Source organism: Strix uralensis, chromosome 1 (assembly GCF_047716275.1).
Source record: "Strix uralensis isolate ZFMK-TIS-50842 chromosome 1, bStrUra1, whole genome shotgun sequence".
Taxonomy (NCBI): Eukaryota; Metazoa; Chordata; class Aves; order Strigiformes; family Strigidae; genus Strix; species Strix uralensis.
This window is the reverse complement of record NC_133972.1, coordinates 30,791,228-30,858,460: the sequence shown is the minus strand read 5'-3', so window position 1 is coordinate 30,858,460 and position 67,233 is coordinate 30,791,228. Positions and strand designations below refer to the sequence as shown.

Here is a 67,233-nt window from a genome sequence, read left to right as displayed (position 1 = left end):
TTCTCACTTACCTTTGTCACAGTCAGCACTTAATTTACACAATCTGTAGTCCTGAACTCCTTCCTCTGTGAGATTTTTTTTTTTTTATTTGCTACATACTGGTGTTCTTAGAAAATGCTGACAATTATGGATGCTGAAACCAGCACCGGGAAGATGCCTGCCTGCCTGTGGGTGACAGGAGCAGGCAGAGAAGGGCTGTGTGATATAAAATGGAGGTCACAGTCTCCCTGAGCTTCTCATCACAATATTATCAGCTAATACATATAAACAGGTTCCACTGCTGCAAATTCTTGCTAAATGAGCACTGGCTTCCTTGCCTTCTTCCGTGCTTTACTTTTTGCCATTCCTTTCCTCTGCTCGGGCCTCAGTCAGCACTTCCTTCTTGGACCCTCCTTTCCCACGTGCCTGTGATGCCATGATATGGCTTCGCTGCCTCCATTCATTCAGCCCTGCTCCTCTCCTCCTGACTGATTTCCCTCCCTTCCACCCGTCACACAGTTTGGCAGAAGCACCTCCCCTGGAAAATTGTTCACAAATGCGTCATACCTGTGTGCAGAAACCACGGCGGGCACTCGGCATTGCCGGGACTGGCCCCTGCCGAGGAGCCACCATGGGTAGCCAGTGGGGCTGTAGCATTTGCTGTGGTGCAACCTGGCAGTGCTGTGCAGTGCGTGCCCTGTGGCACAGCCCGAGCCAGGTGAGTGCTGTCACCTCTGCAGGGGCTGCCTTACCTGGTCCCAATTTTACATGATCATCTTTGGCCAAAGCAGCAAAGAGCTTATCTCTTATGTGAAAAACCTTATGTAGCCTTTATTAAATGCATATAAGACCTCTGAAAAACTCTCCACCTGAAAAGACAAACTCATTTGATAACCCAGCAGCCATGCCCTACACCTTCCACCCCTTTTAGCGGGTGTGTGTAGTACCCTACTTACTGTATCCCCAGAAGCAACAACGCAGCTTCAAGGAAGTCTTGTTATGAAAGATGTGGGAAGAGATAAAGACGAAGCTGGTGAGTCACAGGAGCATGTGGGGGGCAGAGCCTGCCTTTGGGTGTTGGGAACATTCCTACCCCTAGACCTGATAATAGGCAAGAAAGAAGGAAGTGATTAATAATTTAAATAATTATGGAATAAATTAAGATAATTACTCTCCTTATTTATCTTCTTAAGCGTTGCCCAAAACTGGAATCCTGGGATTCCAGGCCAACTGGTTTTATGTCATCCTATAAAGTAGAATGAGTCCCCATCATTAGGTCGTCTTGGGTGACACCATCTGCTTGGGCAGAGGTGCAGCTCCTCAGCTGGGAGGAAGCATCAAACTGGGAAATGGGAGTAGCAAAAAAACGGCAAAACCAGCTCTTTCTACACTCCAGATATTTTGCACCTGTTGTGGGTGGCTGGGTCTGTCTTGGTGGGGCAGAGGCAGCAGTTTGTTATCCACTGAGTACCTGAGTAGGGTAGAGGTTGCAAAGCATCAACTGGGGATGGTAAACCTGCTGGGCTCAGCATGGGAGGGAAAGCACATGAGGTTTTGGGGATCCACAAGGAGAAAGCAGTGGCAGAAGAGGAAGATGAGTGAAGATAACTCTGCCTCCTGTGCTTTCTTCCCAGTGATACCCTGCCTCCCTCACCCCAAAAACCCACATCTGGGGTTACTGCTATATTCACGGGGTCCATCTGCTTTTTCCAGCCATACAAACCACAGTTATAGTTGGTCTAAATGGAGGGTTTTAACCTGTTTAGCATCTGTGTTTTAACTGAAGTGGTTGTGGTTTTTCCATAGCTCTTAAGATTTCCAGGTGCTTTCCCACACAGGTATGGGGAAGACCCAGGAGTGAGCTTGCACGGCCAGATGTGCGTAGGCCAGCGTAACGTCATCTTACAGAAATAAAAGGGATTTTCTATGCAGCATTTTGTTATCTAAATCAGTGTTGTATCAAGGGTGCAAGCAGCAGAAATGAGGCTGCTTCCTTCCCACCCCCCCGGCTGTGCCAGTCGCTGGGGGCCTGTAAGGCTGCCAGCACCGATGGACCTGCCCTACATGGGGATGGGGTGGTTAGGAAAACTGTCAAAGCAGAGACAGTCAAAGTACACTGAGCAGGGTCCCACAGAATCATGGGGATCTCTGCCACATGTTAAGTAGCAGGAAGAAAAGAAAAAGATGTTAGAGAAAGGAATAAGCAAAAAAAAAAAAACACCAAAAACAAACGTGGGGAGGCAGAAGAAAGAAAAGGTAAGGACAAAATAAGGTAGTATATCCCATGTTTGCATGAAGCAAGCTAGAGCTCTCACTACCATGAAATAATACAGTGTAAGCTTATGTAGTGACTGCAGAAGGCTAAATAACTTTTAACAAGCACCTTCTGAACTTGGCACACACACTTCACATCATACTGGCAAAGGCACTAAATGTCCTGTGCTGCGTGAGCCCAGCCTTTAGTTTTCTCACTTGGTTTTTGTTAAATCAAAACTCTGACTGCAGTCAAGAGGAGCATCCTCTGGGTAAGAAGTGAATAAAAACTGCTAAATGCTCCATCACTAACAAACATTTAGTGTTACTAAAACAGCCATGAACCTTTCAATGACATTTTCTCCCTTTTTTTTTTTCACATTTTTTCCTTTAAAAAACTGGGTAATGGGCGTGTGAGGTTCCCTATAACAGACAAAGGCCTAGTGGGAAGGTCTGCCATCTGCATTATCAAAGTCAAATGCAAGCACCATGGGAAGCTGACAAGATGCTAGAAACAGCATCTTTTTTGTACTGTTAATACTTTCAGTGATTCATAAAATATTGATAGCAGTCCTGAATGCATGGTGGCCAAGAGGGAGGCCACTTCACCCACAAGGAATGCGCTAATGAAAGGACACAATAGGATTTTATACTTGGAGAAATTCCCTGGAGGGGCAAGAGCTCCGCTTTACACATTTGCATTGAATGGCAAGAATAAAAACAGGTGGAAGAGCAGGAAGAAAGTCCCATCTTGAACAAAAGGAGAGGGGGAGAGGGCTGGGTTGGGCACGCTGGCTCTGACTAGGCTGGGAGATAGGGATGAGGGGTAGGGGTGGGCTCCCAGAGCTCAGCCGTGGGCTGGGAGGTCCCTCTCAGAGAGGTAGCATTCAGCAGTAGGCTGCTATTAGTTGAGTCATTCTTTAATTTACATGACCGAGATAGGCCCCAAGAGCCCTAAATGACAGCTAGGTAATAACCAGGCATCAGGCACACCCTAAACTACATTTTAATTTCCTCTTTTGTGACTCAAGAATGCAACTGCATCCTTTGCTGGAATAACGCGCCTGCTCTTGCATTGAAGCCTGTTGGGTGTTCACAGTGAATTCGGGCGAAAGCAACAAACGTGAGATGCAAGATGGTCTCCTGGGAGCACCAGCTCTGAGCAGGCACCTCCTCGGGGCTGTCAGCAGCCTGGGAGAGACCTGAGAATCACAGGAGCTGACACTCGTGTCTCACCCAGCTCCTGGCTTGCTTAATTCGATGCGGATGAGTAGTCTTCCCGAAGTCACCCGGCTGCTCACCTGAGTTTGCGAGCTGAGCAGCACAGGCAGGCAGCAGGCAGCTAGGCTCCCTCGGCTCTCACCAGCGCTCGCTAAACGTGGGTTTTGGAGTCAGTTCGACTTGTGCAAACCCATTGACATGCCCCGAAGGACAGAAACTGAAAAATGTGGCAAGGGTTGTTCAGGCAATGCTTTGAGTTTGAATCTCATTTAATGATGAAAAATAATCACCAGAGTGATTCAGTTGTGCTCAGTTATGCATGCATTACAATTAGAAAATTAGTATGTACTTGCTTGTAAATTCAGTTGACAGAAAAAGCCAGCTTGGATATATGAAATTGAGACTAACATATATACACTCATATGTCAAAGCACAAATTTTCTGTTTTTTTCCTAATGTAGTGTAACCTGTCCTGGCCAAATTACATTCACTGAAGCCACCACAAGTCAACACAGCCCAAGTTATAGTTCCATGTTTCCAGTCAGCAAATGGTCTTTTCATTACTTATTTTTGTCAAAATTGTGAATGTAATATTTAACCTGTCATTGGAGCAACTGCTCTTGACAGAGCCAAGCTTTTTTCTTTTCGTTTTAAACAATACATTTGCACAAAGTTAGAATGAGAGCAATTATTTAAATCAAGCTTAAAGTTAAAAGATAAAAAAGAGATTTACCTATTTGCAGTTAAAGAGTGTTTTCTTTCTAAGCTGCTCCTCTGCAGTACCAGGCTGGAGTTCTGCATGTGTAGTGAAATTAGTGTTTATAAATGTTCCTATAGTAACTGTATCCGTAGCCACAGGCTGGTAGACTTACTGTTCTGATTATCTAGTGAGCAGTAAGGTAAAAAGGGAAAAAAGAGACAGTATTGTAAGACAGCCATGCTCTTGAGGATTCAAGAAGGAACTGCAGTAAAAGTATTTTTTGCCATTAGACTAACCAGTGCCTTACTGTATGCAACACAGCAGTGTTTTTCCCATTAGACACTCATAAAATACACCATGAAATGTAAACAAATATTCAGGCATTTAACCAGTCAGTATCTGCTTTGTAACAACTTTCATCTTTGATTTTACTTTAATGGAAGTAAAACCTTCTCAGGCTTTTAAGGACCTTGAAGAATAAGGTGAAAGAATAAGGTCATTTGCGTAGGCTGTGATCCCGTGAACACTCGCCTGTGCAGCTTCAGAAATAAATGCATGCTGAGTGGCCTTAATGAGCATCAGTGGAGTTACTCCCCTGTGTGAAAATAGTAAACGTATTTTCAGAATTGAAACTTGTAATTCATTTATATGCAGGTGTGCAAATTTAACGCTGGATTAAATATCTTACAATTTAAAGGAGAAGCTGGTGATTTGCGGGGGAGGGGGGGGGGGAAGAAAAAAAAAGGAAAACGTATTGGGGGATGTAAAGGCTCCCACAAAAACTAGGCGTTTATTTGCAGGCATGGACATTAAGTGGACCATAGCAGCCAATATGTTGTTCCAGATGCGCTCTTTGCTTTTGCTCCCGAGGAAGAGCAGTGGGAAAGCTGAAAGTGAAACTAAGCAATAACAGTTTCATTTTCAAGTCCGAGAGGAAAGTAGAAACCTAACCGGCGTAAAAAAAAAATGCAAGCAAAGAGGTTCTTGGGTGGCTGTTACCATACAGCGGCTATTTGTTATTGTAAAACATTATTCAAACAATTAAAAAACCCCTAAAAATCAATCTCTCTTAAGATGAAGAGAAGCAGGATTTATTTCCCTCCTCCCCCCGCTTTAATTTGCTGCGAAGCTTGGGGCAGCCGCCGCCGAGGGCAGCGGCTCCTCCACCTTAACAGTCCGTCTTAAAGCGGGGGATGGCAGCAGCCATCTTACGGGTCGCTGTCACAGCTGCCGGGAAGTCCTGAGCCAGCCCCGGCCTCCGCCCCGGGGTCCCCCGGCCCCGGGAACCCCGCGGCACAGGCCGGGGGGCAGGTCCCGTCCCCCCCCCCCCCCCCCATCAGCTCCCTGCCGATTTTAAAACCTCAGCCAAAAAATCCCCACAAAAACCCAGAGCTAATTTTTCATGAAAATACTGCAGCATTTTATTCCATTCTGTTTTCCCATCTTTAACGAATATGCCAACTCGCCGTGTAACCCTATGCTTGAAAATATCCCCAGGAGCTGAGAAGCTGAGGGAAGAGGGGGGGCACAGGGAAAGTGTTTTCTCACTCCACCCCCCTCCAAATACTCCTCCTAACTTTGCAGAAGTCTGGAGTCATCTTTGCGTGCCCCGTGCAAGGTGGCCAGGCCCTGGGGGTGCGAGAGCTCTTTATAGGCTGGGATTCCCTTCCAAAGTGATACTGCTCCTTCAGGTTTACACCTCAAAGATCCCACGCGAACGCCCAGCCTCAATCCCAACCTTTTAAACCGTGGTGTCGTACTATAGAATTGCCATTTGTGGTTTCTCACGGCTGAACCACGATTTTACATACGTGCAACGGAGCGTAACCGCCTCAAAACCGAGGCACTTGCTTCTATGCATAGAGCGCAGTTTCTGTGGTGGGAACATGGATTTAATTTTAGCTTTCAATTAAAAGGTAATCCCTTTAAGACATAAACCGACCTGCTGTCAACACTTGTTCCTGGCAGAAAAAAAAAAAAAAAGTCCCAAAACCATGACACCGGGAGCAGGGAGTTTTCGAACTATCCTGTATTTAAAACTGACTGGTATTTATATATTGAGTTAGAAATCATCTAGAGAAAAAAAAAAAAAAAAACAACAACAGAATCCTTCAAAAGCGACTGCAAAGCGCACAGCGGGGAAACGCCGTGCTTAAGTCACACAAAGTAGTGGCACTACGAGGGGATACGGGCGCTGTGGCAGCACCGCGGGCTCACCGCGGCTCCGGAGCGCGGCCGCTCCGCGTCGCCGGTCCCCGGGCTCGGCGCCCAGCCGCGGTGTCGCCTCTTTCCGGGGCAACTTTCCCCGCAGCCTCCGGAGGGCCGGGCTGGCCCCGCAGCGGCTGCCGCCGCCGCCACCCTTTCCACGGGGGCGCAGGACCGCTCCGCGCAACCCCCGCGCAGGGACGCGTCCCCCCCCGCGGTGCGCAGCGGCGGGAGGCGGGTGCCTGCCGGCTGCCGCCCCCCCCCCCCCCCCCCCCCCGCCCGGCGGGGCAGGAGCCGCCCGCGGAGCGGCGGGTCCCTCCTCCCGCCCCCCCCGGGGAGCAGCCGGCGGCGGCGCGGCGAAGGGGAGGGTCTAGGGCCGGGCGCACCGCTCCGCGCCGCTCCGCGCCGGGCGGACGGGCGGCTGCTGCCGCCGCGCCGCGGGCATGGCGGAGCCTGGCGGTGCCGGGGCCGCGGCGGCGGGCGGGCCGCAGCAGGGCTCCCCGGCCGCCGGGGGGGTGGCCGCCGGGGGGCCGGCCCGCTGCGTCGCCGAGAGCCCCGCCGGGGGGCCCGGCTCGGCGCGCACCGCGGGGAAGAAGGCGCAGCTGCGCGCCGCGCCGCGGGCCAAGAAGCTGGAGAAGCTGGGCGTCTACTCCGCCTGCAAGGTACCCGGCCGCCCGGCCGCGGGCGCCCACCCGCCCACGGAGGGTGGGGATTGACGGGAGGAGGGAGGGAGGGAGGGAGAGAGGCGGTGGGGAAGGGCCGTGCCGGGCGAGGGGGGGGGTGGCCCGGCTGCAGCCCGGCGCTCCCCGCGGAAGTGGCGGCTCCGGCGGTGCCGGCGGATCGTGCTCCCCCCGGAGCTTTCCGGCCGGCGGTCGCAAAAATAAACCCCAAACGCGCCGAAGGAGGGGACGGCGGAGGCAGCGCCGCCCTTCCCCTGCCCGAGCCGGGCGGCGGAGGTGCCTGTCCCCGGCGGTGCCTGTCCCCGGCGTCCGTCTGTCCGTCCTTCCGCGGGAGGCGGCGGGGCGGCTCCCGCTGCCGGCGGGGAGCGCTGGGTTAACAGCGCTGCCGGGGCTGCCCACCGCGTAAACACCGTGGCGGGGAGCGAGGACACCCGCCTGCCCGGGGAGGGGGGGTGCGCCCGGCCGCGGCGGGGGCTTCTGCCGGCTGGGGCGTGGCGACGGCCTCGCAGCGCGGAGCTGTTGACATCGCGAAAGCCGCTGCCCCGAGCTGGCACCGTCGCCGGCCGCTCTGGCGGAGAAGCGAAGGGGCGCGGCCTCCGGGATGGGGAAAGTTGCGTCCCCGGCGGTCGGTGCCCGCTGCCCGGTACCCGGGCTGGCGGCGGGCTCCGCCGTCCACCTGCACCCTGCCCCAGCGGGGTCACCTGTGCAGGCTCGCCTCCCGTGCGCAGGAGCGCTGCCCTGTGTTTCCCTCCATAACCACTTTCTCTCCACCTGCAATTGTCTTCTTGGTGGGCGAAGCAGGACTTGGCCGTCTGTTGGAGCCGGAGCTGTCGCTCCTGCCGTCGGAGGTCTGTGACCGCTGGCGCTGTCGTCTGTGCGTGTGCACGTGCGGCGTGCGAAGGCGGGGCGGTGTGCTCGGAGCGTGGGCCGCTGGCTGTGCTGCGGCCATCGGGGCAGTGCCTGGATGCACAGCAGGTCTGACATCTTCAGGTGGGCCGTGCTGATGTCAAATCCTCTAGTAACGCTTTCAGAGTCGAAAATAGCTGTTGGTGGGAAATGTGCATCTTGTTTTCTCTGTTCCCTTTGGAGCCTCTAAAGGGCAAAGTTAAGCGATGGCACAAACTAAATGCTAACGTTCATGAGGCTCATCCTAGGCTGACCCTGTAGTCCTGTCTGATGGTGTGAGGAGCTTTAACTGTATGCTGGAGGCATGCTGCAATCCCGTCATGTGAGGGCAGATTAAGGAAGTCACATTTCAATTTCTTAGCTGTTTCCAAACACCTTACAGGCACCTCTGCTTCAGCTTTGGTGCATGCGTGGGGCATTGCAAGACTACACTGGTGTCAGTAAGTTAAAAGAGCTGCTAGTGTACTTGAAACTTGCAGCCCTCACTGCAGGCTGGGTGACATGGTTTGAAGCTTCCCCAGTGCTGAGTTCCCTTTGCACCTCCATATTTTAATGTTACCAAGACTTGCTGTTAAATGAAGCTGGTTGGGGGGTGGGTAAGATTTTCATGGGCTGTTGGGAGTGCACGTGTGTGTGTGAACTGCTTTTGTCTTCCCTGGTTGGCTCTTTTTTCTTCCCTTGATGTACCTCCGGAAGATATTAGTCAGGGCCAAAGCCTTCTCCTGAGGTGCTTTGCCCCACAGAGGTAGCTGTGCTGTGAAGAAGCGCAGGCAGCCTTGTCTCCTCCCAAACTGTTTGCTTTTTCGGGGACTCACCAGCCCCAGACGTGCACCTGCCGCAGGTGCTTTGTTGGAAGGCAGGCGAGTGCCATTTGGGAGGGGAGGACATGGTGCGACCTGCCACCAGCCCTTCTTTCCCTTTCCCAGGGCTCCGGTGGTGGGATACAGCGTGGTGACAGCTTGTACTGCCAGTGCTCTGCGGGGCTGGCCTTGCGGGCCCTCTTCTGTGAGCAGTGCTGGGTGCGTGCCCGGCTGGCACTCCAGTGATGGATGGAGCGGGACCCATGGCCGAGGGCCTCTTCTTCCCGCCAGGATCTCGGCACAGCCACAGCTCTAAACGCTGCTCTGTGTTCAGATTAAAATGCAAGACCTACCTTTGCTATTTTACTTCGCTTCAGTAATTCAGTGGCAGGCAGCTTTCTTTCAGGTCTCAAAACAGAAGCAAGTAGACAGATGGGAAGCTCCTTGTAAACTAATCAAGCGGCTTCTCCTGTGGGATAAAGGGGGAAGGATGGAGCAGGGTGGAAGAATGTGTTATTTTTCTTCCTGAACACCTGACAGGTGCTCCAAAACGACACTGCTTGGCTTGTAACATTAGTGACTTGCAAGAAACTGTAGCAGAGTGTAACTTTGAACTTTTTCTTACTTTGGGTTGCAACTTCTCTTCCACTTATTTTGCATTTCTGTGTGTGAATGCAAAAGAGTGAGAGAAGGCAAATGCACCATCTCCAAAGGGGACATCTGTTTTCATTCAAAGAGTGGCCATACGTGAATCTTGTGTAAATCTACATAGAGCTGTACAAGTTGGAGCACAGAAAAGACATAATGGCATCCTTAGCGTCCATCACCTTCTACGTAAAATTCATCACAAAATTCAGCATGCAGAATTTGTTAGAAACTTAACCTCAGAGATGCTGGGAGTTGCAGAGGCAGGGAGCGTGTGTTTGCTAGGGATGAAGAGCAGCAATGCAAGAAGATGGAGAGGTCAGTGGCCACGTAGAGGTTGAGTCTCCCTGGCAACAGCAGAAATGCTGAGCAGAAAAGGGTGGAAGGCACTGCTCTGGGGTAGGGTGCTTCAGTCCCCCAAAGGGACCTCCTGGTCCTTCTTAAGTGATCCCTTTACTCCACAGGAAACACGGACTAAGACTGCTGGCAAAGCATCTTCAGTGTGCACATATTCTGAGCAGAACGAGAGTGAAGTTTAGGGAGATGCTGCCCAGGCTAGACAAATGTGAGGTTTGTTTCTTTTTCCTGATAAAGAATTGGGACAGGAGAGTTGTAGCTGTTGAGCTGCTCTGCTTGACTTTTTTGCCTGTGAGAAAAGGTGGGGGTGGAAGGGAGAGAACAGGCTCTTCTGTGTCAAAAAACCTTCTTAAATGCCCGAGTTTGTGTGTGGGGGGAAGAAAGCACATTCTGAACAATAAGATATATATTAGAAGTTGGCACAGTTTTCATGACTTTTGGAAGTGCACAGTAGTGCTGTATGCTGTGCGGGGTTTTGTATTTGGCACTTGCTCTATCTGTGCACATATAAATGGCTGCATACATCGTTTTAGTTTTGTCCAGTGTGAAATTGAGCATTAGGCATGCGAGCTTGCAGCACTTTTATATAAAAGCAGCACTGTGTGACTTACACACATAAATATATTTAATGAAAATGTAGGAGGAAGTCTCCTCTGCTTTTTTTTCCCCTGTTGGTTTACAGTATGTGAAAATACAACTCTCTCTTCAGTCCCACTGGGAGTTTTTCTTATAAACAAGTTGAAATATGTACTAATTTAGTACACTAAGATTTCTGTAAAATTGGTAATTTCTTATATATACCTTACAGTAATGACTGAGTGCTTATAAATATAATTAAATCCCAGTGGCCTAAGGCATTTGCACAAGTAGCAGTACCTCCTTGAAGAAAGACTTTGTGCTTTAGATAAGCAAAATGGACAGAGAATGAGAAGGGTTATGATGAGATGACTTGGCCAAGGCCCTGTGGCAGGTGAGCGAGTGGCAGAGGTTGAAGTAAAGTCTGGGTCCCAGGCTGCAGACCAGTTGCTGACCCTTGATAGAGGCTCTTCCCACTTCTCATCCTAGGGTGACCTCTGTGGAGTTTTCCTGTTTCTACACATAAAAAAGAGTTCATAGGGTAACTATGTACCACCGTTTCCATAATGAAGTATTTTTTTTCCTGACTTTTATAAGGCAGATTAAGGTGAGTCAGACTTGGCCGTATTACCGCTGGACTCTGTATGGTGCGATTACAGCTCCTTGAAGCTCAACTGGAATTGTATTCAAGTTGTTTTCTGCAGAAGTGTGTAGGATCCGTACAAGATCTCTAAAGCTTTCTTACGATCATTTTCATAGTGGGGTGAATCTGTTTTACAATGTCTTACCGGCCCAATTAAAGCACCTTCCTTTAAATTAAATAGGAAATTTACCATTACAAGGTGGGAATTGGGAATTGGGCCCCTATTATTAATAAAAGCTTTATATGGTAGCCTACATCTATTCTGTAAGTGAAACTGGAAAATACAGAGAATATGATACTTGGATTGATCAATAAATGAAGAAAATGTCCTTAGAGCTGAACATTGAACTGATCTATTTTGTATTTTTAAAGATAAATGGGTCAGTTATGTTCCTGATACATATGAGTGGCTCTCCAAGCAGTGTCCAACTGTCTGGTTGCTGGGTACTGGACATTTCAGTAGGAAAAATATGTATTTTTAAATTCATCAATGTATTTGTTATGGTTTCTGTGATGTTCTTTGTTGAAAGCATCAATTTGAGATTATTGCTTGCAGGAAATAACTTAACAGGGTATTCTATATGGCTTTTGTGTTGGGAGGAAGAATATTTTTTCTAGAGTAATTACACTTGCTGGAAATAGAAAGATCTATGATGTTGTGTTTTCATAATCTGTTGAGTCTGCTTTGCATCTCAGTTACCAAACAGGGCAACCTGTATGATTTTGAGTTGGAAAGCACAGCAGCTGTTTTGAAACTCAGTTTTAAAACTGTTGGGGTCTTTTACTTCGTAATTAACACATTTTGTGCTCATTTCACTGTCTGAAAAGGGGAGGAATGTTTTAGTCCGTAAGTTACTGTAACATTCTTCCTTTATTAATTAGTATTTAGACACCTGAAACCCACTTAAAAGGGTCTGAGATGTGCAATATTGTAACTTTCACATGCTTCCTTTTTTTTTAAAAAAATGCTAACAACTTGTGTTAAAATGTTCTGTATTTTTTCACTGTCCATTTTTGACCTGCTATCAGTATATTCAGTATTTTAAAGGAAAGAGTAACTTTAGTTTGTAGAGAGTTGCAGTTTTCACTGCTCAGACCTACCAGACTGTTTGATTACCCACATTGTAACTCTCCACCTAACGTGGAAGGCATCAAAAAAATGATTGAAATTATAATGTACAGTGCAAAATGTACATAATTTCTGCACTGGGGTTTTCTTGGGGGGAAAGCAGGCAACAGTGTGTAATTGCTGTGTTTTATTATATTGCACTCATCCAATTTTATTAAAACTGTCAATGAAGATGCAGTGTTCGTGATGCCCAGGCCCCCAAATATGACAGTCATTACTTTACAGGCTTCAGTAAGGCAGAAGTCCCCAAGTTTCTCCAGTGGCTTTATCAAAGCTCTGCAGATGTCCAAGAAAACAAGGCTCCAAAGACTGGTTGTATGAGTTCAAATGCTTCTTTTCCTTCCTCCTCTCAAAACTGTTCTGATCTCAAATTAAGTTTTTGTGGAGGTGAAGTCATACTTTATTTTCTAATGAAAAGCAGATGAGTGACATTAAAAAAAAAAGGAAGGAAGAAAGAAAGGAAAAAGCTGAAGATAGTCAAAGAAAGGACCGAATGAACAAAATGCTGTTGGAAGACTTAAAACAACTCAGCAATTTAAGCCGCTGAGGAATGCTCATTGCATATTCACTGCAAAATACTTGCATTGGCAACATCTATGATGAAAGCTTAGTTTTAAAGAGGAACTTTTTGGGTTGTATTTACCCTTGGTTAACAGAACATTTATGCCGATTCTGGTGTTTTATAGAGAGATTAATGAAAAAAACCCACCCTAGTCGTTGTTTGAGAAAGGTCTCTGGAATAATTTGAACAATACAAATTAACAGCTGCTTCAGAGATCTGGCGAGGAAATACTACCAAGGGCAGAAAAAATCTGCTGTTGAACACGCTGTTTTTATTCTTCTGTGGGTGGGTTGGTATTTATTTTTGGCAGTTTAACTGATCTGTTATCACGATTTGTACATCTGTTTGTTTGCATCTTTGCTGTTAATTATTGTGTGACACTAAAGTTTGTGTAGTTACTCACTGTTTATAGTTTTTAGGCTTGATAGTAAACACTGTGTGGTGAGCTTCTGTGAAATACTGCTTCCACTCGGAGAAAAAATTCTCAAAAAGCTTGTGCCTAGTTTGAGGAGGTTTTTCTGGACACGTTTCATTGTGGTATGATTTAAGGCAATTAATAATAAGCATGATATTATGTTAGTAATTTACAGTGTTGAACATTTGTCTGGACAGCTGCATGGGAAAGATCAAATCTTACTTCCCTAAAATAATATTCAATCATTTTTTGTTTGAGAACTTCTTTATGATTTTGTCTTGAATTTTCTTTGGCAATAATCTCATTTTCTGACAGTTTTTTCTGTGACGGTTTCTCTATCCTTGTTTTAACTCCAAAAACTTTCATGGCAACATTGCCACTCCCACAAAGCAAATGTGGGTAGCTTATTTGGCATTGGTTTTGTCTAGCTGGAGACACTAATTGAAAGTGGGGTTTCACATCATCTCACAGATGTCCAAAGTCCCTGCACCGGGGCAATCCTTGGTTTGCAGGTGTCATTCAATCACTGATCTCTCTTTCTAGTCATTAAACTTTAAGAGGTCCTGTAGGTCTGGATAACAAACAAAAGTAAAACTGGCTCAATGCCTGTGGAGCTGTAAGAGACGGTTTCAGCTGTAAAATAACATCGGGCCTTGTTCACTTCTCTGCCAATCATATTACTCATAGAAAACATGGTAGAAAAATAACATAAAATTCACCGTAAATCTATCCAGATTGCATTTTATGAGACTTTAAAATAGAATAAATTGTTTTAATCTTCCCCACATATCATACTGAAACCTCCCTGATACCACATTATAAATAGACGGGGTAGCAGGCAGTCTGCACCCACGCAGTGAGTTTGGAGAGCAAGGGGGTTCAGGTGACGCAGGTTGTCCCCTTTCCAAGGGGAATTATGTGGAAGTGGTTTTGCTGGGCACTCGCAGGTGGATTTCTGACTCATCCTGGTGGCTCTGGCTGCTGAAAATGTCACTCATACCCCTTCGTACCTGCCAGACCGTCCTGGGCACAGGCAGAGGCCATGGCACCTGGAGCCAGGAGCCCAGCCAGGTAAATACTTAAGCGTTAGAGATGGTAAAAACATCATGTGGTGTTCAGCAAACTGCGGGCAGCAGTTTTCTTGGTGCTCAGGTTACTGAATATTGAAATTAGTTTGGAAGAACAATTTACCATCAATCTACAAAGCTGTCAGTCTTAGGAGCTGTCAAGCTGTGATCCTTTCTGCTTCTCCTGGGTGCTTCTTTCTTAGGTAAAATGGAATTTGGAAACATAAAGGGAAAATGAAATAGGTTCCTGAAATAGATTGCATTAAATATATTCAGAATCGATTTTGAAAAATGACACATTAATGCTGGGTATATTAACATCACAATTTTTCCTACTAAGGTTGTTTCAGTCATAAATATTATGCAGCAGTTAACATACTTTCCTCGCTGAGGTCTTGGCAGTGCAAATTCATGAGTGTCTTGTTACAGCACAGTGCACAGATATCTCTGAACGGTAGAAAAGCACACTTTTCTTCTGATTAGATCTTCAAATAGGAGTATGGATGATGTTAGAAATACTTTACCATCAAACTAACTAAGATATTTTGGATATGCAGACGCAAATCCCTTCCTGTAAAGCTGCTCTTTGGATAACTAGAATCGGTACTTTGAACTTCTGAATGATTTGAGACACGACTACCAAAGTCACAACCTTTCCCTTCATGGTCACCCCTTTTAGCTGCAATCTATCTGTGGTCTTTCATACACAGCGAGCGTAACTAAACTTTCCAGGGTAAGCAGCAGGTTGCATTGGTAGCGTCACTGTCTTTGGCATCTGTTGCTTTTGTGGCCAAGCCTTGCTTTGGACAGCTTTCTTCAGTAGTGCAGTTATTGTTTGCTTATTTCAGTATTTAGTTAGCCCTGCTTGGGTTGTCAGGGGCTTGGTTTTAGTTGCATGATTCCTTGTTGCCAGTGTAGCTGATAAAGCAGTGATAAATATGTTGCCTGTTAGATAACCTGTTTGTGTTTAAATCATTGAAACTGTCTCAGTGGCAGGATCTGTGCCTGTTGATATACCGGTAAATGGTTGAATACTTCTTTCACTACAGTGAGGGCTTTCTTTAAAGATGTTAGCCAGAGTTTGTGTGTGTATTTTTCTGAGCACAGTTTGCTTACCAGAACTGTGTTAATCTCTTGGTTTGGGGTGCTCTTCTAGTTCTGGTTCTTTCTAGAGAATAAAGTCTAGCTGTGTGGTATATAAACAAGCAAAACCAAACAAAGCAACAATAATAACAACAAAACACCATGAAAATCCCCCCCAAAACATCAAAACAAAAACCAACTTGTAATTAATAATGTTACTTTCTATTGCTTTTGAAATAAATTTCAGCAAGTTCCTGTGCTTTACAGGGTTGATCGATACACCTTTGCTTTGATTTCAGGCAGAGGAGTCCTGTAAATGCAATGGCTGGAAGAACCCCAACCCGCCTCCCACGCCGCCCCGGGCAGAGCTGCAGCAGGTGGCTGTCAGCCTCGGCGAGCCCTGTCGCAGCTGCAGCCACGCGCTGGGTAAGCTTCTGCCTCTCTTCTGCAGTCCGCGTGCCTATACGCAGAAATCTCTACTCCTGCAAGATGGAAGTCAAGATGCCATGCCAAGATCTAGAAATGGGGGTTACAGTTGGACATAAATGTCAATAACTTGGCTTAAAATATGTTGGAAATATCCTAAAATGAGTTTTGAAGAAATTGAACTAAGGTACAACTTCTAACAACCCAGACATTCTAAGTGGTTAAAATGCAACAGCACTGTTAAGCTACCCGTAACAATTTTAATAGTGTGTAACATATGCATTAACCTCACATTGTTTTATCTGTCAGCTGCCTTAGTTACAACATGAATAACTCTCTCCTGTAGGCTCCATTATGTTTTCTTACTATAGAATAAACTATAAAATATTCTTGAACATTGCTAAAGCAGGTATTCTTACCTACAAAAAGAACTGCCTTTTCCGTGTCACAGAAAATAATAGTGGGGTTGCATATCTTAGCATTGTCTAAGTTATTGTGCAGACAGCTTGCATGTGTTGGAAGCAACTGTTCAAAATCCTTGTCTCTAAGCTGGAGAGACATGGATTTGATGGATGGACCACTCGGTGGATAAGGAATTGGCTGGATGGTTGCACTCAAAGAGTTGCAGTCAACTGCTCGATGTCCAAGTGGAGAGCAGTGATGAGTGGCATTCCTCAGGGGTCGGCACTGGGACCGACGCTGTTTAACATCTTTGTTGGTGACATGGACAGTGGGATTGAGTGCACCCTCAGCAAGTTTGTTGATGACACCAAGCTGTGTGGTGCGGTCGACACGCTGGAGGGAAGAGATGTGCCATCCAGAGGGACCTGGACAGGCTGGAGAGGTGGGACCGTGCAAACCTCATGAACTTCAACAAGGCCAAGTGCAAGGTCCTGTACATGGGTCGGGGCAATCCCAAGACAAATACAGGCTGGGAGATGAGTGGATTGAGAGCAGCCCTGCGAAGAAGGACTTGGGAGTATTAGTGGATGGAAAACTGACTATGAGCCAGCAATGTGTGCTTGCGGCTCAGAAAGCCAACAGTATCCTGGGCTGCATCAAGAGAAGTGTGGCCAGCAGGTCAAGGGAGGGGATTCTCCCCCTCTACTCTGCTCTTGTGAGACCCCACCTGCAGTGCTGTGTCCAGCTCTGGGCCCCCAGGCATAAGAAGGATGTGGACCTGCTTGAGTAGATCCAGAGGAGGCCACATCTTCCCTATGAGGACAGGCTGAGAGAGTTGGGGTTGTTCAGCCTGGAGGAGGCTCCAGGGAGACCTTATAGCAGCCTTCCAGTACTTAAAGGGGGCCTACAGGAAAGGTGGGGAGGGACTCTGTATCAGGGAGTGTAGTGATAGGACAAGGGGTAACGGTTTTAAACTGAAAGAGTATAGATTTAGATTAGATATAAGGAAGAAATTCTTTCCTGTGAGGGTGGTGAGACACTGGAACAAGTTGCCCAGAGAAGCTGTGGCTGCCCCCTCCCTGGCAGTGTTCAAGGCCAGGTTGGACGGGGCTTTGAACAACCTGGTCTAGTGGAAGGTGTCACTGCCCATGGCAGGGGTGTTGGAACTAGGTGACCTTTAAGGTCCCTTCCAACCCAAACTGTTTTAAAATCCGCTGTTAAATACTGCTGTGGTTTTTGTTTTTTTTTTTTTCCTCCAGAATAATGATTTGTTACCCGCATAGCCTGCAATAGAGTGGTGAATCACTGTGTTATTTTTTTAAGAATTTCTATTTATCCAAAATAAAAGCTGATTAATTTTTCTGTATACATTAGCAATTATTGAATAGAAATTGAGGTAAAATAAAATTCAGAATTAATTGAAAAGAAGCAGTTGCTATTTAATTTTTGTTGATGTTGAAAACCTAGGACAGTCAAATAAGAAAAAGGAAATCTAAAACCTTCAACATGAATCATTTATGTTTTTTACTTTTAAAAATAATATTGTACTTTGTGTGGAATACTTTTTTTTTAATTGGGATTTATTTCTACTTCTGCTCTCTTTTTATGCTCTCATTACATTTGATCTAGTTCTGGGCTTTTCAGCAGATTTCTTTCCTTTCCTGATATCCAAAATCTCTAGGTTTTCTTGCAGAAGAAGATTAACAAATCCATATTATCACAGAAAGTTTGGTCGCTTTAGCCAAGTTAGTTTCAGCCTTTCATCACGCAACTTCTCTGTGCTGCTCTTGGTTATGCAATTAGGGTATCTAGTGTTACCTGTCCCTTTCATTCCTGACCTTTGAAGAAAGAGGTTTTTCTTTTTTTTTTTTTTTTAAATCTTATGAGATGTTGTGCCTGTGAGTTCCTGGTTCTTCAGCAGAATTTGTGGATGCTATGTATTTTGCAGAAAAACTGAGCTCTTCTAAAGGCTGAGGCTGTTTTTGGTCTATTAAAAAATCTTTAAATCACTCATTAGCTAGGGAACCAGGAAAAAACAGTACTGTAAAATCAGTACCAGTGAAATGTACCTTATGGAACGAACTGTATTTTTATTTATTGCTGTTTTTAGAAAAGGTAAAGTTTCTTATTCTTCTGACTGCAGCTAATGAGGATGATGTTTCATTTGAAATAAATGAATTGCTGTCCTCTTCCTCATACTACTGGCAAAAATATGTCTTTCAGCAGTGTTTTCCAAGATAATTTTCCTATTCATCTCCTCTACATTAGCGTGTTCCTGCTGAATACCTTTAAAACCAGACTGACCACAAGGTGTGTAGGCTTCAGATTATCATCTGCACTTCATTTTCTCTTCCTCAGAGAGCCGCTGAAATAGCAATGTAGAAATTCCTGTACTGGTTAAAGCCATATCTGATGTAAAATGCAGGGTGTTAGGTTTTTTTGCCTTTTTTTTATTTATTATTTTCTTCCAAAAGCAATCCTAGATATTAGTCTTGCTTGAGACATCTCTTTTTTGGGGTATGGTTCAATTTTCAAGCCAGTGCAGTTTTTGGTGCATAAATCTGTTTGGCTGTACGTATTAGTTTATCGAGCTTATTTCTGTCTACTTACCTACAACTTATATTCTATTTGTGGCTCAGCCTGCAGTTTGGCCCAATACTGGGTTTTCAGTGAATATTTCTTTTATTTGAGTGATGCATTGGGTCACTACCATAACACTGTGAAGTGGTGACTGAATTGGGTGCTGGGAGAGTTGGGGTGTTGATTGATAGCCAGCTGAACATGAGCCAGCAGTGTGCCCAGGTGGCCAAGAAGGCCAATGGTATCCTGGCTTGTATCAGAAATAGCGTGGCCAGCAAGGACAGGGAAGTGATCTTACCCCTGTACTCGGCACTGGTGAGGCCACACCTTGATTACTGTGTTCAGTTTTGGGCCCCTCACTACAAAAAGGACATTGAATTACTCGAGCGTGTCCAAAGAAGGGCAGCGAAGCTGGTGAAGGGTCTGGAGCACATGTCGTATGAGGAGCGGCTGAGGGAACTGGGGTTGTTTAGTCTGGAGAAGAGGAGGCTGAGGGGAGACCTCATCGCCCTCTACAACTACCTGAAAGGAGGTTGCAGAGAGCTGGGGATGAATCTCTTTAACCAAGTAACAAGTGATAGAACAAGAGGTAGTGGCCTCAAGTTGTGCCAGGGAAGGTTTAGACTAGATATTAGGAAGTATTTCTTTACGGAATGGGTTGTTAGGTGTTGGAATGGGCTGCCCAGGGAGGTGGTGGAGTCCCCATCCCTGGAGGTGTTTAAGAGTTGGGTTGACATAGCGCTGAGGGATCTGGTGGAGTTGGGAACTGTTAATGTTGGGTTGATGGTTGGACTGGGTGATCTTCAAGGTCTTTTCCAACCTAGACAATTCTGTGATTCTGTGAGAGTTCACTCTCCACCAGCCTCAAGACCAGGTGTTACATAGAGACTTTTTTCTCTTTTTTATTGGTTTCTCCTGTGTTACAGGGTGCGCTTTCCTGTTGGTAAACACTTTCAGTCTTGAGTCACTTTTAAAACTAGTTAAGTAATGTGTTAGTACTCTATATACACACTCAGTCTCTCTTTTTTTCCCAGCACTATCTTCAGTTCCTGCTATGCACCTTCACGTAGTGTATTAAGGTGTTTCTTGTTTTGCCTGTCCTATTACTAGGACATTTGCCTGTCCTTTTTATGTACACACTGATTTTGAGATAGACTGTGGACACATTCCTTATTAATCTGTTTTTTCACTGCTCCTAATTCATACATTCAAGTACTTGCTTATTGAAGTTGCACAACTGAAATAATTAACTTCCTATTTTTCAGGTCTTCATCTCATTGCATTGGCCTTGTTCTTTCTGCTTGCTTTCTTCTTCTGCATGCTGTAGCAACCTGCACTTTGTTTTGTTTTAGTTTGGTTTTGGGTTTTTTTTGCGAGCATAACAGCAACTGAGGAAGGCTGTACCAGTTGGGCAATGGAGATAAATGGGACTGCGTAGTCAAGAGTAATTCAGTATTTGATGTCAGTGTACTAAAGCTTTGATTTTAATAAAGGGTTTACTAATGGCCACAAGAATTTGGGAATGGGCAGTGAACATCTGAAGAAAGATACTTTGTTGGGCTGATGTACAAACAATGGTGAGTCTACAGTAAATGGTAACTGATAGTAAATACATGCTGGTAATACGATTGTTACTTTTAGGTTCACGGTATGGATAATAATTCTCTAGTTTAATAAAATGTTTAAATACAGCCACTAAGTAGTCAAGGCAACTTTCAGTATTGTTATGGAAACTGCATGGAAATGGCTTCTTATGCTGATGTTTTATTCATTTGTTAGTTGAGTGCAAGGTTTCTTTAGTATGTTATCAATTTCTAATGCAGTGCTCATCTAGGGAGGGTATTTATTACTTTTACAAGATCAGAACAGACATCTGGGAATATTAAACCTTCATATCTGGCTCAAGGACAGAAATGAAATTGTTTTATTCTGCCCAGAATGGTGAATATTTGTCCTTAAAGAAGACTCCCGATGGCCATTCCCCTTTTAGTTCTGAGCATACGGTCAGAACTTAAGACACTGTATTATAAATGTTCATTTAAGTGGAAAAAATTGCTGGCATCTTTTTAATGTTCTGAGCTACAGTGTCCTTTTTACTTGAAACTACACAAATTTATTGAATTTTAGTGTTTTGGCAGGTGTCATACTAAACTTCCCAAAACAAACTGTCTTTGCTGGGTGTCACATCCCGTGCATGTCTCCCTTGTCTGAGCGGGACGTGACAGGTGTTCAATAAATATGGCAGTTTTCAAGTCAAGTGTTATTTCCCCCCACTTCCTCCCCCACTAAGGAATCAGATTTACGTTGAAAATTTCTTACCAGTCCTAATCACACTGGCATATCTGAGATAATATAATAATTATCTAAGAAGTAAATATTGATAAAATTATTAAAATACAGAAAAACTAATATGACCAACCTTTTAAATAATTTTCCTTTTCTTTTAAAGGATATTTTCTTGTCCTTTCAAGGGAAAGGATATTCATACCACATACATTGGCCTGGAGTCAGCGAAGATCGTTTCTTTTTGTGATGCAAATAGCTTCTTTCTGGGAATTGACTTTTTATTTTAAATTGCCTTCTCTCTTCCTGGGGCCAGTTGTTCAAACCAGCTTGAAATGAATGTCCTGCTTCATGCCTACAAACCTCAAGCTTTTGAAAATTACAGTTGTGGAACTGTATTTACCTGTGGAGATGATAAAAGGGAGTTTGTCACTTGGAAATTCTGATATGTTGAAAGATGCTTTTTTGTAAACCTCTGAACAAATGAGCATGTACAATCTGCAAAAGCTTTGTTAATTTGGTGTGCACAAAGCATAGTTTGACCACAGATGATATGAAAGTAAGAGACTTAGCCATTAATGTCCAATTTAAAACAAAAAGCCTATTTATGGAGCTGTTTTTTTGTTGTTGGTTTTTTTTTTTTTTTTTAACTCTTCACAGAATAAGGTGCTACTTGCATCAACACCTGGGTTACCTAATGTATGGGAATTATGGATTTATTTTCTTTAGTCAAGAAACCTTGTCTCAAAAGCATAGCTCTTGGACAAAAGTGTACGTAGTTATTTATATATTGCAACGTATTAATACAGACAGGACTTGTGTGGTCTGTTTTAAGTGTTAACAGACACTGTGATTCTAACCAGCCATCATTCCTCTGCTGTGGGAATTACCACCACTAGACTACCTTTACTGTGATGCACACATATTTCAGTTACCTCTGATAAGATGTTCTGTTTAAATAGGTTATTACAGGATCAGTGCCCTTACTGTTATGGCTTAGTTTGAGATAACCTGGGGAATACTTGTGCTATTGGTTCTCTCAGTAGGCTTTTTACAGGCTTGGATTTTTCTTTCATTTAGCTGCTCACGTTTCTCACCTGGAGAATGTGTCTGAAGAAGAAATGAATAGGCTGCTGGGGATTGTGTTGGATGTGGAGTATCTGTTCACCTGTGTCCACAAAGAAGAAGATGCAGACACCAAGCAAGTTTATTTCTACTTGTTCAAAGTAAGCTGAACTTGCGTAGTGTAGTCTTCTCAGGTTTTCACTCTTTCACACATAAGCCAATTTCACTGCCCCTCAGGCATGTATTGACTTCATCTGGTGAGAATTTTTTCTGTAGTGTGATGCTCTAGTGGCTAACTATGGGCTAGACTTTCTGGTACTTGCAGTGTACCGTATTGTTGTGGTTTAACTCTAGCCAGCAGCTAAGCACCACGCAGCCGCTCGTTCACTCCTCACCCCTCCCAGTGGGATGGGGAGGAGAATTGAAAAAAAAAAAGTAAAACTTGTGGGTTAAGAATGGTTTTAATAACTAAAATAAAATACAACAATAATAAAATAAAATATAACAATAATAAAATGTAATAATAATAGTAATGAAAAGGAACATAATAAAAAGAAGGGAGAAATAAAACCCAGGAAGAGACAAGTGATGTACAGTGCAGTTGCTTACGACCTGCTGACTGATGCCCAAGCAGTGATCTGCACCCCCAGCCAACTACCCCCTGTTTATAAACTGAGCATGATGTTCTATGGTATGGAATATCCCTTTGGCTAGTTTGGGTCAACTGTCCTGGCCTTGCTCCCTCCCAGCTCCTTGTACACCTGCTCGCTGGCAGAGCATGGGAAACTGAAAAATCCTTAACTTAGGATAAGCGCTACTTAGCAACAACTAAAACATCAGTGTGTTACCAACATTATTCTCACACTAAATCCAAAACACAGCACTGTACCAGCTACTAGGAAGAAAATTAACTCTATCTCAGCTGAAACCAGGACACGTATCTTACTCCAAAAGTCATCCAGATGATTGAGGAGCAGACCCTGACTCCTGTCTATAAACTGTGCAACCTGCAAGCCTTACCCTCTTCACTTACACATAGGAAAAGCACTTGAAATAAACGTTAACTTATCTGCCTACATTTGCTCACAGAAGCCTCTTATATGCATTTCAAAGAAGGTGAATTCACAGTGAAGTTTAGTAGCTATAAATTTAGATGACTAAACAAGCAGATATATAGTCAGGAGATTTTCAACACTGCTTGCAGTGTGTTGTGTACCTGTGACTTCCATTGACCCTACGTATGCAAAAATGCTAATTGTAAATATGCTAATTAAAAAAATTCTATATTTTTAACAGCTTTTGAGGAAGTGCATTTTACAGATGGGAAAACCTGTAGTAGAAGGATCTTTGGAAAGTCCCCCATTTGAGAAACCTAGCATTGAACAGGTCAGCAGTCAAAGTCTGGGTTTGTTTGGTATGGGGTTTTTTATATTTGGTGGGGTTTTTTTGTAAACATAGGCACTGGTTTTTGAAAACATGGCATTTTAGACAGTTTGCAGATGTTTCTGTGTATTACTTTGTCCAAGTAGGGGACTGTGGGAGACTTCTGCTGCTTCTCCTTTAGTGTTGGTACAATAGTTACATTATTTGACTTCTCTCATCATTCATCTTATGCTTTAGTGAAACTGACTTTTTTGTGGTTTTAGAGAATGAACTTAAAATACTACTTTCTTGTGTGGCAGTTCTAATCTTTCTTTGTTTCAAGTGATGAAAAATGCTGTCAAAGTTTTGAAATCTAATATTAAAATGATACTTGTCTTCTGTAAATCAGTTAAAATGTTACAATCCAATTCAGTGAGGTCATAGCCTTCTCTTTCAAAGAGTACACAATAAAAAACAAAGCCGAAACCAAAGAATAACTGAGGCTTTTGTAACTCTTAGTGGATAAAGAACATATGACAAATTCAGATTTTGGCTAAGCAAGCTCCTGAGAATGCACTTTTGGCATGCAAGTGGGCCCATTAGCTCCAGTGAGACTATGCAGAGGCTCACATACCTCGGTGAAACAGGAGCTCCATGTTTTCCCATCAGTGGATGAATGGATGCTCTATTGTTAAACAGAATATTTTAAATGTGAAGACTGTTATGTGCAGTAATTATTTCCTTGCAACTTATAATTTAGGAAAATCCAAACACTTCATTGCTGAATTTCTGGGAAGTCTTCACCTTAAGTTCTCCTTTAGTTTGAGTATAAACAAATAATAAGTGTATGTAATCTCCATACGCTTCTAGTCCTTAAAATATACTATTAAAAAGGTTTTGTACAATATAATTTTTTTGTCACATTCTTCATACTGTTCAATTTGCTTGAGAAAGTAACACAGAGATCAAAGGATAATTCTTCTTACAGTTTATTTTGAAATAATTTTCCCTTAAAATAGATCAATCTTTTCAATTCTGTTTTTAGCAGTTCATCAACTCAATCACACAAAATTATTTGCTAAGCAGCAATATTATAATCATTTTATAATATATACATATTGGAGCACTTTGTTACACATTTTAACTATCTTCAGTAGGTTTTTTTAAAGTGGACAGTATACAAAGTGCAGTGGGGGGACATGCTGGCACTTCTTGAAGAAATAATACGATGTGTAGACACAAACTTAACTAGAAGTCCACAAGCCCTAGTCTTCTATTGAAAGGTAGCTGGAGAGGTTTATAGGTGATACTTGATTTACAGAGGAAATAAATCATCTAGCATGGTTATCAGCAAAATTGTGCATATGTGAGCATATAGAAGAAAGCCAGCTGGATCTTTTTCTGTTCCTTGACGAAGTTTTTTACTTTGAGAAGCAAGGAAAAATAAAGAATTTTCCATCTCTTACTTTAAGTCAGCTGCTGGAGGTGGATAGAATAAAAACATCTGGATGTACCTGCTGCTGTGTGCAGGGGAACCAGATTGTGGCAGCTACATGAGTAGCTGAGCAAGGAGTTTGTGGTCTCCCATGTAATGCAAGTTCAGGGTTAATAAACATAAAGTGTGGAATGTTTGAGGACACTCCTACAAAAATTGTGGCTAAATAATTTAACATAATTTTCTTCTGTTTTAAGGGTGTGAATAATTTTGTGCAGTACAAATTTAGCCACTTACCCTCAAAGGAGCGGCAAACAATAGTGGAACTGGCTAAAATGTTTCTGAACCGCATTAACTACTGGCACCTGGAGACGCCTTCACAGCGAAGACTAAGATCACCCAATGATGATATTGCAGGGTATAAAGTGAATTATACCAGGTAACGCTGTTTTTGCTTGTTACAAGTCTTGCTTACAAATATGGCATGTACGCACTTCAGGAATACACCAGTACCTGTAGGCCTCGGGTGCACCATGTGAATTTTTGCAGTCGTGGAGTTTATATGAAAACCTGATGGTTTGAGTGAAACTATTATCAGAGTTTCACAGACATCCTTGTGTTTTGAGAGGTGTGCTTTATCAGCCAAGAACAGGGAGTAGATGTCGCAAACGACTGTATCTAACAATGCTTTTGCATGTCCTGCATTTGCAAAACTGCTCTCAGTCTTCTTAACGTATGAGCCTCATGTAAGATCCTTATTTCATGTACTAAAAGTTCAGGCAATTTGTTATTCAACTGAAAAAAAAAAAATGGAAGAAGATAACATTAAGCAATGTAAAGCGTCACAGTTTGAAACCAAATCATGGAATATTTGAAAAATTAAAATAATTTCATAAATGCCTGAATGATAAATGGGGAGTAGATATTATTAGGTTCCTTAAAATGATAGTTCTTGTTATGATCTTTTAATACATTGTCAGAATTCAAAGGAGTAACTTAGTCACTGGGGGAAGAAAAGCTAGGATGAAAAGACAAGTCTCTTTTAATTTTGCTTTTCTCATAACAATAGTGCAACGCCTTTTTCAGTTAGCACAGCGACAGCACTTAATGGTTCCTGCCGGTGCAGGCAACAGTTAACATGCCGCCTGGGAGCACAGGTGGCAGCAGTCAGCGAAGGTCTCTTTCAGCATGTCTGTTCCCAGGAACAGCCTGGGTACACTTTTCCTGGTGGAGGATGAGCACTGCCTTCTGCCCGCTTTCCTGGTGGCCTTTCCTCTGACAAACCTCAGCTCCGTGAAGGAGAACAGCAAACCCTGCTGTGAGTTGAGACTGTGGCTGGTGATATGGCAGACTGCGCTGTGCCTGACCGGGCTGCTCTCAGATGACCTCAGATGGCCTCAAATAGCTACCTGATGTAAAGGACAACTACTGATAATCCATGGGGCTCCTAACACCATATTTGGTGGGTCTTTGACCTCCCATTTGTTTGTGATACAGATGTCAGATAGCCAGGGTTGGTTGGAGTCAACTTTTATTAGGAATCAATAACTAGCATTGGCTCTGGTTGGTGACTTTGGTTGTGACCTTTTGTCACTTGTGGTTTCTCAGGCCTTCCTGCTCGCAGTCCCTAAGGTTCCCTCTGACCCGAAGTACCGCCTCTTTCTATCTGATCTAACCTGTCATTGTGAGCTTCTCCTCTCCATGGTGTTCGAGGCACTGCTCGGGGTGCTGAGGAAGCTGCTGTGCACCATGGGTGCACCTGGAATTCTTGCAGTCACCAACTTCATTTGAAAACCTGACAGTTTGAGTGAAACTATTATCAGTTTCACATGCATCCTTGTGTTTTGAGAGGTGTGCTTTATCAGCCAAGAACAGGGAGTAAAGGTCTGCTAACAACTGTATCTCACAACTCTTTTCTGACTCTTGTGTTTGCAAGAATTAAACACAAGAGTTTGGGAGAGCATTTTGAGACAGGCTGTACTTTGAGTCTGGGTGAGAAAACCTGTGCAGGATCCAGCACAGTCTGTTTGCATCCAATTCTTAACATTGTTTTTCATTGTTGGAGCTTTCATAATGTTTGTGGTCTGATTCTGCTAAAGCTACAGATACCATTGACTGTTCACTTGCACAGAGATACCAAAATCTTTATATAAATTTAACAGATATCATGACCTAAATAGTCAGTGTACTCCTGATTTACCTCTTCAGTACCATGATCCCTTTTCCAGGAAGAGTAACACAACATGCTATATTTTCATACGTACTTCTTAATGCAAAACTCATTACGGAGGGAGTTACTGGTAAATGAAAGAAAATCAAGTCAGGGTGTAATGGGAGGAAGCCAGCTGGTGGCAGACCAGGGTGGGAGTCCAGTTGGATTGGGATGGAGCTAGTTAAAAGTGTCACCCCTTTTGCATCTATGTGGGGAGATGTAGAAGTTTAAAGAGGGACAAATGGAGCAGGCAGGAGGTGTGGGAGGCTGAATGAATGAGCTGTGGAGAGAATCCCTGAAATCAGCACGAATTTTATGTGATCTATGATTATTGTCTGGAACAAGACTGCTTTTTGGAAACTAGACTGCAGAGAAAAAGAATATATAGAGACTTAAAAGTACTTGGCTGTCATTTCTTTAAAAAACTGGGCAATATAAATGCTGCTTAACTCTGTCCAGACTTGATGTGGAACTGATTTATGTGGTCATATAGCTCTCAGCTGCGTTATAAATGATGTGGGTAGTGGTTTTATTGCATTAATTCATATGTTAGATTGTGATAATTATCTGGCTTTTTTCCCCTTTACAGGTGGCTTTGTTATTGCAATGTCCCTCAGTTCTGTGACAGTCTACCTCGGTATGAAACCACCCAGGTTTTCGGTAGGACATTGCTGCGCTCTGTTTTTACTGTAATGAGACGGCAACTGCTGGAGCAGGCCAGGCAAGAAAAAGACAAGCTTCCTCAAGAGAAACGAACACTAATCCTCACCCATTTTCCAAAGTAAGAGGTCGCAATGTGCCTGCATTTAAGGTTAACCAGTAGTACGCAACTTTGGCATGGAAATGGAGAAATTACCTGCAACTTAAAATAATTTCTCCTTTTATTGAATAACAAGTAGATAGTGCAGCTTTCTTTTCTGCCATAGCTTTAACTAGCGTATTTTATGTACACAACCACTTGTTTTGCTTTGTCCTAGGGCTTTACTTTATAAAAAGGATTATTCATCATGCTGGGGGATTGTGCTTATTGTCTATTAGCAGATATTGTTGGTCACTTACTTTCTTTTTCTGTAGTTCTTGGAAGCAGATCTCCAAAAACATACTTGCTTCTGCTTTTGTGAGGGAGCAGTAGAAAAGGGAATGTTGTACTGGAGTTTACACCTAAGAATTTCAGTTTAATTCAACATTGTAATAGCTGTGGAACAAAGTAGTCACCCCATCTTCAGAAGAGATGTATGTATTCATTTGACAAAGAAGAGAATAATTAGTATAAAACTGCATCAGTGAATCCTAAACTCATGAATTTCATATTGACTACCTGTTGCAGTACTGGAATATTGATGACAAGCTCTCATAGTTAAACAACAATTACGTATTGGGGTATGTGGGGGAATGACAGTCTTGAAACACGTTCAACTTTGACAGTGCTTAATTTCAAACATTTTACTGGTGATTAAGGGTGGTGGTGGTGACAGGATCATTCATTGTATGCTTCCTGGTAAAATAGTGTATTGCTTCAAAAATACCCTTATTTTGTGAGGGTGACTGGGCTCTCTAGCCCATATTTTAAAAGTCTGTCCCTCCTAACTGAATCTACTGGAGAGCTGATGGCACTGATGCTATGCAAGCTACTGTCTGTGACTAGAGTTGGGTTAGTGCTCAGGGGAATGAAAAACAACATAAGCTTTCCAAAGCTGGCTAGAGCCAGGATTTGTTACTCCTATTATTATTAATAGTGCCTTTTACCACTTTGAAGAATGTAAACTGTGTCTGGGGTAGACTGTTATGGATACAGGAATGTTTGTGTATATCTGGGAATAGGTATAAAAAAGGATTTAACCCTGCATTGATATAAGGAGCAGATTTGCAGAGGAAGAAGGTGTGCATATGCCCCTGTTTCGACTGCCTTTTACAGCCTAGACAAGTAATTTGAAAACCATTATTATTCACTGCAGTCCATTTTAATATTCTGCTGGGGGAAAAAAAAAGACAAGCACTGTTTGCTCATGATCTGTGAGAAATAGGAATAACGTTTTAAATCTTTTATGGGCTGTACTTGTCTGAAGCATTTGTCCCTCTGCTGGCATTACTCAGAGTGAACCCGGTGGAGGAGCTGCAGCTCAGAGCATGGAGCCGGTGCCTGGTGTCAGTGCAGGGCTCTCGACTGCCCTGGCGGCTTCTTCCTGGGCAAAGGGAGCACCCTCAGGTTTTGTCTGTATGTACCTAGGAAATAGTCACCAAGGGGTCTGAACGCAGAGCGTCTGTGCTGCCTGTAAATGTAGCCTTGGCTAAAGTTTAATTTTGTGCTTCTGCTCCATCATAGATGGTCAAGTAGTTGTTGCAAACTTTTTAGCCATTATCAGCTGTATGGATAGCAGCAAACACCACACATTGCTGTGCTTAGGTATGAATGTCCTATATATAAAATACGAGAGTAGGACTTGATCCAGAAAATCCTTACCCTGTTCAAGAAAGTCTTACTCAACAGTCCTATTGGTTTCAGCTGGACAGTTTCTATACATATAGATGACTCTAGAGAGTAAAAATGTGCTGTGTCAACTTCTGGTCTGAAGACCCTTTTTGTGCAGCATAGGATAAGCAGCTATCTTGCTTCTGGGAGGGAATTGATATATAGCCCTGTGAAGGCAAGTGTGCTGGATAGTCTGCTCTGTGGAATTTCTCTCACCTATAATAATACCAAGAGAGGTTTAAAATCACACTGTTTCTGTAAGTGTACCAAAGTAAGATTAAAAATACTATTATGCAAGCACAAATGTTCAATTAAATGTTACAGTAGGACACTTAAAGGAATTAAAATGCCTTCCTAAGAGCATTGTTAATAACTAACACTGGTATTTTATAAATCTGTAAGTGGCAGAAAGCAAGTGCATCTGCAAATTACTTGTTTGTCAGAATAGACATATTTTGTCATCGTTGTATGACATGAGTACCTTGGCATCTGTCAACTCATAGCTTTCTTATTAGTGCACTGTTTTGTTCTGTAAAAGTAGTTTGTAACCATTTCTTTCTGCATTTGCAAATTAGATAAATATTGCTTATAATAAAAGACTAATTTTCATAGGTGAAAGCACTCTACTGAATTAAGGTACTTAATGTCTTCTCCAGCTTGTGATTTTTTTTTTGTGTGTGTTTTTTTAAAAAGGAGTTGGCCAACAGCATTTTCTTACTGAATCAGTAAATCTTTTTAAATTAAAAAAAGTTGCAAATGCTTATTCTGAAAAAGAACCTGTTTTGAATGGTCCTATTAAGTTAATATTTCACCTGGTTTTGTGCCTAGGTTTCTGTCGATGCTGGAAGAAGAAGTGTACAGCCAGAATTCTCCCATTTGGGATCAGGATTTCATGGTGTCTAGTTCCCGAACTGGCCAGCTGGGAATCCAGACAGGTAATTTGCGTTTAGTGATGGGTTAGGGAGCACCTGAATATAAAGATAGACCTGTACAAGTGATGAATTCTAAGGAAAGAGACTTAGATATGCACCTTTATAAATAGCAGGCTATACCAAAATCAGTCTGCCTCAAGTAAGCACAGGTGTCTGACTCTCTGGTGCTTCCTCGTATAAAGATCCCATTTTGACAATGAAATCCAGCTAATTGAAGGTGCCAGTGGAGCGGGCTGGGTGCTGAGGCAAGTCGCCTGAGTATTCAAGCAGCACAAGTGCACTCGGTGTGGGCAAGTGAGAATGGTTAGTAGGTAAATGGCTGCGGTGGGTCACCTGCTGGACAGTGGTCCCCTCATGTAATGACCCACTCCAGTCCTCTGACTCCAAAGCAGTAGGGAAGTAGGGACCTTCCACATCAGGTGTCCCGTTGCCTTTGTACACATGCCTTTGATTTCCTTGGGATTTTTTTATAGCTTTTCCTGGCTTTGTTTCTTATTTGTGTGCCTCATCGGCTATTCTGCAGCTTTATTCACTTTTCCTCAGTTAGGGTACATTGCAGGGGTACAGTGATGATGGTTGTCTTTCATTTTCCTCTTCTCCTCTTCCTTTCTGCTCAAAAGTATTTAAAATCCATCTATGCAGCTCAGAGGTTGACTTCAATTTTCAGGTATTTAATTCAATATTTTGTAACAATTCAGTATTTTGAAATAATTATTGATTATCAGTTGACAAAACCGTTGTGTCAGCACTTCATCTGATAGTGAATTCCTGGAGCAGTAGTGAAATTTCACTGCCACGGATACAGGCTTTTTTTGTGAGAAATTCCTGGTCTGCACCATGAACTTATGCCTCAGGCACAAGTTCATTTCATCTCAAAAATCATGTTGCTCTCAGAGTTCATTCTGTCATGTACATTTCTGCAGTGCTTCATCTTAATGTGCACCTCTTAAGCCCTGGATTCTTGGCATGAATGTGGCACAAAAGAGCCGTTGCTGGTGATGACACCAGCATAGAGGCATGCAAAGAGAAAGACTGCAGGTGTCCAGACTATGAGCTATCACCTCAACCCCCTGTCTGCCTGCGAAAAGTCCTGACACAAATGAAAACTGGATGATTTGGGATGATTTTTTTTTTATTTATTTTTTAAATATTAGAGAGAGATGTTAGTCTGTGGCCTTTTAAAATAATAGTTTCATCTTCTTAACTGGTGCAACAACTTCTCCCTTTATTGAGTTTGAGTTGTCCAACCAGTCTTTGGACACTGTTAAAGTGGACAGCTGAAGCTGAATGATGAGATTTTGCTTTTCAATAGACCCCCTACAAAAAGCCTTTTCATGAAGATAAATGCCAGCAGGCTTGGCAGGTATGTGGAGGAGGTTTGTTTTCTTAGCTTATGCTCAGCACTGCAGAATAGTGAAGCCTGATATTTGCAACCTCTGTCATCCAGCAGTAATATAGTCACTCATTAGGTAGAAGTTTAGAAAAATATGTTGACATGAAGCTTTAATGTCTCTGTTTGCGAACTGGTAGCATGTTCTTTTGCACAGCGTTAGCTGTTACTTCTCAGGTGGTGGGTGTGAAGTTGGGTCCATTATTGTGACAGTCAGCACTGTAATGGGTTCCATTCCTGATTTTTTTGTGTTTGCCTTTTATGCCATTGCAGTTATCAGTCCTCCTCCTGTTGCAAGATCTGTTTCATACAGTGCAAGTCCTTCATCTCTGGAGCAACCCAACAGTGGGAATATGAGTCCTGCTTGCAAAGTTTCTTCTGCCCTTGACCCAAACCTAGGTAACAAAGGGGGAGAATTGCTTTTTGGCCTCTGTCACTGTTATCAGCAAGCAGTTGCAGTATATGGTGACCATTGCCTTCATTCTGCAATAGTGACCTTGAGGTGTTTTTGCTAAAAGACATGCACACACATACTTTTTCTCCACTATGGTAATGTTTAACCAGCAGAAATGGCAACTGTATTTGAAAAAAAATAAATTGGTTTGTTTAAATTAAATTAAAATGGGGAAAGGTCTGCTGTGTCAGAGATTGTTGAAAAACACTTTACTTGGAGTACATGTATTATGGGCCATGAAAAAAGGTTTCACTTAAAAAAAAAAAAAAGAGTAGAAGAGGCCATTGCATTTATTTTTTTTAATCTTTCAAGGTACTGAAATTGCATATATTTGAGCAATAAAGAAAAGCACAAACATAGCAACTAGGTTAAATGTAAAACCTGAATGAGGTCGGGTTAAAAAAAAATTGGGGGAAAAGAAGTTGCCAAATGCATAAATTCTCCTAATAAATCCTTTTTCAAACACCTCAGGATTAATGAGCCTGTCAAAAGACTTTGTAGGTCAGAGAGATGATCACGAGCTTATGAAAGTAAGTCCTCAAGGAAGTGGAAAAAGCTAAATAAATTCTTAGCCTCGGTGTTTGCTACAGAGGAACTTAAGGTGGCTCCTAAACTGCAGCTTTCTTTGAGGGACAAGTTGGGAAATGGTCTTAGAAGTGGGAATGAGTAGAAGATTTTTTTTTTTTATTACAGATCAGCAAACTGAGTAGTAAGTAATCACTAGAAAGATTACATTTTTTTGATAGTTTGAAAAGAAATACGGAAATGACAAACTAACTAAGTTGGGCAGCTGAGCAGTCATTGGAATTGCCCTTGGCACTACAGAACTGAAACACTACAGATGCAAAGCTAGTTTTTAAAGGGGTTTTAAGAGAATTCAGAAAACTGTCAATTGCAAGTCTCCTATATCAGACAATTAGAAGAAACAATAATAAACTGATTAAGGATGGAATGAATAAATATGTCAGTAATGTGATGCATGGAAATTCAGTGTGCCTTTTGTAGAACTCATGACTTGTACATATCTGTGAAGGAATTGTTCAGCATTTGGAAAGGGTTTTGAGTATGTGGATTTCCAAAAGGCTTTTGACAAATAGCTTCAAAAAATTCTGTTTTAAAAAAAAAAATTAATCCCTTAGGAAATAAGAAGGAAGGTCTGTTCACATATGAATAACTGTTTAAAAAGTAAGAAACAAAGAATAGGAATAAAAATTTCCACAATGAAGGGAGGTTAACAATAAAATCACATTGTTAAGAAAACAATTGTACTGCTTGAAAGTCTGCTTGAACGGTTTTATCCTCATATATTTAGAGTGCTATAGCTGTGGGAAAACAATCTGTACCATATGTGTAAAATAGTGGGCATAGTGGGCCCTAAACTACCTGGTTGTTTCAGAAAGAGGATCTTAAAGCCATTGTGGATTTTCCTTAGGGGGGAAAAAAGCCCCATCAAACCCACAAAACCAAACTAACATCTCACTGCTAAGTGCTGATCACAAAGGCAAAATTCTGCATCCTGGCTCTGATCTTTAGCAGATCTGTAGGGAAAAGATACAGGAACAAGTTAACCATGGAGTGATATTCCTGTTTGTATGCTTTCCTAGTATTTGGCAGTTTGCTGCTTGAATAAATCCTGAGCTAGCAGCTGACTCTATCAGTATTATTGTACCTCTGCTAGTCCTTGGTGGGCTCTTCTTTCATGAATGTAACTAGTTGCTTTTGCTATATTACATGTTGGTCTGCAGTTAGTAGGTATATTTTCATTTGGAAACTTTATATAGATTTTTCTAAGTCAAATATGTATGACATGTCAGACTGTATGTGCTGCTTGGTTTACAAAAAGGGTGAAAGAAATCTATACTGGATACTTAATTGCAGTGAATCCCAAAATGTGATTTTATGTTAGCCAGAATTATGCACTATTTGTGTGTTGAGAACTGACCTTCCAAGATAGCAATACAGAGGTTCACTGCAGATGATGCTGAAGCAAAAAGAAAAAGCAAATATTTTCACTGTGACTTTACGGAGGTATGGGAGAAGGAGAGGTATATTAATCCTGCTTCATGCTAATATCCCAGTGCTGCAAAGACAAAAATGTAGCAGTGGTAAGTATTGTTCATATTTCATTTATTTCTCTTTCTCCCTTTCTATAGGGATTTGGGTTTTTTTATCCAAAACTTGGTGTACAAACTAAAGAATAGTGCTAGTCTGTGGCAGTTTGGTTGTTTCTAATTTGTCCTGGTTTTGTTTTATAGGGGAAAAAAGAAAAAATAATGAACCCTATTCTCTGGAGGATTCCAAAAGACCAAGGGTTGTAGGAGATATTCCTATTGAATTAATCAATGAAGTCATGTCAACAATTACAGATCCTGCAGCAATGCTGGGGCCAGAGGTGAGAAATGTATAGCCTTGGTGTTGCAAATGGTCTGTAAATGGTCTGTTTTTAATAAATGTTCCACATGGATAGAGTATGATAAGCTAAGAGTCCACAAAATTGACCATGCTGTCAATGAGAAAAATAGAACCTTTCAAAGAGTATGATCATGAGCAAAAAATATTGATGAAATGCATCACTAACATGAAGAATAGTTCTACATTTTTTTAATGCATTGTGTACTGTCTGCAAAGAGAGTTGGATACTAGTGATAGTAAAAAAATAGAACCCATGTTATCTTTCAAGGTACTTCTGTTAGAGAACAGTTTCAGAGTATGCTTTTTATTGTTAATCGTAGATGTAGCTCATAAGACAAGATAAATGGGGTTCAAATATTGCAGCAGAATGAAAGATCCAAAGTTAAAAAACTTCTGTCTAGTGCAGAAGGGCTGATCTAAACAGTTATTTGCTCTGTCTTCCACAGTTGCTCTTTTTTTTCTGCTGGAAGAGAAAAACAAACAGAATTGCAGAATTGTGCCATGTACAGAATTGCACACTTTTGTTTTTTTGGCTGACTTTTCCTCCTTCTGTTCCCTTCGCCAGGCTATGCTTTGCCAGCAGCTCTTGTTTGCCAAGGTTTAGCTAGAGGCTGCTGAAGATTTGGAACCACCTACATTTCTTAGTCAAACTATATACTGTGACTGATGGCTCTGCATATTACAAATGCTGTGCCAGTCTGGCTGTTGGGGCTGGCAGTGACTAGAAACCTAGCAGCCAAACTTTGATCTAAAAAGTAAACAGTATGTGCATGCAGAGATGTTTTGGCATTGTAAAATGATCCTGAAAAAAAAGTTAAATAATTTGTCTTATTTTCATCTACATTCAAATATATGGATACAATTGCTAGATATGTAACAGCAAAATCAGTAGGAATTAAAACGTTCTTTTTAGGCTCTTATGATAGTGGCATAGATAGCGGAAAGCACTACGAAAATGAAAAAATATGACTTTGCCTGCACTGCCATTAAAATATGTGATTTGCAGTATGCGTAGGCAAATCCACTACTTTTGTCCAAGCTGGCTAGACTAAAGAAAATATGAAGACTTAGTGGCATAGACTTCAACTGGATGAATGCTGTCCCCTGAGAGATGTTGGAACTTTTTGAGTCATAACCATTGCTGTTGTTACCTAATCTGTACCAAAAGAAGTTTGAATATGTCTTTGTACACTGCAGTATAGACTTATTATATCCAGCTTACTTGATGGTGTCAGTTCTGCTAAAACAAGATAACCATTTTCAGCTCTATTTTTGTAAAAAGGTGGCTTGGCAAAAAGAGGGGGTTTTGACTGTTTGTTCCTTAAGGCTGTTCCATCAGAGGATGTGAAATCTCCAAAATGTGATTTTGTTCCTCTCTTGTGTGGCACAGACCAACTTCCTCTCGGCGCACTCAGCCCGGGATGAGGCGGCGAGGTTGGAGGAGCGCAGAGGGGTGATCGAATTCCACGTGGTTGGCAATTCCCTGAACCAGAAACCCAACAAGAAGATAATGATGTGGCTGGTCGGTTTGCAGAACGTGTTCTCCCATCAGCTGCCTCGCATGCCTAAGGAGTACATCACACGCTTGGTCTTTGATCCGTGAGTATCGTTGGAGAGGGGTTTGGCGGGTGAGATGAAGAGAGCCTGGTGTTGCTTGCAGGCAGCAGTGTAGGAAGGGGCCAGCTGAGGTGGTGTGGAAGGCAGCCCTGCCTGTGTTATCCTTTTCCCAGCTTTTCAAGCTCCCATAACTCCTGGCCAATCTAATTGGATTGTACCCAAACACTATCTCGGTGGCTGTATTAATGACAAATTGTTGTACAACTGTGGTGGATTGACCCTTGCTGGATGCCAGGTGCTCACCAAGCTGCTCTGTCACTTCCCTTCCTCAGCTGGACAGGGGAGAGAAAAATACGACGAAAGGTACATGGGTCGAGATAAGGACAGGGAGAGATCTTTCACCAGTTACCGTCATGGGCAAGACTTGACTTGGGGAAAGTTAATTTAATTTATTACAATCAAATCAGAGTAGGATAATGAGAAAATAAATACTAAATCTTAAAACACCTTCCTCCCCCGCTACCTTCTTCCCAGACTTAACTTTGCTCCTGATTTTCTCTACCTTGTCCCCCCCAGTGGCACAGGGGGATGGGGAATGGGGGTTGTGGTCAGTTCATCACACATTGCCTCTGCCGCTCCTTCCTCCTCAAGGAGAGGACTCCTCACACTCTTCCTCTACTTCAGTGTTGGGTCCCTCCCACAGGAGACAGCCCTCCATGAACTTTTCCAACATGAGTCCTTCCCACAGGCTGCAGTTCTTCATGAACTGCTCCAGCGTGGGTCCCTCCCACGGGGTGCAGTCCTTCAGGAGCAGACTGCTCCAGTGTGGGTCCCCCACGGGGTCCCAAGTCCTGCCAGCAAACCTGCTCCAGCGTGGGGTCCTCTCTGCATGGGGCCACAGGTCCTGCCAGGAGCCTGCTCCAGCGTGGGCTTCCCACGGGGTCACAGCCTCCTTTGGACATCCCCCTGCTCCAGCGTGGGGTCCTCCCCAGGCTGCAGGTGGAGATCTGCTCCACTGTTACCCTCCATGGGTGCAGGGCACAGCTGCCTCACCAGGGTCTGCGCCACGGGCGGCAGGGGAATCTCTGCTCTGGTGCCTGGAGCACCTTCTCCCCCTCCTCTTCACTGACCTTGGTGTCTGCAGGGCTGTTTCTCTCACATATTTTCCGTCCTCTCTTCACTGCAGTTGCCCAGTTGCGCAGCAACTTTTTCCCCTTCCCAAATACGTTATCACAGAGGTGCTATCACCGTTGCTGATGGGCTTGGCCTTGGCCAGCAGCAGGTCCGTCTTGGAGCCGGCTGGCACTGGCTCTGTTGGATATAGGGGAAACTTCTAGCGGCTTCTCGCAGAAGCCACCCCTGTGGCCCCCAGTTACCAAAATGTTGCCATGCAAACCCGGTACAGGAATGTGGGCCTGCAGGGAAGGCTCCTACCTACCTTGTACTTTTGAAGGTTAGAAGTGAAAGTCAGAAAGTAATTACAGTGCTTATTAGTGGTTTCCAGGCCCATACTAACTTGCAGGCTGCTCCATCTGTCTGTGGCGATCATGAACCAAATGGCAGCAGAGACTGAAGTTTTTCAATGAGAAGAACTTATGGGATTTATGAAGAACAGCAGCATATAAGTCAGCATGGGAGAAATCACTCCTCATGCAAGGACATTGCTTTTCTCTTTATCGGTGCAAGTTTCCTGTCTTGCTTTGGGTGCAACTGTACACCACAGGCACATGAAAAGAGATACATCGGCTGTAGCAGCATCCACAGGTTGCACATGGTACTCCACCTACCCTAGTGTCCTGACTGAATTGTGCCTCAGCTGCCAAAGCATGAAGGGAGGTTCTCAGAAGTGTCCACCTTTCCAGCATTGTGTTTCCTGCAGAGTCTGCTTCCTTTCGTCCAGTATGTTCTCCCAGAATTTCTGCCTCTGAACGATCCATGTCCAACGATAGCCTAGGGGTTTGCTGTACTGACTGTAGCACTTCACGGTGGAGGATGCCTGTGGGCTCATTGTTGTGTGTCAGCAGACACCCTGAGAAGCTCTGATTGAGCTGATTGCAGCCAACAGTGCAGCCTGGTTTGTGGAAGAGCCTTTCTCCACCACCAGTGATACTGGCCTCTGTCTTTGTGCCCGGTATTATAGGTGAAGCAGTTATGAAAACATTTCTGGAACCATTTCCTCTGCTTTTAGGCTCAGTAACATTCCTTGACAATACTCTCAGTACTAGCAAATGCTGCTGTTGCCAGGTCTGTGCCATCCCTGAAGCACAAACAGCACAGTACTGGGGACTGTTGGACAGGACTTCAGTCTCCAGGCACAGGACACTGATCTTGGCGTCTTCTTCTAGGTTCTTCAGAGGGGAACAGCACTTGTCTTGTGAGGGCCAGCACCATTCCGGACTCTTCTACCTCTCCTTTGTGGAGATAAGCACTGCTCCATTGGGAGAACAAGGCAGCATCAGGATCTTGTCTGAGTTAAGGAGCCCTAGCAGCACTGCAATCTCAATCAGAAGCTATTGGTTGAAAAAGCCAGGTTCCCTCACAACCGAACATCAAAGCAAAATTCTGAACTAGTGGTGTTGAGTCATGGCCTTCTCCCATATTTCTTACTGAGAAAGACTCTTCTAGTAGGCTGAGAGGAACTGCTGGTAGTTTAAGTGCTCTCCAGTATAGTTATTTGTCTGGAGAGTGATCTGTGCTTGAGAAAGAGGTATTGCTACAGCAAGAAAATGCCCTCTTTTGTGTGCCTGAGGCAAACAGTTGACCCAAAGGAAGTGAAGTACATTGCCTGGACAGCTCAGAGTACCCCAGCATCTGCTGCAAAACTCCAGGGACACACACTGGGGACATATGCTGGGTAGTGGGTACGCACAAACCTATGTCAAGTGTGAGATAGTGGAGTCCAACAGTTCTCTCCCCAAATTTCTTTCAGCTATTACATTACTTATCACCTTTAATGTTCTTATTTCTGAAACGGCCATCCTTACTGAATCATGTTGCTTAAACAAATCAACATGAGTAAACAAAATTAACAGTTCAAGCTACTACATTGCTGCTGTCATTCCACAAATAAAAGCACCAAGAAAAAGAATAGTATATAAAATGTATAAAATCTCCTTCAACAGTGGCACATAAAATATAACTACTCTTCAGACTACCTTTTTTGTAGGGCTCACTTTTCGCACCAACCTTTCCCCCCAAAAGATATCTTCTGTAAATTTACTGTATACAATTTATATGGTACAGTGTATTGAATAGTCTAGAGAACAGGTGCAGTGTATATCTTTCCAGACCTTGAGGATTACACTAAAATTCTTAATTCTTAACACAAGAGTTCAGATTGCACCTTGTTATGTCTTTCCTGGCAGTCAACGTAAGTGCAACAGAAATGGATATTTATTCTGGTCTTGATTCCACTAGGAGTGGGTGATTAGAAATAAGAAATATCATTTCTTGCTTCATCAGCTGCATTTGAAACTGATAGCTTAGCTATAGAGACATGCAAGGAAACAGGAATCCCTTAGAAAGGACTTGCTGTCCTGTAACTCCATTAATTTCTAATTCAGTCAGGGTAAAATCATCCTGAGAACTATACGATGGCATAACTGTCAGCAGTAGATTCAATGAAAGCAATACAACTCTTATTTATTGGACATTATGCTAGTATCTAGGAGTACTTGTCAAGGCCAGGACCTTGCTGCATGAATGATGAATTTTATGGTAAATTTAAAGCATGATGTTAAAATAGCAACTCTTCTGTAGATACAAGCAGCTAACTTAACAGAGACATATACAATTGCATTAGCATCATGGAAAGAAGTGAATCAAGTTTCTGAAAAAAGGAAGGTAATGGCACTTTATGTACTATGTACATGAATTAAAGTGACTGTTATTTTTGTCTACTCAGGAAACACAAGACTCTTGCATTAATAAAAGATGGTCGTGTTATCGGTGGTATCTGCTTCCGGATGTTCCCCTCCCAAGGATTTACGGAGATTGTTTTCTGTGCTGTGACTTCCAATGAGCAAGTCAAGGTAAAAATTATTCTCTATTAGAGTTTATTAAATGTATTTGAGTCTCATTCACTGCTGCATATGTTCTTAATTTTGTTAGTCACATCGAATATATTGCTGAGTTGCCAAACAGAAACTGAGTTTGAAAGATACAGTGATTCTGAATATAATACACAAAAACTAAACAAATGTGCAGATTTAGAATCATCAGCATAATAGCAGCATTATTTGTAATTAATTAAATAAATAAAACCTTTCTCAACACAACAATAGTGGCCAGTAGTCTCCCATTGTTGGACTATTCCTTCCTCGTCTTCAGCAATTGCCTCTCTGTATAGTCTAACACCTCGTGGTTGACTGAAATAAGTATTGCTTGTGTGTGACAGTAATTTGTGTTCAATCACTTTGTGGCATTACACAACTTCAATCAAAATGAGATATATCAAAAAAATAAGGTATAGTTTTGCATTTCAAAATAAGCACATGGTCTATTCTGTACACTCTTTTTTGAGTTAATTTCACAAAATGTTCTCCGAGTGTTGAGAATTAGCAGCTGTGTTGAAAGAACATAGAGCACTGAATACAGGAGATTCTCCTGCTTTCCCAGGGACTACAGGTAGATCTAACTATGACCATCTGATACAGGGTTTTGCCTTTAGATGGTGCTGTAGCTTTATGTTTTTCAGTTGAAACTGTTAGAGCTGAGATGTGGGTTAATTCAGAGTTTGTGGCAGTTGAACATGCAGAGATTGTGTGCCCTGTTTTGAAGGGAAGAGCTCTGAGTGAGGAAGGGTAACACAGTGGGATTGAAAGCCTGTGACAGCTGTTAGTACTTGGGTTATATTTGATTTTATTCAACTCGGGTGTTAGAGAGGAACACTCCCCTGCACTTAGCAGTGGCCTGTCATAAAAGTATCCAAAGTGTTTTAGCAAATACAAACAATAATGGAATATGCTTAAGTTATGTCTATTCTGAGCTTCACTAATTCGTAAAAGGTGTTTTCATTCTACTAAAACAACCAACTGCACTACACAAGTTAGGCTCCCAAAGGTGCGTTGTGATTCTCTAGGAATGACCTTTCCAAATATAATAGAGCAAATAAATGTGACCCATTGGAGTGCCTCCTAGGTTGCATATGCACACATAATGCACAATTTCTGCTGTTACCCTCTGGGTGCCTTTCTGTATCAGTTGACTATTTCTGAAAATTTGCCTTCCCATGTTCCTATCTGAGGAAGGTGACCCCTACCAGCAGGTAACTGAGAAAAACTTAGTGTTCACCCATGAGTGAACTGCCGACTCTTGGGAAAGATAAATGCCTATTTTAATTCAAGTCTGGACTAAGAAATATGGGTACTGTTTTCCTTTATATGTGATATTTAAAAGTTGGATTGTTTTTGAGATAGTTTGATTCCATGTTACAAAATTATTTTAAATTTTACTGTACAGGGCTTAGTTTCCTTTTAGGATTGTTAGACTTTGGCAAGTGTTTGTGAGAATGAATAAATCCTGTGAAGGTTATAAAAATAATAGGTCAGGAGAAAATGTTTGATATAATTGCTGGAATTTCTTTGAGACACAAAGTTGACATTTTTTGTCAGAGATTAGATGCTTTAGAATTACTGGAATGAATTGCAGTGTTTCAGGTGTAAATAAAATATCAGTGTCTCATACACTGTTCATTTCACCCTGCTGATGAAAAGGGAAGTGAGGAGCTTGGCTAGCTCATGTACTGCTAGCTTGCATTTTTCGTTAAAGATTTTGGTTCAGAGTTTTTGTCCTCTTCAAATAATTTGAGAACACAAATTTGCAATTAGAAAGTGTCTTCATTATCCTGAGCACTTCTGAGTTCTGATAAATGCTGTACCACTTAACATGTCATCAGTTCATAGAATCACAGAATGGTTTGGGTTGGAAGGGATCTTAAAGATCATCTCGTTCCAACTCCCTGCCAAAGCCGCATCCAACCTGGCCTTGAACACTGCCACAGCGGGGGCAGCCACAACTTCTCTGGGCAATCTGTTCCAGGGTCTCACCACCCTCACAGGGAAGAATTTCTTCCTTATATCTAATCTAAATCTACCCTTTTTCACTTTAAAACCATTACCCCTCATCCTATCATGACACTCGCTGATAAAGTGTCTCTCCCCACCTTTCCTGTAGGCCCCCTTTAAGTACTGGAAGGCCTCTATAAGGTCTCCCTGCAGCCTTCTCTTCTCCAGGCTGAACAACCCCAACTCTCTCAGCCTGTCCTCACAGGGGAGGTGCTCCAGCTCCCTGATCATCTTCATGGCCTCCTCTGGACTTTCTCCAACAGTTGTTGAGCCACTTCTTTGTATTTGGTGCAATGCATGATATGTGCCACTTCAACAAGTGAACATGTGGCTTTAAGAGCTTCCTCAAATTCAGAAGTACTTATGTTTACACATATGAAGTCTTATTTTCACATGTGAGCTCTGAATACAAGATGCTCCAAACACTAGCTGGAAAGGAAGGACTAATACGCAGTTTGTGCTTAGATTAGTAGGATTTTAAAGAAAATGTGTCACTACTAGGTTTTTTTTGTATTGAGCTTCAGCTCTTTTATCTGGCTATTTCCATGTTTGGAGCTATTAAATTGTGAATTAAATTGAAATTTTTCTGGCTTATGTACATAAGTAAAAATTTCCCCAGTTTTCAAGAACAGAATACCCAGAACAATTCCATGTATATTTCTGTAAGTGTCCAGTTAGTCTCCATGATGTTAAAATTCGAACATATGCAGCAACAACACATTATTATGGGCTTTTCCACCTATTTTACATTTCTTCATCTCACAGCAGAAGGGGAAGGCTATAGCTTACTTGGAAATGTGAATAAATGGAACCTTTTGTTTACTTTGGGGATGAATGAAAATGGAAATTATTCCTGTGTGCAGTCAGGAGGCATAGCTATTTATTTGATTGTGGACTCAGTAATTTTCTGCTGCTTATTATGGTAATAACTGTTTCACTATTCCCTTTTATGCCCTATGATAAATTCAGATTATAAATCCTTTGAGGCAGAGGCTGTTTCTGCTGCAGGTGCACAGAGCACAGTAAAATGGAGATCTTGTCTCAGAACGGGTTCCTCTAGAAGGAGGCATTTTGGTATTCCTACTGCTTTGCAGTTTTGAGGTGATACGGCTAAGAAAGGATGCCCTATTAATACAATATATGTAGATTTGCTATTGGTGAAATATGTGATTATTAATAGTTGATATCTCACTTAAAAGGAAAAAAGTAATGTGTGCACCTTGAATTACAACTTCCAGAACAATGTACCTCTTTAGAGCTACGCTTTACCGCTAGAGAGAGTCTAAGTTTTGGTCTCTTTTAGATTAAAATTGAATCAGACACTAGAAGCTGCAATATTTTCTGTTCCCTTGTGGGTCACAAAGATACCCTTACAAGGCTGAAAACATTTTGGTCTTGGGTACACATCACCAAGTTAGTTATGAGAAAGTCTTTAAAACAGGATCTAGAGGAAAGGCGTCATTTTGAAACAGTCTGTAATAACCCTTGGTCCACAGTTTCTAATATGTGCAATCCCCAAAGGCTTTGTAATGGCTTTTTCCTCATACATTTCACACAGGGTTATGGGACTCACCTAATGAACCATCTGAAGGAGTACCACATCAAACACAACATTCTCAACTTTCTCACATATGCAGATGAATATGCTATCGGCTACTTCAAAAAACAAGTAAGTCAACGTAAGAAATTACTTGGTGCAGGCAGTTAACATCTAACAGCGATGAACTAAACAACTAGATGTGACAAAATGGGTGGATAAAATGCATAGTGTAATTTTATGTGTATATTTTCTATCTGCAAAATATGCTGTGTGCATCTTGGGTAATGATATTGGCTTATATTGCATTTCACTTTGATGGAATCATCAGAATGGAGGTGTAAAGTATAACCTATAATTTGTCAAGTCTAAAAACCTGTTGAATATGGGTTGGCTACTTCTCCATTCATTCAATTCCTTCACTGATTCTATAAGAAGTGTAAAGAAGGACCAGACATACCTACAGCAGACTAGAACTTACCTGACCTGCGCTCACAGCTCCTCTTGATTTGAAGCATGAGGTTCAAGTTCAGGAAAGATTGCGATGTCTGATCTGTCAAATAGATTTAATAGATTAAACAGGTGTCAACTATCTGGTCAGACAATAGAGCGAAGATGGAGTCAGAGGTGTACAGCAATAGGACCAGAGGCAACGGACACAAGTTGGATCATGGGAAATTGCAACTAGATAGAAGAAAATTATTATTTTTTTCCTTCCTCTCCTAAGGGTGGTGAAATACTGGAAAATGTTGCCCAGACAGGTTGTGGAATCTCTGTCCTTGGCAGTTTTCAAGACTGGACATGGCCTTGAGCAGCCAGATCTGATGAGACCTGCTCTGAGCAGGAATGAGGCTAGATGACCTCCTCAAGTCCCTTCCAACCTCAGCTCTTCTGTGATTCTCTATATAAAACCAATACAATTAATTCTTCACACATTCAAAATGAATAAATTCTGGGTTTGTGATACAGCTATTGGATCTGTGCAGACAGATCCTTTTTACATCTGAAATGTCCCTTCCCCAGTTTGAAGGTGCTCGGTCTCCATGTAAGTCTGAAGTCTTTGATAGTAAATTGTGAGGCAGAAGTCCTGGTTGGGTTCCTGGTTTTTACTGAGGTTTCATTACATACCACTGTAACATAAGAGTAAAATGCAGCCGAACGGAGTGTCCTACACTGGTTTTTATTGTCTTGGTTAATTCTTTTGTGGGTTTGTTTTTCAATTAACTTTTGAACTGTATGAAGACTGTAGTATAACTTTGGAACTTTTAATAGGATTTGTTACCTTATTTTTTCTCTTGAAATACAAAAGTAAAAAATAGTTTTTTCTGGCTATAAAGTTACAGTCATCTCATTGACTTCAACAGCAACTTTCCTTGACTAACAATTACAGGACTGGCATCCTTTAATACTAAAATAGAAAATTTTTGGAAAAATCCAGGAAATTTGTCCACAGTAAAAATGTTTTCCTCCATCTCTTTATCTGCCCTATCTCCCTTCTTTTCCTATATATATAAGCAATTAATTATTCTTGTATCAAGTGACTCTCATGAGAAGGTGTTTACAACACTACGAACCATGATCTCTTTCCATTGTATTGTCTATATTTTAACATTATGATGAATTTGGTTCTATATCATCACAGCACTTCAGTTAAAAGAAATGTAAAAGGAAAATGACATTATGACAACTTGAGTGTTTTTCTTCTTCAGGGTTTCTCCAAAGATATTAAAGTACCAAAAGCAAAATATGTTGGCTACATCAAGGATTATGAGGGTGCCACATTAATGGGATGTGAATTAAATCCAAGGATCCCCTACACAGAATTTTCTGTCATCATTAAAAAACAAAAAGAGGTAAAGGCTGAAATGAAACACTGAACATTGTCATCTATTCATATGTTTAGAAACAATTCAGTCAGTGCCAGGTTAGCTCTCTTCTTTGCTTTAGTGCTTAAAACATTGGAATGTATACTTTTATTAGTCAGAATAATTCTTTCATTCAAGTCCCAGTGCCATAATTTTGGAGTTGAAGCATTAAATTTTACCTTGCTATCTTTACAATAACAGAAATGTTGAAAAATACTGGTATTTTGAGGATTATTTCATAGTTAAATTTTGTATTAGATGATAACTAAGCAAAATCTTGTGAGATTGATTTGTTCTGCAGCTATGTCAATCTTCTTCTTTTTCTGTCTTCTTTTTTTCCCCCAATGAGAGTAGTGTTCATTAGAGTGACTTTTGAATGGAGTGTTTGTACTGCATGTCCTATATTTAACTTGAAAGAAAGAGGATTATTTTTTCTGCCACTGTTTTAATATACAAATCAAGGGTGGGCTGTCTGAAATTCCAGGCTGTCCCTCTTTGGAGTTTATGTGGGATGTTCTTTATTTAGTCCATAATAATATTCCATATGATAAGGCAGTTTATCAGCAAAATAATTAAGATGTTTCCAGTTGTGTTTAAATACCTTCCTTGGTTTATAAAGAAATACAAATTACAAGGATAATTTGTTCTTTCAAGGTTGGTCAAATCTCATGACTTTTTATTTTGTTAAAGTGCTTCTTCATGAAACAGTCATCGTCCTTCCAATAGAACTATTTGGCCCATGCTTGCAGAACGACAGACAATATCTGAGTGCTATACATTTAGTTTACAAGGTTTCTTAACCTCACTCATTGGGAAGGTTTTCATATGTCCATACAACATAGATCATAAATTTTTCCCTTTCATTTCTACTTGGCTGGGTTACTCTTCAGATCCCAGTCTACTGCTGGGTATGTCACTCTTCCCTCAGGGATGGGATGTATTCAGGGTGGGTGGATAGTGGATGTGTCTCTTGTAGCCTGTTACGTCTCGGGCATGCTGAACTGCAGTAATACACTTCTAGGCCCAAATCATCAACATGTCATTTTTAAAAACTTAAGTTAGTTTTTAAGATTTTGGCTCTGGGACTGCTTTTTCAGCTTATGTTATTTTCCATTCCTCACTTTCTCATTTGTTGGGATGTCCATAGAGTTCCAAAGCACTTGGAGACACTCCACTTGGAGATGAAGTGCCTTGGTCCCTCCAGACATCTCACGTCTACCATTATTAGAAAGCAAGCTGTTATTATACACTGATCTATGCTGTTGTATCTTCTCTGAGAATAAATACATACACCTTTGGAAGCGCATTTTAGGATTGCCTGTTTGACACTCAGAACAGAGATCAGGCTTTTTATTCTCCCTGTTCCAAGGAAATCTTGAAACAGCCTTCACAGTCTGCAGCTTTATGAAGAATGTTCATTTGTCTGCTCAAATCAAAAGCAATGAAGATGATACATGGAATAAGTAGAATTTTGAATGTTGACGGTATGGATTACATACTGATTTGGTTTGCTGCTGGTATTGGCCAGTACTGGGCTCTTCTAGTCCTGTTCTTTTAGAAGTAAAGCTTTTCATGGGATCTAAGCTTTTATTTAAAGAATTAGAGTACGTGCCTATGGCTGCTAAGACCATGTCACCCAACACTGAGTACTGGTCACAGACCACTGTTTGTGAGTTTGTGCTGCCTGATTTGTAACTCATTTACAGTCATTCTGAAAAATATGAAAAATCATTTTATGCAAAGCTTTGTGACCTGCTGACTTGTGAGTAGTCAGTGTTACTGATTGAACAGCTTGTTTTAATCAAGAAGAGCCACTAGTTCCTAAATTATAAGAAGGGTTTAAGGTGCGTCTAACAATTAGTTTGAAAGTATTTTGGAATCTGGTGATGGTGCTGTTGTATATTGTATTTCTCTTAGCATTTGTAACCTCTGTTGAAAGGGAAAATACTATGTGTGGGGGAGTGAAGGTCCTTAAAAATATGTCCATCTTTATTATTTCCAAAGAAAATAGTCTCTCAAACTGTGGTGGTCTGAATGGCTGCGCATTTGTTTACTCCTAGTTATGAAGTAAGGCATTTTGAAAGTGTCATATTCAGGACACATAAAGCTTAGGTAAGCATCTAAGTGTGTATCAAGAGCACCAAATCAAATTACTTAGAATTGAGGTAATGAGATTGCAAAGCAGAACAGAGTGTACCCTAGAACTGGAAAAGTCTTTCCTGGCATTTACAAGCTGAGTAGAATTTCAGTTCCAAAGAGTAGCATTCTGTCTTCCTCGAGAGAAAATCTTCAGCAAGAGTATCTCTGACTGGTATCTAAGCAACTTCTACAGTTTTATGGAGACTTTGAAGTGAACAGGTATTTCTAAAATTTTGGAATATGAACATATATGAGCATTGAAATATATGCATTCAGTATGTGCCTTGAAATTTCTGACCAGGCTGTGCTGAAGCAGTTCAGAAGCACCAGCTGTTAGAATTAGAGCCAGTTCCCAAACCTGCTTCCAGGAAATTTCCTTCCTTATCTCTGCTGCCACCTTCCCAGGAGCTGTGCAGTTTGTGATCAATACAGCAATCAATGGCTCCTTTTGTTCCAGATTTGTACTTAAATAGGCAGCTGAGAGACTTGGTAGCCTCATCTGCAGGATTAATGTTGGGCCAGATAGCTCATGCCTGTAACCAGCTTCAGTGGATCTATCAGGATCGTAAGTTTAGGAAGTGAGAGTGTTTCTGTTCATCACAGGTTTTGCATTAATCCTCTGGGTTGCTTTTAAGCAAATAAATTGCTTTTTGTTTTTCCTGCTGCTTTATTACAGATCATTAAAAAGCTCATAGAAAGGAAACAAGCTCAGATACGAAAAGTTTATCCTGGCCTTTCTTGCTTCAAAGATGGAGTACGGCAGATTCCTATAGAAAGCATTCCTGGAATTAGTATGTATCAACCTCTTTCAACATAGAACAGAAGCAGAACAGCCCAAGAAAGGTCCAAGACTAGAAATACTGATGTAGTCACATCTTTTTTTTTTTTTTTTTTTTTATTAAAATGTAATTGTTTTGCTCTGTTGATTTGATTTCTATGAAGATTGCTGTGTTTCCAGTACAATTGCTGTCTTTGAGACTTCCCCAAGGCATCCCAAGCTGATCCTCTTTTATGTATACGTGTGTAATTTTCTTTCTATGTGATCCCTCTTTGATTTGTATGGCAGTGTAGTCAGCAATTTCCCTCTGGCACCACTGTGATGCACTGCACTCCTGTACAAGGATGAGTTCTGTTCTATTCTGACTTACAAGACAAACCAGAATTAGAACATTTAAGTATCATCTTTTGGGGGATTTTTTTCAACTGTGCTTTCCTGCAATTTATTCTCTGTCCCTAGGGAATCAAATTGGATAACTTCGACATCATTATTCTTTACAGAGGTTGTGGTAAATTTGGCATCATTATTCTTTACAGAGGTTGTGGTAAAATATGTATTGAATTATTGAAAAAGTGTGTGTTTCATGTAGGAATATTTTAGAATCTTTTCAGCAATTTGGAGGAAGAGGCATGTAGGAAATTGAATGGGGCTGTAGGCTAGATGGTTGTGTTATTTATTAGGAGTCTCTTTTATTAAAAAAAAATTTACTGCAGCAGTAATGGCTGAAATGGCTTATCTTTTTAGAGTTGCAATAACTCAGTTAATGTTTTGACCTGCTGTAGTTCCCATGTAATCTCTCATGTATTTGATGTACAGGAGAGACTGGCTGGAAACCAAGTGGAAAAGAAAGAGGGTAAGTGCTGCACAATGTGAAATGATGAAGCAGTTTGGAGATTCCTTTGAGAAAAGTCTTTAAACAATGTCATTTGCTATTTCTGTCCATCCATTGGTAAATAGATAAATAATCTGCAAGGGATGAGTTCTTAAGTGGGTTTGGGGTTTGGGGGGGGTGGGGGGGTGTTGGTTTTTGGTGGTTTGGGTTTTTTTAAATTTTATTTCCATAAAGGGCTTGAAACTTTAGAGTTGCTTTTGGGTAAGATGCACTCATAGGAATGAAGATAAGGGATTCAAGCTAATCTTTTTGTATCCATATTTTCTTTCAAGTAAGGAGCCCAAGGATCCAGATCAACTTTACAGCACATTAAAAACCATCCTGCAGCAGGTGAAGGTGAGTGCTAGTTCTAGTTTACCTTCTGTAAAGATTTTTAAATGATTTGCAATATAGAGTTTCCATATTAGATACCTTACTTTTTTCTTTACCAAAGAGCCATCAAAGCGCTTGGCCCTTCATGGAACCTGTGAAGAGAACAGAAGCTCCTGGATATTATGAAGTTATAAGGTTTCCTATGGGTAATGCCATTAACATTTTTTAAGTATAGAGTTTAAAAATCTTTATATCTGGAGACATAGCAGATAAATTGTAATCCGATTGTTTTATGTTAAAAGATATATGTTGCTTGCAGCTCTGAAGTGCCAAGAGTACGATGCTGTCCTTTGAAATTTATGACTCCTTCGTGACCTTTGTGTAGAATCTGTAGTGTATACATGTGAAATCTTAGTATGCCCTAGAGAGCCCAAGGAAGCCCTTAAACAGTGCAGTCAGCTAGAAACTTTTCGGGACTGAGGTGATTTATGTGAGTTGTACAAATACATTCTTGTGTGTGGTAACTGGTCATTGCAGTTCCTATTGGTATGTTAAAAAATCTCTAGGCAAACTTTCAGGAACACCTGAGCATTTGAATTGCTTTAAAACAGATTTAAGCTTTCTAAATTACATAAAGAAAAACCTTTTCAAAAGTACAAGGGTTTTCTAAACTAAGTCTTAACAGTTTGCTCCAATTTAAGTTTAGGAAAACACTTCATGCAACTGATTGTAAGATAAAAGTTATCTTTGTATTTTAGAGCTGCAAGAGTTGTCTGAGGTGGTTGGTTTATTTATTTAGTTTTATTTTTAAATCGTGCAGCTATTCTTTATGCAGGATCACTTGCAAAGGGAAGTACACAACTGCTAATAATGTTTTTCTTTGCTTTTGACTGCTGGGTCATATAATTTCAACGATGATTCAGTGCTGTTCTAAACAGATGCTTGTTCTGATTTGTAGTGCAGAAGATTTAAAACTGAAATGCAATACCTCTACCTTTCTGATTACAGTTTCTGTACTTTTTAATGTTATTAGAGAATGAAATACAAGTTCATTGCAGGCTACTATCAATCAGTTTCTCAGAGAATAAAAGTGTTTGTTCATGTTGCACAGCCTCCTAGCCTGTGTATACCAATTTGGCTTAATGATTTTTTGCATTCAACTTATCGTTTCCCAATAGCAAATATATGTGTACTTTATAAAACAGCAGCCAGCTTCCTGTATCCCTGACACAAATGTATTTTCTAACAATGAAGAAAAAGAGTGTTGACACCCTCCCGTGGCAGAGTTTTCTCCGTCTGCTTTTCTGAGCAGAGGCTAGATCTCGATGGCTGTTTAATCTGAACAGTGGTTACAAAGAATTTACTGCTTGGGTTGGCAAACCCCAAGTAAGAATGTTGTTTGTCCTTTCCTTGTTCAGATGTATTACACTGGAGGTGGGGGCAGCACCTCTCATTTTAGGATTAAGCTGAGGTCTTTGGTTTAGTTTTGCTTTGTTTTTTTCAGCTAAGGAATCCAGCACAACTAAACCACATTTTGATTCATGACCAGCTTCTGCTTTCTTTCTTGCTTTCACTCCCAGTGTGCTGATACTGTACAAAAATCACTCAGACATAATTTCAATTAAAAAGAAACAGCATTGTCTTTTCTTATGCTATCACATACAAGATATAACATTTGTCTTTATGTTTGCATACAGAACTAAATTGTACAATATTTGAGAGGTATGGCTGTAGGTTTTTTTGACTAGCTCCTAAGGTCAGTTCTCATGTATAAACACTTTTTTTCCCGTTTTAAGTGCTCTTTCTTTCAGCTGCTTATTTTCAAGAAATACTGGTTTGGGGTTCTTTCTCCTTTTCATCTGCAATACAAAAGCTGTATGGCTGAGTGACAGTTGGAGCCAAACTTTCACTGTAGTTAGAGGAGAACAGTTTAACTGAGCAGCCAGGCAATGTTTGGTTTAGGGTAAGCTGAACAGCCTTCTCAGTTGAGTACTATAATTAGACTATGGCTATCTAGTTTAGATGTAGGCATCTAAATTTCAGACATAGTGGGAGCTGAATGAACTTGCCCTTCACTAGTGTTACACAATATTTGGAAGAGGTATTTGAGAGCATCCATCCAACTTTTCGTGTATAATCCCCTCTTGTCAATTTGACAGGGTTTTTCTCTATTTTACCAAAGTCAAATCTCTCTTAAAAAAACCCAAAAAAACCCAAACCCCAACCCAACCCAAAAATACCCACAACTGCATTTTTAAATCTTAAGTTTTAAGGTTTAATTCCTTTGCATTAGAGGTCTGTGGTCTCTGCTTTCCTTGCAATACTTGTTGGCAGTAAGTCGTTTCCATTTCCACTGTTTGTAACAGTTTTGCAAAGGTGCTGCTGAAGCCTGGCTCAAGCATTCAAAAAAAAAAAAAAGTTGTTAGAGCATCTGAGGTGAGAAAAGCCAAGGCATCCAGCACACCTTCCACTATTTCTGTTCCAGTACTCACTCCTAGAACACTTGTAATGTAGACAAAATTTTTAAATGCTTGATAAGAATTACTGGGAAAGCAACTGTGTGGAGAACACTGAGATGATTTACGTATTTTATGGATGACTGATTTTAGTATAAAGGAAAATATTTCTTAATGTTCTGTAAGTACAGATTTTGTATGATGCATTGAAAGCAGGAGAGATCTGTTCTCACATGACTTAAAAAGGGATACATAACCATAAACTTTGAAGATGTGATTAAAATATATGTAGAGCGTGGAACAAATTTAATCTTTTTTCAAAGCTGCAAGTACTGCTTGTAGTATAGACAGATATCTCTTCTCTGCTGTGTTCGCACAGAAGTGAGAATTTTAGGTTAACATACATGTTTTGTGACGTTTGAATTCTTTGCTTATGCACTGCTAAGGCATCCTTCAGCAGAGCTAACAGTTTTGCTTCACAGAGCAGTTAGAGGAGTTAGGGACACCCAATACCCACTGAAAACTCAGAGAAGTATGAGAACACAAAACGATGCTTTAAGAACAAAAAATAAATTCTTACAGTGAAATATAACTTAGTTCCAAGGGCTCAATTGCTGTTGAAGTTAAAAAAGGGACCACACCTTAGGTAAAGGCAATTAGGAATTCCAAATCCTAGCTTTGCCAATTCATGTTAAATGGCAAATCAGTCTAAAGAGATATTGCATATGAAAAGTATTTGAATCAAACGCTGTTAATCTATTTTTCTTCTGTACAGATCTCAAAACAATGAGTGAACGACTCAAGAATAGGTACTACGTGTCTAAGAAATTATTCATGGCAGACTTGCAGCGAGTCTTTACAAATTGCAGAGAGTACAACCCCCCCGAGAGTGAATACTACAAATGTGCCAATATACTGGAGAAATTCTTCTACACAAAAATTAAAGAAGCTGGATTAATTGACAAGTGACACTGTCTTTTTTACAACCAAATAGCGTGCCTACTTTATAGGCAGGGGAAGCCGTTATATATCTGAGTTGTGGGACTTTAAGGTTTCAAGAAACTTCTGTTTAATACTTCGCACTTTTAAAAACCCTTTTAGTTTTGCAAACATGTATTATACTGAAGTTACAAAAATTATTTTATTAAAATGCTTTATAATGTATTTAATTACAGAAAATTTCTTTTGTGTGCCCATTACCGTATGTTCATAAGTTTATCAGCTACAGCCTCAGAAACCCCACAAAACATGTGGGAAATTGCACATGTTTGGAAATAGGAAGAAAATTTCCAGACAACAGATGTTATAGCTTACCTAATGCAGTATCTATTTGATAAAGTTTTATTATTTTTTTTTCCAGTAAAAAAGAAAATAGAAAGGGAAAACAACAGTTGGGGGGGTTCTGAAATACTTGTTTCTTTGTAGAATCTTTTTATAAGATACTATTTTTTAAAAGAAACACTCAGCTGGTTGAGAAGCTGTGAGAGAAGAGCAGCCAGTTATGAATAAAGACTGCCTGTAATCTTTGATAGATGCAAGTTTTTCTATTCATTTTGGGTTTTGATAAATATTTTACCTGCAAATTGTAATCTCATAACCACTATTTAAAAAAAAAATCTGGCTAGATGTGTAATGTCATAATGACTTGGCTTATGCAGGACATAAGTACCCAAAATAACTTCAGAGAATCTGATTCGCGTATACTAGACAATTTCAATTGGCTTAGTAGAGTTAGGATTTTGATGCACTTCATGATCCGCCCTATTTACTACTCTTCACTGATAAATTCTTTAGATTATTCAGCAGAGATAAGCCTATTGTACACAAAAGAAGTCAACATATGACAGCTTCTAGGTTATGTACTTGGCTCTGTAGTAAACTGGATTTTTTACCAAGCTTTATTGTAAATGCTTATTAACTGTGATTATTTAGACCCAGGAACATATTAACATTTTACAACTCATGTTAGTATATCTTCAAATTGAGCACTTATATATTTTGCTGCTTACACTACATTTAAGAGGTACACCTAACTTCCTAATGGAGATCAGTACAGGCCAAAAAGTTGTCACTTGACATTTTCTAATTAGAGTTTGTAACTGTAAATTATGATTGCTTTTGTGAAAAAATGAATTTAACTTTCATTCTTGGTGTTTTATATTTACACTGGTAAAATTCAATAGTTATAAGACTGAAAAAACCCCAATCCTGTGCTGTGTTAAAGAATATATTCCTGCAAAATGCCTGTGCAACGTTAATTCACAAGTCAATTCAGCAAGTAGATGTCAGGAACTACCTGGAAGTAGCAAATGTGATACACAAGGTATTCAAAATGTTAACACTAGACTTGCCATAGTGTTTTGTATAAGATTAGTCTGACCTACATTTGGATCTATAACAAAGGTACAGTGAGTTTGGGGTTTTTTTTTTAATAGCCAGTACTGATGCTATAATCCTGTTTTGTAGATTGGGCCTACAGATGCACCTGTTAAGCTTGGTATCCTGTGAAATTTTGTTATTTTCAGAGTAGATTTTCTTATTGTCTTTCAATCAGATTGTCTCTTCTATATTGAAACATTTGTTTTCTAATTTAAGAATTAATATTTTCATAGATACTGTGCAATAAAGTTACGGTAGGATATGTGGTTTTGCAAATGCTTTAACAGCTGATGAACTTTACATTTGTAAAATTAATATATTGTACTGGTACAGAATAGTTTTAAATTATATATGTACAAAACCCTACTTATTTTGGTCTCTTTTTTCATTAATTAGTTCTTGCACTACAAATATACACACGGAAGCAATTTCACAACTGAGAACAGTGAATCTACAAGACTGCAGTCAGTGCATCTTCCAGCTACACTAGGAAATAGACAAAAAAGCCCCTGAGTTCACCAGGGGCATGGTGTGCTAAGCTGAGCTGGGAATTCAGTGTGGAAAGCTGTGACCATTCCAAGTAGCATTCCCAGTTCCATACTGTGCTACAGTGCTGTTATTCCCATTTCCTCGGCATCTCAAACAATTCTTTGACAGCTGTTCAAGTTTTGATTTTTCACCTCAGAGCATGCTCATGCTGTTTTCTCATTTTTGTCTGCTAGAGTCCTTTATTCACAAGATACAATGTACATAGGAGCAAACTAGAGTCCATGTTGAGCTTGTGCTTACCTACTGTCACTGATGTTACACTTGTTTTGCATACCATAAACAAACCCTGCACCTGTCTACTACCTAACAATAAGAGAGTAGAAAGAGATTTTATTCTACACCCCCCCACCCCCCCACCCCACCCCCCCCCATCTACTAAGATTGGTCCTTTTCCACATCATGTAAAAGTGTACTGTTTAGAGGGTAGCAAATAGTGGTCAAAAGGGGCTTACCTGTTTTCCTGGACACTTCTAGGAATATCAGTTGAGATTAGGTGAGCTAGACTCGGGACTCCTGCAGTTGTGATGGAACTGAAGCAATTCTTCAAGCTTACTGTCCTGGTTTGAGGCCAGAAGGCAACTGAGCACCACACAACCATTCACTCACCCCTTTACCCCCAGTGCTGGGAAGGAGAAAAAAGAAACAAAAGGCTCAGGAATTGAGATAAGGACTTGGAGGGTTTGCTCACCCATTAATGGTCACAGGCAAAAGACAGACTCCTTAGGGGAAGAACATCACTTTGATTTAAACACTAACAAAACCAACACTAAACAGACAGAATGGGACAGTGAGAGGCATTATCATACCTTAAAAACACCTCTCCCTGACTCTATCTTCTTCTCAGGCCCAGCTTTCTTCCCAATATCTCTACCTCCTCCTTCACTGCAGCACAGGAGCAGGGGATGGTGGATGCAGTCAGTCCTGCCCCTTCTTCCTCCAAGGGAAGTGGGGGGGGGAAGCACTCTTCTGCAGTCTTTCCCCTGCTCCACATGGCATCCCTCTCACAGGAGACAGTCTTCCACAAACTCTCTCCCCTGAGTCCTCCCCAGAGGATGCTTTCTCAAGATGCTCCAGCATGGGTCACCCCCACATGTTGCAGTCCTCTCAGCACCGAACTACAACAGTGGGGGCTCCTTCTTCCCACGGAGTCCTGGGGGCCTTCCACAGGAAAATCTCAGCTCCTCTGGTGACCTCCATGGGCAGCAGCTGGGGGCAGCCCTGCCATCTCACCACAGGATACAGGGGAGTCTCTACTCCAGCACACCTCTCCCCTCCTTCCTTCTACTGACCTTGGTGTTCACATATGTGTCTTCCTCATAACGCATGCTCAAAGTCCTCCACCCCCTCTCAGGTTTCCCTTCTTAAATACGTTATCACATCACTAAATAGCCCAGCCTTTGTGCAAAGGCAGGTCCAACTGGGAGCCAGGGGAGCTTTCAAGAAGCTTCTTACAGGGAGGCACCCCTGTAGCCCCCTCCCCTGCTACCAAAACCTCCACCATTCAAACCCAGCACACAATCCAAAAGTACCCCAGACCCACCACACCTGCCTTGGGCTGCTCTGCTATCACAGGGGTTTTTTTTTAGTCCCTAATAACCAGCTGTTACAGGTTTGCTGAAAGAAAAGAGCACCTGAAGTTAAATCATACTGCTTAAGTTCCTAGATGGTGAACCCCAGATCTGGAGGCTTTAGGATACCACTGTTCGGTTCCAACATCCAAAGGCTGCATTGTGAATGAATATTTTCAAACATGCAGTAGCTGCAGCTTTTATTATTAGTTGAGTTAGTCATGTAAGAAGTTACCAGTGAAACAGTAATTAACACTATACATTTTTATTACAGAAAATATATACAGAAAATATGTACAGAAAATACATCTCACTTATACCTAGTGAAGTGGGACAGGTGGTTGTTGTCATTGAGACGTTTGAGATTTTCAGAGACAGGCACTCTTGCAAGACAAATTAAGAATTTTCCTATTATTTATTTTGAAGGTAGCTTCCCTTTCTCTATTCATGTATCTATTAATACTTCTTAAGTGTTTCTTAAGCAAAGAAAGGCTAGTTTGAGCCCTCTACAACCTTGAAATCTTGCTGGCCAGTTTATAACTGTTCTTCTAGCATACTGCCTACTGTGGTAGCAAATGGTACCAGTGGAGATGTGGCAAAGGCACTTGGCAAAGCAGGGCCAAAATTATGATGAAGTCCCATCATAGCAGTTTACACTCCAGAGCCCTCTTCACCAACCTTCACAGCTAACAGGACAGGAACAAAGCAAGTTTGAAGTTGATGATAACTTGCATTCATAGCAGTAACACCAACCAACCAACCCTAAATTGCTACTTTTGAGAGCTCCAGCTACATAATCGAATTGCACCTGGCAGTCTTGCTTCTAAAGTATGCTTATGCCACATAAGATGTGCAAGGAATACACTGGCTTGCAGCATGCCTACTCTGACATTGCTTCCCTTGAAGCAAATATGGAAACTACACAAAAAGAACCCAACCAAGACACTGACAATTATTATAAAAATGTGAAATTATAAATATGAAGCTACAACCATTACATAAACATCAACTGTACAAAAATTGCTATTAATCTTAAGTGCCTAAAGTTCACCTTTGCCAACCACAGAGATCAAGCAGGGTATAAATGGTAAAAATCACATTCACCATCTTTCCATCAGATATTTCTGATGCACTCACAGATCCATGGTGTAGGGATGCCTCCTCTCAAAAGAGGTGGAATGGAATCACCTTAGTTATAAGAGTAGTCTTTTGTCTTCTGTATCATTAAAAACAAGTCACTGGATTAAAACCAAAATCCCTTGATGTTAGACACAGAAACAATTACATATTTGTGTAAGATGCTGTACAACAACGGTTTCCTGGATGAAAGATTTCCTTTCTTCATAGAGTGAGCATGGTTTTGCTATCATGACTGAAAATCTCAATGACAACCAACAAATTTCTCATTGTATTTTGGCAGAGATTCCTTCTTAAGAGAATGGCATGTAGCATTTTTTTTCCGCTTGAAAATTGGAGAGTCCAGAAAATTTGTATCTGTAAATGGATCTCCTCTTCTGAGTTTCCTGTTAAAAAAACAAAAAGGCAAAATTGAGTTTTGTTCCCCACATCATTTGAAACACTAACTTTCAGCTAGTTTGTTCAATTTCACATGAACTACTTCATATTACTAACATCAGACCTCTCTCTTGGAATGTTTTGTTAAGAACTTGTTTCGAATATTTAAATAATCCCCTCACATCCTCTATTTGATGGAATACCATGAACTTCATATCAAACTGGAAAGTAAGACACCTACCCTGCAATACTTGGTTCTTTATAGTTCACAGTAAGAGTACAGCTTCGCTTGCGTTTTGGAGATCGTGGTCCTTCACCTTTTGGGACAATAGTTGCATTCCCAGTGCTGGGGAGCACTGAAGTGGTGTTGGTAACATCATGAAGATGACCACGAGATGGCTCAGAAGGCTCCCCTAGGAAGAAATTAAGCAGACTTAAGACAATTCAGGCAAGCTAGCTTAAAAGAGAATGTCAGTGAACATACTAGATGTGAAATAACTCTCAGCTATAACTATTATCCTCATCTTTCTGCTTAAGAACACATAAGAGGATCAACAAATATTCAGGATTTTAATTTGGAAAAATAAACTAACACTAAGCAGTGCCAGGCAAAGTGCAATTTGTTATTCCCCTTCTCTCAATTGATAATCTTGTTCTCCTCTTTCCTTGGTGTTAATACATCATTAAACACATTTAAAATACAGTATTAAGTAATTGTTGACCAGTTCCTTAAACGAAACATATCTTTAATTCCAGTTTCTGCTGAGGAAAAAAAGAAGCAGCCAGAAGAATGAATCTAATGATTTTTTAACATTATTCTGTTTTTATTATTCTGTATTTATTAAAAAAACGAAAATAAAAAAGCCTAAATCCCTTAATGTTATCTCTCAAGGAAACAAAAGCAATTACAGAACACTTTCTACACTTACTGATAGACTTGTCACTGGATTTATTACTTTCAGCTTCTTTTTCATTATGGAGTTTCTGCTCACGCTGTGCCAAACATCTTTTAGACCTTGGCCTTACGTGGACTGGCGATGTATCTGTCTTGTCCATGGAACTTTTCCTTTTTTTCGATTTCCTTTTGTAAGGTTCATAGAGGCTATCATCTGAATCTTCTTCAATACCACTTGACTCTGTAGTATTAGTTTCAGATAAGTTGTCTTTGTCAGCCACACCAGCATCTCTGTCATTCACCTTTTTTTGTCGAAAAGGCGTAAGATGGACACGCTCCTCAAAATTAAAGTCATAAGCATCACTGGAGCCGCCCAAGAAATCCAAGTTTTCTTTGGAAGCCTCTTTACTCTGTCTTTTTTTTTCTTTTTGTCTGGAAGTATTTTTAGGCCATTCCAGTTTTCCTTTCTGATGCTTCTCTTTCCTTACTGGAGAGTCTTCTCTGCTTTTAAACTCACGCTGTTTAAGATCAGAATTACTGTTGAAGTTTAACTGTGAAGTTTCAGAATTTATCTGCCTCAACACCAGCTCTGAACCTACCTTATTCTCATTCAACTGAGAAATACCTGAATTTATGTTTTCTATAGTACGCTTCTCTAGACTTTCCTCAAGCCCAATTTCATCCTGTTCAGAAAGCTTTTTTGTTGAATCAGGTGCTCCTGAATGGTCCAAGACACCAGTGCAAAGTTCATCGTGGTTTCTCATCTTTGAGTAGCGATGCCTGGTGGACACACCTTTTGGTAACACGTTATCAAATCCAGCCACCCCACTTGAAGAAACATCTTCCAGCTCTGACCCTATGTTGTCCAGATGAAAATCAGATGTTCGTCCTTGTAATTCAAGAGAAAAAGTCATATTAAAACTAAATAGTGACAACCTGTTAAGGTCTTGTGCAAATTCTGAGCATGTCAAAAATTAAGACTATTCTTAGAATTTTCTCCACAGATTTGTATAAACCAGTATTTGGCAATCAAGATAAGCTCTGTTTAATACAGCTTCCAGACAGAAAGCAGTTAAGTATACCAGATTAGTATTTTCCTCTAAACTGTTCTGTTTGGAAATGTTATCTACAGGTCATTTACTTTTCCAAGTATTTTGCTTTGTTAACAGTTGTTGATTTCATAAGTGATAATGCATGACTAAAGATGACCTTATTCTGTTGAACAGTTTGGTAGATAACGAAACGAGATTGCAGGTATACAGAAGATAAAGCATTTTCAAATTCCTGCCCCATTTTGCTAGGCACCTTCATTCAAGATGTTTACCAGTTGCCAACATTAATATCTAACCTTTCTGATATTAAGTGGAAAATTACTTGAAAGTTACTTAAGAAGCAATAATTACATTTTAAACTTACACATTTTTTTTCCCCGATTCAGAACAGAGCAATGTCTGATACTCTGATTTAGTTACCTTTGCCTGGAACTATTCTGATTAAGGAAATGGCACTGTCAGATTCCTCACAGATCTCCGACACAGAATGACCCAGTTCATTTCTATCACTATCAGCCTCCATCCCACTTGGAAGTACTTGATCACCTCCATCAGCACCCTGTAGAGGTCCTCTAGAGAAAATACCAAAGGTAGCATTTACTGAATAGCAATATATTTTATGACAATGAACTACTTCATTACATTGAATTTATTCCCTTTTCCCAGTCAGAAAGTTAAGCTTACTGTAAGAATTCTCAGATATAAATAGGTATCAATAAACAATACTTACACTGAACACATTTGTCCTGTGACACTGGAACTATTTTCAAGAACTGAAGCAAGCAGTCTCTGATTCTGTCAACAAAATAAATCTTACTGTGACTAAATAGTAGAAACAAGCTTGCACCATATACAAGTTTTAGACAACAGCCAAGGTACCCACAGAAGGGCCAACAAAGGCTGGCTAACACAAAGTGCCGTGGGATCTCACGTACTTGGCTCCTACAAGGCGGCACATTCATCAGCAGCCCAATCACACGTAGTGGACAGGGGAGGGAACTGTAAGGACAGTACAGGGAACAAGACACAAAACCACAGAAAATCAGGGTTCTCCTACCACTTCATAGCAGAGCCTCAGCCCCACTAATAACCTACTACGCAACCCCACAGTGTGGGCCCCATGCCACACTGGGAACTGTAGGACTAGTTGAACCGCCAAACTAAGTCTCAAATCTCAAAAACTGCAAGCATCTATGCTGGAAGGAGTAAAGGAAAGAATTAACAGAAATCCTGCTCCTCAAGAGGAAAAGGCACTTACCATGCCTATGGAACACAAATTCTTTGCTGGGCCAAGGAGATCAACTGACGCCAGTAAATTCTGAGAAACTTTTGAAATTATCTTATTCAAGGCTGACAGTCGATTCTAATAGACAAAAGAAGGAAAACACCACTATTACTGTCATACTCCAGTATCAACTACCAATGTAATAACTTCTTGTTGATATTACAAGATGACTAAAACCCAAAGATACCTGTGTCAGGTACAGCCAACTGTGACAAAAAAATAAAATTCACAGAATATAGATTTTAATTAAAGAAGAAAGAGTAGCCAGAAAAATAAATATTTAGTTAATGACCAGATTAGATGAAAATATGAAAACACTTGTCCTATATATTGAGTTGCTTTTTCATGAAACATTTAAGATGATAAAAGTATCAGTGGATTGGTGCAGATTCTGATGTTCAGCTTCACTAAACCATAAAGTTATTATTAAAAATACCTCAACAAGTCCTTGTGCTTGCGCCAACCTAAGATTTCTTTGCAAGACAAACATCTGAACCTTCAGATCTTGATATTCTTTCCTTAATTGAAGAATGGTAGCCTGGGCATCCCTCAGTTTGATCTTTTCTTCTTGCAGAGCCTGAGCCAGATCTTTGTTGTTTGCTTGTATGCTCTTCATTTGCTTGGAGCTGCTGGCTGCAACAGAACAGTGAGTATTTCAACTTGGTTTAAGAAAAAATAAAATATGAAAACTATTAAGGTATTTAAGCATCTTACTCGTTATTTTGCACTTTACAGTGGAGATCTGGCTAGTTTTACCCAACTTTGTCCATTTCTGATTTCTTTTCTCTTTCATTCGTTCTTTTATATCACTCAGACTGTCTTTGAAGGGCTTTTTCAAGTCTTGAGCCATCTTCTACCTTTGAAACATAAAGGGTGAAGAACTCATTAAGCTGGTGTTGCACAATGGTCCCCAATACCAAAGAAACAAGAGTAAAACTTAGCGCATTTTTAAGTTGCATATACACACACAGAAGAGACTCACAAATGCGAAAGACACACAGTTAGGGCCGTTTTCAAAACAATTTTTGCAGCGTGGATGCTGCCACTATTGCCCATTATCCGAACTGCAAAACGCACGGTGTGCGCCGCGAAGACCAGGCCGAGGCCTCTGAGCTCTGGCAGGGGGGCGGGTACGACGGGGGCTGGGGGGGGTGTGTGTGTGTGTGTCCGAGGGGTCGGAAGCGGGTCCCCGGCCCCTCTAACGCTGAAGGAAGAAGACCCTCGCGACGCCCGCCCGCCCGCCCAGCCGTACCTTCTCAGAAAGGCCCAGGCACCGCCGGGCACCTCCCGCGCACGGCGGCGATTGCCCGAGCCCCAGACGGAGAAGGCACCGGCCCGGCGGCCGGCAGACCCCAGAAGCAGGCAGACCCCGTCAGCAGACGGCTCCCACCGAGGCCCGGCGCAGCGGACGCGCCAGCCCACAGCTGCCCGGGCGCTGAGGGCGGAGGGAGCACCACGGCCTCCTGGCGCGCGCGGCCGGGCGGTTGCCTCCGCGTCCCAACGTTCAAAAACCACCGCCGCGCCCTCTCATTGGTGGCGCCGGCGCGTGGCGTCACCGCGCGGCCGCCGCGCTCATCCGGGGCTCGCGCCTGGCTCCCCCCCCCGCCCCCGCGCGCCGCAGCGGAGGTTCCGCCCCCCACGGGCCGGCTCGGCCCAGGCTCGCCTCGTTTCACCCCACCCCGCGCCCCGGCAGCCCGTCCTCCCCCCCCGCCTCTCCCTGAGGCGGCGTCGTCCCCCGGAGCCGGTGTCGCCGCCGGGAGGGGGTTGTGGCCGTCGGTGGTTCCGCGGGCCGCGCCGGGCCGAAGTCGGGCTCAGGGCTGACGCTCCCGGTGGGCCCCCCCGCGGCTCCCCCGGCCAGACCCTCATCCGCGGTCCTCCTGTACATACTCTCTTCATGAATAGATGCTGATAAAGTTGGGGTTGCGTTTCCTGTCAACAAATAAGTTGTCCTACAAACATAGCTTCTTGTGCAGTGTGACAATCTCCTTTTAGGACATGAGATCATGTCAAAAAGATCACAATTTCTTTAGGATTGGCATGAAACGTCACGAACAAATTAAACCTGCCCAACCTCAGCTGCCGTAGTGGAAAGGCAATGAGGCAGAACAACAGCTGTTTATTAAACGGCAAAACTAGGAGATAAAAATCATTAGTCTTTGATGTTTTACTTAGAGGGATCGCTTGTGGCAGCAGTAGCGAGATAAGCCTTTCCCACTCTTATCGGACCGTGCTTCTTGTGGAGTGCTCCGAACTGCTGCTGTTACAGCTTGAAATTGAAATATGATAAAAGCTGCGGACTTAAACCTACTTTCAAACAGTTATTTTCTGAAAGAAACTGTTCCAAAATTCCATCGAGAAGATGATGGCAACTGCTGCTCTGTGGGGTTTCTGCGTGGCCAGGCCGTGAAGCGTGGGCCAAGCGTGGCGGAGGTTTGGCTGGCGGCCTGGCTGTGAGGGGGAGCTGCCCCAGGGAGCGCCTCGCCTCAGGCCATGCTTCACCTCCCCACCACCCCACCAGCGTTTCCTTTGATTATGTCGGGTTTGTAACAACTGTAACTGATTAGTATATTCTAATATCTATGCATACTGAACATGGAGTGCTGAACTTTGATTAAACACTGCTTTATGATGGGAGAAGAAAAAAAAAAATCAGCTAAGCGGTACCTTATTAACAGTAGAATAAATGGTATTCTTGCATCTGAGAAATTAGCATTTTGTAGCTACTACAGTTTTCTAACAGCTATTTGTGCTTACTTGATTTTATTCATTACAGCTTGGATGTGGTGTGGCAAGCTGATTTCAAACTTGAAAAATTCCCATAGATCATGACAGAAGTAGTAGTCCATGATATGTACGTATTTATCCTTTCCTACTCCTTGGCAGATTATGTATTTTTTGTTTCTCCAGCTCAGAATAGCTAGCCTCATCTATGTAGTTTTTACAGTAGTATAAATAAATATCATTTAACTTACTCTCTTCATGAATAGATGCTGATAAAGTTGGGGTTGCATTTCCTGTCAACAAATAAGTTGTCCTGCAAACATAGCTCCTTGTGCAGTGTGACGATCTCCTTTTAGGACATGAGATCATGTCAAAAAGATCACAATTTCTTTAGGATTCGGCATGAAACATTACAAACAAATTAAACACATTAGACCCTCTTATTCAGTAGTGTCACACAAAACCAGAGCACACAATTTTAGTTTCTCTTTACATCTATTTCCTTCTTTCTGTCTGCTTGTTGTGTCTGCCAAACACCTACCAACCCATCCTTCCAGCCCCCAAAACAATTCTCCCAAAACCAAACAAAAAATCCCACAGGCCTGAGGAAAAAAAAGACCAAAAAAAAGAAGAAAGAAGTACTGGGTATTAAAAATCACATACTCAGTAGAAATACCAGTTTCCTGATATTGTACAGTTAACCTCACATCCACTTCCAACAGGCCTCTCACTGTTTTACAGGCAATAATTGGGCACACGCCTCCACTCAACAGCAGCTAACGGCCTCATCTGGACCCTTGCAAACAGCTCTCTCCAAACATTAGATGAAATTACCTCACTGAACTCAACTTCTGGGGGCTTGGGGGGGCTGTTTTTGGTTTTGATTTTTTTTTTTTTCCAGATAAGCTCCAGCTATTCTAAACAAAAGTAATGCTTTTCCTTACAAACTTTGTGTCACTTAAAGCTAGCAGGTGTTTTGCATTTGGCCAAGTAGCAATTGGTAGTTTCCAGCAGTGCTGGTAAGGTCTTTTAGCCATTAGTCATTCATTTGCTTGACACAAATACACGGATTGTGATTAAATGATCCATGCTTTGATTGAAAAAGAATGCTTTCCTCATTGCTGTCTAAGTGCTACTCTTAATTTTTTTTCATGAGTATTAAAAAAAACTCTTCACCTTTTTTCTTTCTATTATATTTAATGTTATCCATCAATTTCGTTACACCTCTTTTGGAAACACTTTGGGATCTTTCTGCAGATTATCTTTTGGTTTTTAACGTTGAATTTCTATATCCTGATAATCATATTTTCACTGTTGCCAAGGTGTGTTCATTTCTGCATTATTCTCATCTCAAGACAGTTGTATTTCTGTTAGGTTATTTGCAGGTTACACCCTCTGTATTATTTTATTTCTTTATAGTGTGGGATTCCTAGTAGTGAATTTTTCTAGCTTGACCGACTCTTTGCCATCAGCAATTTCACATTTTCCTCTATGAAGATTGATGCTGTGATTGATGCCAGAGGTGCTCTGGATTATTAGTTTATTTCTAACGGGTGTACTCATGTGGCAAAACAGCTGCTACTGTGACTGGAGTTGGAGTATTAAAGGATTTGCTCTCGTATTAGGTTTACTGACTTATATTACAAGGAAAGGGTTGCTTCATATAATTACAGTGAATTACAGGATTTGGAGCTGTGATTCTGGGAGCATTCTAGATACTTCTTCTCAGAGTTCAAGTCTGGGTGTGGTGTTACATGTTGATGCCCAATGCATTCTGTTAATGGTCTATGTAAAGGGCTCAAAGTTAGAGTTGTTTATCCCAACTAAGCAAGCAATCAGATATGAAATATCCTATGGAATGTTAATCAGCTACTTTTATTGCTACCAATATCAAAGTTTTCAAATAAATGGAATTTTAATTTTTTTAGTGGATGCTTATGAGAGGTATTGATAATACAGTCCTTGCTGGAAAGTATTTTTAAAACTCCTATTGGTTTCAATACAGGATAAATTTGTATGGCTCTGTAAGGACAGATGATTAGACTTACTGTATCTATTTTTTCACTCACTTTTGGTGATCACCAGTAGGGGACAGAAGAGCAGCCATGATACGGTGACCGATGGCAAGCTTTTGTTGATGCAGGCAGCTGGATAACCTCCAGATACCCAACTTATATTCCACCGGTCTTCTCAGCTGCCCCATGTCCAGCCCTACATCAGGCAACCACAGTGACGATGTTTATAGCATCTGGTTTTAGCCATCAGAGTACCTCAATTAGCTTAGGGTAGTAGATAAGACTCATTTTTCACTACCTCTATCAAAACAAGATACAGAGGTGGAAACGACAATGTATGCAATGGGGTGCATGCTGTGAGGGCAGAAGAAAAAGTATACACAATATACTATTATGTGTAAAGCCAAATTAGTTAATACACCCTTAGAATTGGCTCTTACGCACTACCAGTATTTCCTTCCTTTAGCTGGAGAGCGAGGCTGGTTAGTGGCACACAGGACTGTCATGCTTTCTGTTACCTTTGGAGTTGGGGAAGGAAGATCATTTATGCCCCTATGGCTTGCTGAGTCAGCTTTGTTCTCGTTTATTGTGACTTGTACACTCACGCTGCCTTCCAGTGCTTCTCTCCTTGACCGTCATGTGGCTCGCTTGTGAAGTGCCTTCAAACTGTTCAGTTCTAATCAGTTTTGAGTAGGACGTGTGTAGCTATCATCAGCTTGGAAGTGTCATATCAGGAGTCTAAGAATACTTGGTATGTGAGAACTGTGGGGACTGTAAGATGCTGATGCACCCACTGCTTCCCTGAAAACAGAAGAGCAACAAACATTTTATGAAGAAGCTGGCACAGACTTATCTGAGCAAAAAGGTCTTGTACTAACTTGACGAAGCTTGTCTGAAGATCCTGTAGAAATAATGAGCTGAAAAGATTTTGACAGCCAGACAATTGATATTTGTCTTTCAGCAAGGTTAAAAAGAATTGTGAGCATCATCTAGGTGTCATTATTTTTTA

General features: G+C 41.5%; 2 protein-coding genes across 4 annotated transcripts; one reads left to right on the top strand and one right to left on the bottom strand.

Moving 5' to 3' along the window:
- Nucleotides 1–6,801: 6,801 nt before the first annotated feature.
- KAT2B (lysine acetyltransferase 2B) lies at nt 6,802–54,990 on the top strand. Of its 3 annotated transcripts, XM_074861278.1 has the most exons (19): nt 7,883–8,028; nt 15,521–15,647; nt 20,123–20,206; nt 21,993–22,138; nt 23,274–23,363; nt 25,032–25,213; nt 27,576–27,767; nt 30,285–30,391; nt 32,052–32,177; nt 34,488–34,624; nt 36,035–36,243; nt 40,106–40,232; nt 43,825–43,935; nt 45,513–45,656; nt 48,484–48,598; nt 49,402–49,438; nt 49,750–49,813; nt 49,911–49,995; nt 53,021–54,990. In XM_074861278.1, exons 4-19 carry the CDS (start codon nt 22,034–22,036, stop codon nt 53,212–53,214), a joined length of 2,025 nt encoding a protein of 674 aa, XP_074717379.1. In that variant the 5' UTR covers nt 7,883–8,028; nt 15,521–15,647; nt 20,123–20,206; nt 21,993–22,033; the 3' UTR covers nt 53,215–54,990. The 3 variants fall into 3 exon arrangements, with proteins under 3 accessions (XP_074717360.1, XP_074717379.1, XP_074717370.1); XM_074861259.1 differs by lacking the exons at nt 7,883–8,028; nt 20,123–20,206 and adding an exon at nt 6,802–7,020; XM_074861269.1 differs by lacking the exon at nt 20,123–20,206 and having other exon boundaries at nt 7,884–8,028.
- A 3,020-nt stretch (nt 54,991–58,010) lies between these two features.
- Nucleotides 58,011–62,338, bottom strand: SGO1 (shugoshin 1). The gene is made up of 8 exons (XM_074891815.1): nt 62,203–62,338; nt 61,925–62,121; nt 61,462–61,566; nt 60,934–60,998; nt 60,624–60,775; nt 59,186–60,040; nt 58,498–58,669; nt 58,011–58,264 (listed from the first exon to the last, which is right to left on the bottom strand). The coding sequence occupies exons 1-8, from the start codon at nt 62,336–62,338 to the stop codon at nt 58,123–58,125; spliced, it is 1,824 nt and encodes a 607-aa protein (XP_074747916.1). The 3' UTR covers nt 58,011–58,122.
- Nucleotides 62,339–67,233: the final 4,895 nt, after the last annotated feature.

Coding starts and splice junctions, on each gene's coding strand:
- SGO1 (XM_074891815.1), bottom strand. CDS start 62,338: ATGGCTCAAGACTTGAAAAAGCCCTTCAAAGACAGTCTGAGTGATATA. Junction 62,122..62,202: donor TGTAAAGTGCAAAATAACGA/GTAAGATGCTTA, acceptor GTTCTGTTGCAG/CCAGCAGCTCCAAGCAAATG. Junction 60,999..61,461: donor ATTTGTGTTCCATAGGCATG/GTAAGTGCCTTT, acceptor TTTTGTTGACAG/AATCAGAGACTGCTTGCTTC.
- KAT2B (XM_074861259.1), top strand. CDS start 6,802: ATGGCGGAGCCTGGCGGTGCCGGGGCCGCGGCGGCGGGCGGGCCGCAG. Junction 22,139..23,273: donor TTTATTTCTACTTGTTCAAA/GTAAGCTGAACT, acceptor TATTTTTAACAG/CTTTTGAGGAAGTGCATTTT. Junction 45,657..48,483: donor TCATTAAAAAACAAAAAGAG/GTAAAGGCTGAA, acceptor GCTTTATTACAG/ATCATTAAAAAGCTCATAGA.